The following is a 72,089-nucleotide window of genomic DNA, read 5'->3' on the forward strand; positions in this document are numbered from 1 at the left end:
TCGAGATGGAGGTGGGGATGTCTGCTTCCAAGCTCATTCAGGCTGGCAGAATCTAGTTCCCACCGTTGCAGGACTGAGGTCCCGTTTCCTGGCTGTCTGTCTGCCCAGCTGCCCACTCCTCCTGGAGACTGTCTGCATCCTTCCCACATGACCCCTCCATCTTCAAGCCAGCAATGGTAGGTCAAGTCCTCAAAGTTTGAGTCTTTCTGGCTTCTCCTCCTACCTTCTTCTCTTACCAGGTAGAGAAAACTCTCTGCTTTTAAATGCTTGTGTGATTAGATTCAGCTCACCTAGGTAATCTCCCTTAGTTAAGGCCATGGGTGCCACACGACATAACACAATCTCAGGAGGTACAGCTCATCACATTTAGAGGTTCCGGAGGTGAGAGTGTAAAATCTTGGGGCCACTCCTAGAAATTTTGCCTACCACAGGCTGCCTTTCCTGCTTGGTGGGCCTACTCCGGGGCTCCAGCTCAGTCCAGGTTCTGTTACCACTGTTTTTCTTCTCTGGGCTCTTTTTTTTTTTTTTTTTCGGCACGCGGGCCTCTCACCGCTGCTGCGGAGCACAGGCTCCGGACGCGCAGGCCCAGTGGCCATGGCTCACGGGCCCAGCCGCTCCGCGGCAAGTGGGATCCTCCCGGACCGGGGCACAAACTCGCATCCCCCGCATCGGCAGGCGGACTCTCAACCACTTGCGCCACCAGGGAAGCCCCTTCCCCGGGTTCTTTCATGCCTGGGGTGGTGAAGCCTTCCTGCTGCAACTAGTGCCTGGCCCTTCATCCATCACCAGTTCCCTTACTTTCACCCACATATCTGTAGGTAGGACCTTTGTAAAACTCTCTTCATTTTCTTCCTTTGAGCATATCATCTGTTTACTGTGGACACTCTGACTGATGGAGCTGGGAAAACATAGTTTGATGAGATGCCATCACTCTTGTGTTCTCCTTATACACAGAGACGATGTTAGATCTTAGGCCTGAGGAAACCCATAGGGAGCGGAAGGGATTTTGCTACTGTGGACTCTGAGATTAAGACTGTATTGTTCCACAGGTGCTGAGGATGAAGTCTGGTAATTATAGCTGCCTGATTTAGATAGAGCACCAGGCCTGGGCTCAGATTCCTTATGTTCAAAAGCTGATCCTTCATTTTTAAAAATTGAAGTATAGTTGATTTATATTAGTTTCAGGTGTGCAACACAGTGATTCAATATTTTTATAGATTATACTCCATTTAAAGTTATTATAAAATATTGGCTATATTCCCTGTGTGGTATAATATATCCTTGTAGCTTATTTATTTTATATGTGGTAGTTTGTATCTCTTAATCCCCTACCCCTATCTTGCCCCTCTCCCCACTGGTAACCACTAGTTTATTCTCTATATCTGTGAGTCTGTTTCTTTTTTGTTATATTCACCAGTTTGTTTACTTTTTACATGCCACATATACATTTATACACACAGTATTTGTCTTTCTGTGTCTGACTTATTTCACTTAGCATAATACCCTCCATGTCCAACCATGCTGTTGCAAATAGCAAAATTTCATTCCTTTTTATGGCTGAGTAACATTCCATTGTATATATATATCACATCTTCTTGATTCATTCATTTGTTGATGGACACTTAGGTTGCTTCCATATCCTGGCTATTGTAAACAATACTGCTATGAAAGTAGGGGTGCATATATCTTTTTGAATTAGTGTTTTTGTTTCCTTCAGATATATATCCAGGAGTGGAATTGCTGGATCATATGGTAGTTCTACGTTTGTTTTTTGAGGAACCTGCATACTGTTTTTCACAGTGGCTGCACAAATTTACATTCCCACCAACAGTATAAGAGTGTTCCATTTTCTCCACATCCTCACCAACATTTGTTATTTGTGGTCTTTTAATGAGAGCCATTCTGACAGGTGTGAGGTGATATCTCATTGTGATTTTGATTTGCATTTCCCTGATGATTAGTGATGCTGAGCATCTTTTCATGTTGACCTGTTGCCCATCTATATATCTTCTTTGGAAAAATGTCTATTCAGGTCTTCTGCCCACATTTTAATTGTTTTTTTTTTGATGTTGAATTATATGAGCTGCTTATATATTTTGGATATTAACCCCTTATCAATCATATCATTTGTGAATATTTTCTTCCATTCAGTAGGCTGTCTTTTTGTTTTGTTGGTGGTTTCCTTTGCTGTGGAAAAGATTTTAAGTTTAATTGGGTCCCTTTTGTTTATTTTTGCTTTTGTTTCCTTTACCTTAGGAGACAGATCCAAAAAAAATATTGCTACAATTTATGTGAAAGAGTGTTCTATGTTTTCTTCTAGGAGTTTTATGGTTTCTTGTCTTACATTTGGGTTTTAATTCATTTTGAGTTTATTTTTTGTATATGGTATGAGAAAATGTTCTAATTTCATTCTTTTACATACAGCTGTCCAGTTTTCCCAAACCACTTATTGAAGAGACTGTCTTTTCTTCATTGTATATTCATGCCTCCTTTGTTCTAGACTAATTGACCATAAGTGTGTGGGTTTATTTCTGGGCTCTCTATTCTGTTCAGTTGATTTATGTGTCTCTTTTTGTGCCAGTACCATACTGCTTTGATGACTGTAGATTTGTAGTATAATCTGAATTCAGGCAGTGTGATTCCTCCAGCTCTGTTCTTTCTCAGGATTTTTATGGCTATTTGGGGTCTTTTGTGTTTCCATATAAATTTTAGGATTATTTGTTCTAGTTCTGTGAAAAATGTCATAGGTATTTTGATAAGGATTGCATTAAATATGTAGGTTGCTTTGGGCAGTATTGCCATTTTTACAGTATTAATTCTTCCAATCTGTGAACACAGGATATCTTTCATTTCTTCATATCATCTTCAATTTATTTCCTGTGTTTTATAGTTTTCAGAGTATACGTCTCTCACCTCCTTGGTTAAGTTTATTCCTAGGTATTGCATTCTTTTTGATGAAGTTTAAACAGGATTGTTTTCTTGCTTTCTCTTTCTGATAGTTCATTATTAGTGTGTAGAAAAGCAACAAATTTCTGTATATCAATCTTGTATTCTGCAACTTTACTGAACTCATTTATTAGTTCTAATAGTTTTTTAGTGGCGGCTTTAGGGTTTCCTGTAGTATATAGTATTATGTCATCTGAAAATAGTGACAGTTTTACTACTTCCTTTCCAATTTGGTTGCCTTTTATTTCTTTTTATTGTCTGATTGCTGTGGCTAGAACTTCTTATGTTAAATACTATTTAAATAGAAGTGGCAAGAGTGGACATATTTTTCTTGTTTCTGATTTCAGAGGAAACTCTTTCAGCTTTTCACATTGAGCATAATGTTAGCTATGGGTTCGTCATGAATTGCCTTTATTATGTTGAGATATGTTCCCTCCATACTAACTTTGATGAGAGTTTTTTAAATCATGAAGTGATGTTGAATTTTTTCAAATGCTTTTTCTGCAATTATTGAGAAGATCATGTGATTTTTATCCTTCGTTTTATTAATGTGGTATATCATATTGATTGATTTGTGGAAATTCAACCATCCTTGCCTCCCTGGAATAAATCCCACTTGATCATGGTGTATTATCCTTTTTATATGTTGTTAAATTTGGTTTGTTAATATCTTGTTGAGGATTTTTGCATCTATATTCAACAAAGATATTGGCTTGTAATTTTCTTTTTTTGTAGTGTCTTTGTCTGGTTTTGGTATCAGGGTAATGGTGGCCTTGAAGAATAAATTTGGAAGTGTTTTCTCCTTTTCAGTTTTTTGGAATACTTTGAGAAGGATAGGTATTAACTTTTCTTTATATAATTGGAAGAATTCCCCTGTGAAACTGTTTGGTCCTGGGCTTTTGTCTGCTGGGAGTTTTTTGATTACTAATTCAATTTCACTTCTAGTGATTGGTCTATTCAGATTGTCTATTTCTTCCTGATAAAGTCTTGGAAGAGTGTATGTTTCTTGAAATTTATCCATTTCTTCTAGGTCATCCACTCTCTTGGCATATAACTGTTCATAGTGTTCTCTTATGATTTTTTTGTATCTTGGTGTTATTGATTTTAATTCTCCTCTTTCACTTCTTATTTTGTTTATTTTAGGTCCTCTCTCTTTTTTTCTTAATGAGTCTGGCTATAGGCTTATCAGTTTTGTTTATCTTTTCAAAAAACTAGGTCTCTATTTCATTGATTTTTTCTGTTGTTTTTTTGGTCTCTTATTTATTTCCTCTCTGATCTTTATTATTTCCCTCCTTCTGCTGATTTTGGGCTCCCCCCACCAACTCCTTTAGATGGTAGGTTAAGTTGTTTTGAATTTCTTCTTGTTTCTTAAGGTAAGCTTGAATTTCTATAAACTTCCCTCTTAAGACTGCTTTTGCTGCATCCTATAGATTTTGGAAAGTTGTATTTTTGTTTTCATTTTTCTCAAGGTATTTTCTGATTTCCTCTTTGATTTCTTCATTGACCCATTGGTTTTTAGTAGCATATTGTTTAGTCTCCATGTGTTTGTGTTTTTCCCATTTTTCTTCCTATAATTGATTTCTAGTTTAACACCCTTTTGGTCATAAAATTGATATAATTTCTATCCTATTAAATTTGTTGAGACTTGTTTTGTGACCTAGCATGTGAGCCATCCTGGAGAACATTCCATGTGCACTTGAAAAGAATGTGTATTCTGCTGTTTTTGAATGTAATGTCCTGTAGATATCTATAAAGACCAATTGGTCTAATATGTCAATTAAGGCCACTGTTTCCTTATTGATTTTCTGCCTGGATGATCTTTCCATTGATGTAAGTGGGGTGTTAAAGTCTCCTGCTATAATTGTATTAATGTCAATTTCTCCCTTTATGTTTGTTAATATTTGCTTTATATAATTAGGTGCTCCTATTCTAGGTGAATATATGTTAATAAGTGCTATATCTTCTTATATTGATATTTTTATCTTTATATAATGCCCTTCTTTGTCTTTTGTTATAGACTTTGTTTTAAAGTCTACTTTGCCTAGATATGAATATTGCTACCCCAGCTTTCTGCCAATTTCCTTTGCATGAAATATCCTTTTCTATGCCCTCACTTTCAGCCTTTGTCTTTAGATCTGAAGTCAGTCTTTTGTAAGTGGCATATATCAATAGATGGGTCTTGTTCCCTTTTCCCCACCAGTCAGCCATGCTATGTCTTTTTTTTTTTTTTGGTAGTACGCGAGCTCTCACTGCTGTGGCCTCTCCCACCGCGGAGCACAGGCTCCGGACGCGCAGGCTCAGCGGCCCCGGCCCACGGGCCCAGCTGCTCCACGGCACGTGGGATCCTCCGGGACGGGGGCACGAACCCGTGTCCCCTGCATCAGCAGGCGGACTCCCAACCACTGCACCACCAGGGAAGCCCCATGCTATGTCTTTTGATTGCAGCATTTAGTCCCTTGATATTTATAGTGATTATTGATAGATGTGTACTTATTGCCATTTTGTTACATGAATTCTGGTTGTTTTTGCAATTATTCTCTCTTCTTTTTTTTTTCATTTAGTTTCTTCCCTTGAGGTTTGATGATTTTCTTTAATGGAATGCTTAAGTTCCTTTCTCTCTAGCTTTTGTTTATCTATTGTAGGTTTTTCAATTTGTGGTTATCATGGGCATCAGGTATGTTGATCTATAACTATATCTGCTTGTTTTAAACTTATAGTTATTTAAGTTCAAACACATTCTAAAAGATCTACATTTTTTTTTACTCCACTCTCCCATTTTTTGTGTTTTTGATGTCATATTTTACATCTTCATGTTTATTCATTCACTGTTCATTGAAGTTATAGTTGATTTTGTATTTTTTGTCTTTTAATCTTTGTACTAGCTTCTTTAAGTCATTGATCCACAGCCTTCACTATATATTTTCCTTTACTAGTGGAACTTTCCCTGTCCTATAGATTCTTGCTTCTTGTCATAGCCTTTTCTTTTCTACATAGAGAGGACCCTTTAACATTTCTTTTAGGGTATGTTCAGTGTTGATGAACTCTTTCAATTTTTGCTTGTCTGAGAAGTTATCTCTCCTTCAATTCTGAATGATAATCTTGCTGTGTAAAGTATCCTAGGTTGTAGGTTTTTCACTTTTACTACTTTAAATATATAATGCCACTTTCCTCTGACCTGCAAAATTTCTGCAGCAAAAATCAGCTGATAACTTTATGGGGGTTCCCTTGTATTTGACTCTTTGTTTTTCTCTTGCTGCCTTTAGAATTCTCTCTTTACCTTTGACTTTTGCCATTTTAATTATGATATGTCTTGGTGTGTGTCTCTGGATTTATCTTGTTTGTGACTGTTTGTGCTTCCTGTATTGCGTTATCTGTTTCTTTCTTCAGGTTTGGCAAGTTTTCTTCCATAATTTCACTGAATACATTTTTGACCACTTTTTCTTTCTCTTCTCGTTCTGTGACCTCCTATAATGTGAATGTTGGTATGCATGATGTTGTTCCAGAGGTCCCTTAAAGTGTCTTCATTTTTAAAAATTTGTTTTTCTTTTTGCTTTTCTGATTGGGTGATCTCCATTATTCTGTCTTCTAGTTCATTTATGTGTTCTTCTGCATCATCTAATCTGCTATTAATTCCTTTGAGTGTGTTTTTCATTTCATTTAATGTATTCTTCAGCTCTGAGTGGTTCTGTTTTATATTTTCTATTTCCTTGTTAAGATTCTCACTATGCTCATCTATTCCTTTCCCAAGTTCAGTTAGCATTTTTATTACTAATGTTCTGAACTCTTTATCTGGTAAATTATATATCTCTGTTTCATTAGTTGTTTTTTCAGTTTTTTTTCTTGTTCTTTTTTTTTTTTTTTTTTTTTTTTCTTTTTGCGGTATGCGGGCCTCTCACTGTTGTGGCCTCTCCCGTTGCGGAGCACAGGCTCCGGATGCGCAGGCCCAGCGGCCATGGCTCACGGGCCCAGCCGCTCCGCGGCATATGGGATCCTCCCAGACCGGGGCACGAACCCGTATCCCCTGCATCGGCAGGCGGACTCTCAACCACTGCGCCACCAGGGAGGCCCTCTTGTTCTTTTATTTGAAACAGATTCCTCTGTTTTCTCATTTTGTTTAACTTTCTTTTTCTCTATGAAATTAGGTGAAAAGTTACCTCTCCCAGTCTTGAAAGGGTGTCTTTGTGTGGAAGCATCTCTTTACAGTCTGTGTGTGCCCAGTGGCTTGGGTTAGAGAGCTGGATTTGAAGCGAACATGGGTCATGTCTTCCCCTAGGGTGTGCTGGCAACTATCACCTTGGTGGGAGGTGTGGCTGGAGATGGAGGGGCTAGAGACAGATACAGGTGTAAGCCAGGGCTTCTCCTATGCTCAGTGGCTGTCACTGCCCTATTGGGAATGGAGTCAGTTCCCAATGTGTTGGAGCAGAAGCTCTGAGGGTCGGATCCAAGCTGGTTTTGTTATCTCTAAGTGTGTGTTCTTCCCCCCTCTTGGCAGTGGTAACTTTGCCTCAGAAGGGAGCAGGGCCAGGGCATGAGGGACCTGAGTGGGGCCCCTGTGTGGACCAAGGAGCTTACTGGCATGATACTGGCATGTCAGTCAGAGCTCCAGACTCCTGATCTGTTGCCACTGTGAGCACCAGCAATGACCACCTTCACCCTATTCAGATGCAGTGTGGGGTCTGAGCCAGCTCCATACCTCCCAAGTGTGTTTGCTCCTCAGCAATGGCAGCCTTTGCTGTAGTGGGAGCTGAGTGGAGCTACAGGGGTTGGGGCAGGCACTTGGCAAGGGTAAAAGTTGCACTCTGGGAAGGTCATGGGAACTGGCCAGAGATGAGCAGTTTCAGTCTGCTTCTCCTACTTTATTCGTAGGAGTAAGCAAGAATGTACATGTTTTTTGCCTGTGCCATGCCTGGCTAAACCAAATTAGGCTAGCTTCAGTCTGTTTCACCTGTGTGCTATTTGGGCTCCCTTGCCCTTTCTTTTCCTGTTTTTTTTTTTTTTTTTTAAAATAAACGTCTTTATTTATTTATTTATTTATTTATTTATTTATTTATTTATTTATTTATTTGTGGTACACGGGCCTCTCACTGCTGTGGCCTCACCCATTGCGGAGCACAGGCTCCGGACGCACAGGCTCAATGGCCATGGCTCACGGGCCCAGCTGCTCCGTGGCATGTGGGATCCTCCCAGAGTGGGGCATGAACCTGTGTCTCCTGCAACGGCAGGCAGACTCTCAACCACTGCACCACCAGGGAAGCCCTCTTTTCCTGTTTTTTGATCATGATATCTAGAGTTAGAAATCCCAGAAGTTATGGATACAATTTTCCTTCCTCCTCCCACCTTAACAAAAAGTATTTTGTATTTATTTCACTCTTCCATTGTTTATTTATTTAACAGTCAACTGATGTTAAAAAAAATTTTTTTTTTAAATTTTTGGCCGTGTTGGGTCTTTGTTGCTGTGCACAGGCTTCTCTAGTTGTGGCAAGTGGGGGCTACTCTTCGTTGTGGTGCATGGGCTTCTCATTTTGGTGGCTTCTCTTGTTGCAGAGCACAGGGTCTAGGCATGTGGGCTTCAGTAGTTGTGGCATGTGGGCTCAGTAGTTGTGGCTCGTGGGCTCTAGAGTGCAGACTCAGCAATTGTGGTGCATGGGCTTAGTTGCTCTGCGGCATGTGGGATCTTCCTGGACCAGGGATTGAACCCATGTCCCCTGCATTGGCAGGTGGATTCTTAACCACTGTGCCACCAGGGGAGTCCCATTCCATTGTTTTTTTGTTTTGTTTTGTTTTGTTTTGTTTTTTGCTGTACGCAGGCCTCTCACTGTTGTGGCCTCTCCCATTGGCAGAGCACAGGCTCTGGACGCACAGGCTCAGCGGCCATGGCTCATGGGCCCAGCTGCTCCACGGCATGTGGGATCCTCCCTGACCAGGGCACAAACCCGTGTCCCCTGCATCGGCAGGCGGACTCTCAACCACTGCGCCACCAGAGAAGCCCCCCATTGTTTATTTTTGATGGTATAGAAACAGTTGTCTATTTCAAACTAATGCAGCAAACACCTTTTAGGATAAATATGGTAGGGAGAGAAAATACATGGGGAGGGAGGGTTAGCATACTGCAAAGGAGACTCCCTGGCTCCCTTACTTTTCCTGATTCATGATTCAGAGAAGCCCCCACCCCAAAAGGACAGTGCCTGCTCAGTGGGTAGCTTTTCCAGTGCAACACTAATATAATCATTTAGAATTGTGGTTCTCAAAGTGTGATCCCAACCAGCAGCATCAGCATCACCAGGGAACTTGTTAAAAATGTAAAATTGAGAGCTCACCCAAGATCTAATGAATTGGAAAATTTGAGGGTGGGGCCCAGCAATCTGTGTTTTAACAAGCCCTCCAGTTGACTGTGATGCACTTGCAGTTTGTGAACCGTGTCCTTACCTGTCATGCCATATTGCATGTGTGGATTCCAATGGCTGTCTCTGGATCTGGAGCAGTGTCTGTGACTTTGTTCTATATCAGCCTTTCTGCTTCTCACCCACCAAGCTTCTTCCTAGACATTGCCTGGCACAAAGTTGAAGCTTGTCTTTACTCTCTGCTGCTGGCTGCCCAACCGTGTGACATTGCTTAGTGAAATCAGGTCCTTTGCTGGACAACCTGCTTCATTTCTGCCACCCACTGGGCCATGATTATGGGTTCTACTGACAGGTGGTGTGGGAGACTTCCTACTACTGTAACCATCTATTAGGAAAACCCTCTGTGGTGCCATGCTGGGGTTTGTGTCCTAGTAACTACTGTGATCATTTCTCCTGGTCTTGGGTCTAAAAACCCAAAGGGTCTTTGCATCATAATCTTTTGAAAAAAATTATATTGAAGTGTAGTTGATTGACAATGTTGTGTTTAATTTCTGCTGTATAGCAAAGTGACTCAGTTATACATGTATATATTCTTTTTCATATTCTTTTCCATTATGGTTTATCACAGGATATTGAATATAGTTTCCTGTACTATACAGTAGGACCTTGTTGTTTATCCATCCTATATATAATAGTTTGCATCTGCTAATCCCAAACCCCCAAACCTTCCCTCCCGCACACCTCCTCCCACTTGGCAAATGCAAGTCTGTTCTCTCTATCTATGAGTCAGTTTTTGTTTCATAGATATGTTCATTTATGTCATATTTTAGATTCCACATATAAGTGCTATCATATGGTATTTGTCTTTCTCTTTCTAACTTACTTCGTGTATTATGATAATCTGTAGGTCCATCCATGTTGCTGCAAATAGCATTATTTCATTCTTTTTAATGGCAGAGTAATATTCCATTGTATATATACACCACATCTTCCTTATCCATTCATCTGTTGATGGACACTTAGGTTGCTTCCATGTCCTGGCTATTGTAAATAGTGCTGCAATGAATATTGTGGTACATGACTCTTTTTGAATTATGGTTTTCTCAGGGTATATGCCCAGTAGTGGGATTGCTGGGTCATAAGGTAGTTCTAATTTAAGTTTTTTAAGGAACCTCCATACTGTTCTCCATAGTGGCTATATCAATTTACATTCCCAGAGGAATGTACAGAGTGCCAGAGGGTTCTATTTTCTCCACATCCTCTCCAGCACTTATTGTTTGTAGATTTTTTGATGATGGCCATTCTGACTGGTGGGAGATGATATCTCATTGTAGTTTTGATTTGCATTTCCCTAATGATTAGTGATGTTGAGCATCCTTTCATGTGTTTGTTGGCAATCTGTATATCTTCTTCGGAGAAATGTCTCTTTAGGTCTTCCACCCATTTTTGGATTGGGTTGTTTGTTTTTATGATATTGAGCTGCATGAGCTGCTTGTACATTTTGGAGATTAATCCATTGTCAGCTGCTTTGTTTTCAAATATTTCCTCCCAATCTGAGGGTTGTCTTTTCATCTTGTTTATGTTTTCCTTTGCTGTGCAAAAGCTTTTAAGTTTCATGAGGTCCCATTTGTTTATTTTTGCTTTTATTTCCATTTGTCTAGGAGGTGGGTCAAAAAGAATCTTGCTGTGATTTATGTCATAGAGTGTTCTATGTTTTCCTCTAAGAGTTTTATACTGTCTGGCCTTACATTTAGGTCTTTAATCCATTTGAGTTTATTTTTGTGTATGGTGTTAGGAATTTTTCTAATTTCATTCTTTTACATGTAGCTGTCCAGTTTTCCCAGCACCACTTATTGAAGAGGCTGTCTTTTGTATAGTCTTGCCTTGTTTATCAAAGATAAGGTGACCATATGTGCGTGGGTTTATCTCTGGGCTTTCTATCCTGTTCCATTGATCTATATTTCTGTCTTTGTGCCAGTACCATACTGTGTTGATTATTGTAGCTTTGTAGTATAGTCTGAAGTCAGGGAGCCTGATTCCTCCAGCTCCATTTTTCGTTCTCAAGATTGCTTTGGCTATTCGGGGTCTTTTGTTTTTCCAAACAAATTTTGAAATTTTTTGCTCTAGTTCTGTGAAAAATGCCAGGGGTAGTTTGATAGGGATTGTATTGAATCTGTAGATTGCTTTGGGTAGTAGAGTCATTTTCACAATGTTGATTCTTCCAATCCAGGAACATGGTATATCTCTTCATCTATTTGTATCATCTTTAATTTCTTTCATCAGTGTCTTATAATTTTCTGCATACAGGTCTTTTGTCTCCTTAGGTAGGTTTATTCCTAGATATTTTATTCTTTTTGTTGCAATGGTAAATGGGAGTGTTTTCTTGATTTCACTTTCAGATTTTTCATCATTAGTGTACAGGAATGCCAGAGATTTCTGTGCATTAATTTTGTATCCTGCTACTTTACCAAATTCATTGATTAGCTCTAGTAGTTTTCTGGTAGCATCTTTAGGATTCTCTATGTATAGTATCATGTCATCTGCAAACAGTGACAGCTTTACTCCTTCTTTTCCAATTTGGATTCCTTTTATTTCCTTTTCTTCTCTGATTGCTGTGGCTAAAACTTCCAAAACTATGTTGAATAAGAGTGGTGAGAGTGGGCAACCTTTACTTGTTCCTGATCTTAGTGGAAATGGTTTCAGTTTTTCACCATTGAGGATGATGTTGGCTGTGGGTTTGTCATATATGACCTTTATTATGTTGAGGAAAGTTTCCTCTATGCCTAATTTCTGGAGGGTTTTTATCATAAATGGGTGTTGAATTTTGTTGAAAGCTTTCTCTGCATCTATTGAGATGATCATATGGTTTTTCTCCTTCAATTTGTTAATATGGTGTATCACGTTGATTGATTTGCATATATTGAAGAATCCTTGCATAGAATGCAAGTTTTTTAAGAGCAACAATTTTGCTTAATATTCTCTTCCTTCATCTCCTTTTACAGTACCTGACACTGTAAATGCTGAATTGAAGTTCGTTGAGGCTCTTGGATCTTTTGAATGACGGATATATCAGTATTGGAGACTTAAATGCCAGTGTTTGGATACCACACAGGCATTTTTGGTGCCTGTGATATCTTAGGACCTAAGCTAGGTGCTGGGGACACTCTGGAAGCAAAGCAGATGTGATCCCACCCTGCCCCCTTGCAGCTGTCAGCCTGTGGGGGACACGCATTTATCTAATGATCACAGACTTATTTAACATCACACTCTAATAAATGCTAAGAATGTTACTTAAAACTGAAAAGAGGGGTGAATGGCTGAATTTCAGGTATCACAAAGAGCTAGTGTAAGAGGGACTGAACAGCAAACTGAAGTTTTGGGGATCTATTGAATCACTCCCAGATAGGCAGCTTCTCCTGCTACACGATACCTAGCCTGCAAATGTTTAGCCAAATGGCATTGCCACCAGGACTCACTTTTGGAGTCAGGTAGATTGAAATTCAAATTCTGGTTCTGCACTTATTAGCTGAGTCGCATTGGGTAAGTTACTTAGCCTCTCTGTGACTCAATTTCAAATGATTAAGTGGGATTGATGATGATGATGATGATGATGAAGATGAGAACAAAGATTTTTCGAGGCCTCACTGTATGCTTGGCAATATCCTGAATATATTAACTCCTTTAATGAGTGTTGTGAGGATTAAATGAGCTAATATATTTAAAGTTTGTAGCACCATTGGTGGCACAAAGCAGGAATCTAAAAACAGTATCCATTGACAGTGGTACCAAATGTGGGGTTTGTTGGGTATCTGCTGCATGTGTAAGCAATAAGGAGAGGATTTATAAACAGTAACAGAGCTGTCTGGAAATGGATTTGTTTTTTATTGTCATCATAAACTAGCAATTCTAAACAATGTCACTTACAAAATACTGGTCCCTGGAAGAAAAGAAAAAAGAAAACCTTTGCTGTGGATACTGTGGAGGTTGAGTAATTTCAATATGCACACACACATATTTTTAGTGAAGTATAGTTGATTTGCAATATTGTGTTAGTTTCAGGCATACAGCACAGTGATTCAGTTATGTATATATACATTTTTTAAAGATTGTTTTCCACTATAGGTTATTACAAGATATTGAAAATAGTTCCCTGTGCTCTATAGGAAATCCTTGTTGCTTATCTATTTTATATATAGTAGTTTGTATCTGTTAATCCCATACTCCTAATTTACTCCCACCCCACCTCCCTTTCCCCTATGGTAACCATAAATTTGTTTTCTATGTCTGTGAGCCTGTTTCTGTTTTGTATATAGATTCATTTGTATTATTTTTTAGATTCCACATATAAGTGATAACAGGCAGTATTTGTCTTTCTCTGCTTGCCTTACTTCACTTAATATGATAATCTCTAGGTCCACTCATGTTGCTGCAAATGACAATATTTCATTCTTTTTTTTAATGGCTGAGTAATATTCCATTGTATATATGTACTACATCTTCTTAAACCAATCATCTGTTGATGGGCACTTGGGTTGTTTCCATGTCTTGGCTATTGTAAATTGTGCTTCTGTGAACATTGGGGTGCATGTGTCTTTTTCAAATTAGAGTTTTCTTCTTTTCTGGATATATGCCCAGGAGTGGGATTATAGGATACTATGGTAGCTCTATTTTTAGTTTTTTAAGGAATCTCCCTACTGTTCTCCATAGTGGCTGCACCAATTTACATTCCCACCAATAGTGTAGGAGGGATCCTTTACCTCTACACCCTCTCCAGAATTTATTATTTGTATACTTTTTGATGATGGCCATTCTGACAGGTGTGAGGTGATGCCTCATGATGATTTTGATTTGCATTTCTCTAATAATTAGTGAAGTTGAGCATCTTTTCATGTGCCTGTTAGCCATCTGTATGTCTTCCTTGGAAAAATATCTATTTAAATCTTCTGCCCATTTTTTGATTGGGTTTTTTTGGATATTGAGTTGTATGAACTATTTGTATATTTTTGATATTAACCCCTTCTCGGTTGCACTGTTTGCAAATATTTTCTCCCAGTCCGTTGGTTGTCTTTTCATTTTGCTGATGGTTTCCTTTGCTGTATGCACACATATATTTATGCTCCATCTAGTATACTTTTGTTATTTATCTTTTATTTAAAATTGTAATTTACATGGAAGTTAATTCAGAGATTTTCCAGTTATTCAGTCAGCTCCTAACACATGTGGACTCAGTGACAGGTGTGAGTTTGGAAAGTAATTCATAATGATGTGAAATTGTTCCAGCCCGTTTTGGGCACAGTTCCCTGTGGTCCTACATATTTCTGCACTTAAGCAAGTAGACTAAAAATAAAAAACAGATAGCACAGTGATTGTAAAATGAAGAAACAGAACTTGAGTTACTTCATTTCTTTCCTTCTCTGTGCAAATCATTCTTGGAATATCATGGGGTTCACTTTACTGGAAACTTTTCTTCATGCATTTACCTCCCTCTTCTTTAAAAAGAAAGTGAAGTAATTATATTATCCTCCTTTTCTACTTTAATATTTATGTCAGTTAAAAATTTTTTACTGTCATGAATATGGTGCAAAATTTATTTCACTGCTTGCATTCCTTGTCTGATCATCCTGATTATTTTTTTTCTTTCATAATTATTACTAAAAATGAAGTTATTTTATGGAGGAGGGAGGTGTTAAAAAATGATCCTCATCAGATGTCACATACGCTGGCTGTGGACCGTTAATACTATTCGCTTCCCTATTCTTATTTCTTAGGTCAGTTAAGAGACAATTCACCATCTTGGGTTGCAGAAACCTGTCAATAAAATACTATTGTTTGGGAAACTGCTTCAGGTTCGCCTTAGAAGGAGGTTGAGGTGGGGGGTGAGTGACGACTCACTGGCTTTCCCAAGACCACAGAAGAGATTCCTGAAACTCAGGCAATTAGTGACTGAAGGGAGGATCGTTTGTTTTAAAAGCATCAACCACAGAGGTGGAGGGATATGATGAAAAGACACAGAGGCCTATAAACCTGGCACCCGAGGCAAAGGCAGCTAGTATTCAAGGAATCAAAGTGCGGGAGTGACAGGGAGCAACTCTCAAGGATGCTGGGGTCTAGGTAGCACCTGACACGGCATTCTGGACAGAATCTTTGGTGAGGGAGCACGCACTGCCTCTTCCAAATTCACGGTAGATTAACCATCTTGACTGACAGATTCAAACACGTGATAGTGGTGAGCTGTGCTGTACCATCCATTGTGCAAGTTTTCAGTGAACAGCTACTATTCCACTTCAGCTTCATTCCCTGTAGCATTTATTGAGTGCCTATGATGTGCAGGCACTCTCCTGTGAAAGCAGGGCTTTCAAATTCACTCTTTCAAGAACTTGTGTGGTGCTATTAAGAGACAGTAAAGGGGGGTGTGTGAGTAAGGAGGCTGTTTTTTTTTTTCACACCGCTTTAAAGTATTTACTTGTATTTACTCTTATATTCTTCACAATAACCCTTTAAGATATTATTCTTATGCCCATTTTATAGAAGCAAAACTGACACATAGGGAGGTGAAGGAATTTAATCAGAAACACACATTTTGATCACAGAAAAATCACATCCTATGTGGCATTCCCAAAATGGAGTCAGACTGAGCAATCTGATTCTGAATCTTGCACTCTTTCCTCTGGGACCCTAAAGTTCATGCTTTCTCAGCACTGTCACTTCTCAAAATAGCCCTTTGCTCTAAATTGTTTCTCAAGCTCTCTTTCCAAGTGCTGCTTCCCACCTGCTCTCAAATACTCTCAGTGCTCTTCACTTCTAAAAAAATATTCTTTTGAATCCACCACCTATATGTGGGCTGCCCTGTACTGCCCTCTTTCCTTCAAGTGTACAACTCACTGAAGATGTTCTTGTTACCTGCTATGTCTACCCTCCGCCTCCACCATCTCTTTCTTAAAGGACCCTGCCCACGCCATCCCTGAATCTCCCCATCCACACCTAAATAGTTTCTTCTGTCTGAAACCACCTGTGACTTTCTGCTAACCAAATCCAGGGGATTTGTCCTTGAGTTAACTCCCAACAGCATCTGACGCTATGCCCTCCTCATTACTCCTGATTCTTCATTTGGAAGCTATATCATAAGCTATCAGGAGGCTGGGTTTTGTTGTTACATAAACTGAGGTTCAAATATGAGCTCTGCTAGTTCCCAGCTGTGTGACCTTGGGCAAGTTACCTAACCTCTCTGGGCCTCCAATTCCTCATCTGTAAAATGGGGATAAATAACAGCTGCCTGGCTGAGTAGTGGAGAGAAGTAAGGTCAGCAGTGTAAGTAAAGCCCCAGCACAGCACCTGACACATCGCAGGCCATCAGATGGCTACAATTTTATCTCTTGGTTCAAATGAAAAAGGCCCAGAGAGGTAAATGACTTTTTTAGAGTGTAACAAAACCAGCCCCTGCTGCTTAGGTTTACTTCTAACTAGAAGGCACTCTGCTATAGTTCTCCTGAAGTGGCTGGCAAAGGTGTGGTTGCTCCCCAATGGCGGTGCTGATGAAGGTGATGTAATCATGTCCAGACACAACAACTCCTGTGAACTATGAGGTCAGAGCAGGGGGAAGATATTTCCCAAAAGAAGAAGCCCCAAATACGTAAAGTGGGCGGGTGTCTGTTTAAACAGAACAATGGGTGTCCACTCAGTAGCATTAGAGCTCTTATACTTCTGCATTTTGTTAGCTATTCAGAGCTACTAATGACAACATGCATGCCCTTAGAATGCCTGGCTTTCTCCTCCCTTTAGGTGGTATGGAGAGTCTATACAGTATCAGTATTCATGAGGCTGGCCATGAATAAAGATGCTTTCGTGCCCTAATGTTGAAATGCATGATTCAGGGTGTGAGGAACTCCCATTTAGAAGATGGGTGGGGAACTCCCAGGACCTGTGTCTCTGAATTAGGGGTCAGGGTATTGGTGGCAGCTGATACTTCTCTGAGAACACTCTTAGTTGCTGTGATTATGGAAAGGGACTAAAGCCAGGAGGGGGTTATGAAATGCTGCCCACTCTTAAATAAACATCTTCAAAATGCACTCTTTGAATCTGTGTGGGAAATGTATAGCCCTTTTCCCCATTATGGTAGGTCACATGACTGGTAAAATATAAGGCTATGTGGACCTGATGTTCTATTTCTTTTGGTTACTCCAGGCCCTCAAAGAGGCTTTTGGAGCTATTAACGGATTCACCTACTTTATATGTAGTCTCACCTGCCTACTAATCAGCTGAGAGAACCAGGAGCTGCATTTAGTTTGAGCTCCAGATTACAGAAATAGAGTTAGATCTTCTAATTCATTCCTTCATACATGCAGGCTCGATAAATGCTTGAATAGATGGGTAAACAGGAATACTTCTGCATTTCGGAGGCACAGTGTTGCAGAGGCAGATTCTGTGCTGGGCAGAGATGGCCAGATCCTTACCCCACTGCACCAGTTGGTCATTGTATGTGGGTCACCCTGGGGAGGGCATGACCTTGGGCCAGGCAATTCTCTGCAGCAGGCACAATTCCTGGGGCTGACACCTGGAGGCTGTCTACAGCTGAACACTCCCAGAAGCTGTGTGGCAAGTTCTTTAATGAGGGGAATGTAATCAGAGCACGCTGTGTCCACCACACGATGGTATTTTATAAAGGACGGGTGTCTGTGACAGCGTGTGTGTGATCATTAACATGAATCAGAAGGGAAAAGGAGACTTTCACCCTGTTTACCTGGTTCAGCTGGGGTGGCATAATGGCCTTTGAACACAAGGTGGTGCTGCAGCGTCAGTTTGAGGAGCTTTGATGCAGCTAGGAATTCCGAAGGACTATCCCATTCTCTTTACAAAGAAAAACCAAAGGAAAGAGGCTGAGATGCTGTTTTAAAGTCGTTTTCCCCCTGACAGCTAAAATACTCAGAAGAGGTGAGATCTAAGGGTGTGTGTGTGTGTGTGTGCGCGCGCCCATTGACAGGTACAGAGGAGACGGGGTATAGCGGAGCCGTCTCTCTCTTCCGTCTTTCCTTCCTTCCTTCAGAAAACACTCACCTTAGCGCCTGCTCCTGGGTTCTCGGCTCTGTGATCACTGGGGTAACACAAATGAACAATATCTGGCTTCCCCTATGTGAGTTTTGATGAAACAATGAAATGGCATTGGTGTGTGGCCCCCAAATATAAGTTTCATGGGTGGTACCTTCCTAAGTCAGAGTTAAGGGAATGGTTGGGGGAGGGGTGTCGTAAAACTAAGCCTGGAGCTAGGTTACTTCTCTGTTCAAGAGGCAGCTGTAGCACAAAGGTTAAGCCCTTGGTTCTGGGGTCAGACGCCTGGATCTACGTGTGACCCCTACTACTTTCCAGCTGTATGAATTTAGGCAAATAACGTAAGTACATTGTGCCTTTAAAAAGCTCTGGATAGGGCTTCCCTGGTGGCACAGTGGTTGAGAGTCCACCTGCCGATGCGGGGAACACGGGTTCATGCCGCGGTCTGGGAAGATCCCACATGCCGCGGAGCGGCTGGGTCCGTGAGCCATGGCCGCTGAGCCTGCGCGTCCGGAGCCTGTGCTCCGCAACGGGAGAGGCCGCAACAGTGAGAGGCCCGCGTACCAAAAAAAAAAAAAAAAAAAAAGCTCTTGGATAAAACTATAATTATAGTTCCTCCGTGACAGGGCTCTGTGAGGATTCATTGAGAGCTAATTCATGTAAAAGATTAAGATGAGTGCCTTGGCATATGGCAGGGCTTGCTATTATTTTGAATGTTGTCTGTTACTTCCTGAGCATCTCTACTATGCAGGGTCCTGTGCTAGTTGCCTGGGAAGCAAAGATGGACACGGAAGCCTCATGGAGCTCACAGGAGACAGGTGTGCATGTTGGGCACTTAAAAATCAAGGTGTGAAGGCCTAGGAGGAGGTACACGCAGTGTTAATGGGAGCAGGAGGAAGGGCATCAAACTCGGTCTTGTAAGTGAGCGGCTTGGGGAAAGCTCCTGGGCTGAGGTGCTTCTTTTTTTTTTTTTTTTTTTTTTGCGGTACGCGGGCCTCTCACTGTTGCGGCCTCTCCGGTTGCGGAGCACAGGCTCCGGACGCGCAGGCTCAGCGGCCATGGCTCACGGGCCCAGCCGCTCTGCGGCATGTGGGATCCTCCCGTTCCGGGGCACGAACCCGTGTGCCCTGCATCAGCAGGCGGACTCTCAACCACTGCGCCACCAGGGAAAGGAAGGGAAGCCCCTGAGGTACTTCTTGAACTGAGTCATTAAAAGATGATTGAGTTCAACTAGTGAGCGTAGGAGTGGTGGCTGGTTAATGCAGTCGGGGAGAGGGGACAGAAGGGAAGGCAGCGACAGAAATTCGTGAGCAGGGGGTGACTAAAAGTGCAGTGTCGCCAGAGTGTAAAGTTTGAGTGTGAAGTGCTAAGGGTTTAGGTTGGGGAGGGCCTGGATCTCAGACTTTGTCATGGCTGTTGAAAGTCGTGGAAGGTTTTAAGCAGGACAGTGTTTCCAGTGATCAGGCCTGGTGCCCAGAGGGGATTCGATGTTAATGGATGGATGAATCAAAGCTGAGTAGGATTTTAGCAAGTTATTGTAGGGAGTATCAGTGGGGTTAGGCCTAAGGTGGCAGATGGCCTCAGGCCGAGTCTAGAGACTCATTCTAAACAAACAAATATATATATATATGTATGTGTATAGGTACATGTATGTATATTGTAAAGGCAATGCATGCTCTTAAAAAATAGACAAGTAGTTCAGAAAGCCATATAGTGAAAAGGTAAAAACTCTCCTTCCATTCATCAGTTTCCTATTCCTGATTCTTGAAGGTAACTGGTGCTAAGAGTTTTCTTGGGTTTCTTTCCAGACAAGGGCAGGCAGACCCACCTTCCCAGAAAAACGCAGTGTGGTGCTAAGATGCTGAACTCCGGAGCCAGCCTGCCTGGGTTCCCATGATAACTCTTCATCCCTGCAGCTTTATGTGCTTACCCTAGTTATATAACCTGCCTGTGCCTCAGTTTTCCTCTGTGTAAAATGGGCACCTACCTCACAGGGTTGTTACAAGGATTAATGGAGTTCATATATGTAAAGCTCTGCACTCAGAGTGCCTGGCCTATAGTGTTTGTTATTTTTATAGAGACTCTCTTAAAAAGTAATATAGGAGGATATTATAATACTGCTTTCCAGTATGCTTTTTCTCACTAAAGTATCTGGCACATCTTTCTACATCAGTAAACATAAATCCACCTCCTTCCTTTGAATGCTGCATGGAACTGTGTGGTATGGATATACTATAATTTATTTAACTGCTCTCGTATTTATTTACTGGTTGTTTCCAGTTTTCCACTCTTACTCACAATGCTACCATGGCTATCTTTGTGCAGTCGTTCCAGTGTATCTTTAAGGCAAATTGCTACAAATCACATTTCTGGTTTAAGGGAGAGCCCTGCCGTAGATGCACTGCTCTCTTTTCAGTGAAGGCAGCTTCCAGTTGCTCTCACCCTGAAGCACATCTCGAGGGACAGATCTGAAATCTGCAGATGTGCCCCAGGCTGGGTCCCTGCCATGGATGAAAGGTCTAATTGAGCCGGGTTGCGGGGGAGCGGGAAGCCGTGGGGAGGAGTTAGGCCAGGATGTAAGCAGCCTGTCTGTTCCGCTTTCCTTTTTATCCTGTGCTTATCTTCTCCCTGAGGTTCAGTCAGGGGAGCTCTTGGGGTGGACATTGGTGGCCCTAGCTCCAGCCTAGTGATGGGGAAGAGTAAGAGTGTGCAGGATCCAGCCCTCCTGCGGCTCCATTGCTCTCTGGGGACGTGGCTACGAGAGCTCAGAGAACAGCTGGGACCCTGGCCCTGGGTGGAGCCCTCTGGTCTGGCTGTAACACAGGAGCTCACAGATTTTCACAGAGTCACTGGTATCTAGAAGAGGGTCCAACACCACATACTCCAGTAGGGGCTAGATCTGCCACCACACTCCGTACACTGCCTCCTTCAGCCCCAAATCCTGCAGGACATGTTTCCACTGGTGCCAGAAGCTCCGCCACACCCAGCCCAGGAAGGACAGACCCTGACCCTGTCCCTCTTCACAAGGGGGCATCGTCCAGCCCTGTGGAAGCAGAAGAGCCGTATAAGGAAAACCTAAGAGCTTTGGCTTTGAGGACCCTGGTGTGACCAGGAGCCCTCTTCCCTGAGCTGACATGGAGGTGGGCATCTCCCACTCTTGAAGAATCCCAGTGACCGAGGCAGGGACCACAAGGGCAAGACGAGCAGTGGGCAAGAACTGTCTGAGGAATTTTCCAGAACTGGCCTTCATCAGTGACTCGGAGCTGTGGTGAATGAGAAGCAACTGTGGGAGCGGGTACGTCTAATTTTCAGTTCTCTTTTTGCAGGAAATTGTGAGCAGGGCTGACAGCCATCCTCTCCCTCTGACTGAGACTTGTAGAAAATTGGGGCAGGCTGTCAGGAAGGAGGTTCTGGACCCTCACATGAGAGCATATGCGTATAAAAACAAAAAAGATGCTGGCATTTGCACCTTAAGTTGAGGGAGTAGACTTTCCCAAACTGTTCTTCTAAACACTTGGACTGATTTATACTCCCACAGTGGATGACATGTACCTATTTCTCTTCATCTTTGACAATAGTGAGGATTATTAAACTTTACTTATTTTGCCAAACTGATAGGGATGTGCAGTGGTATCCCAAAATTGATTTAATTTGTATTTTCTTAATTATGATTGTAATTGAGCATATTAAAGTCTACTTATTGGACATTAGCACTTCTATTGGGTTGTGTGTTTCCTTATTGATTTATAAAATCTCAATCTGATTTGTAAAATTTTATAGTAAGGAAATTGGCCCTTTGTCTAGCAAATGAATGGCCAATATTCTCCTAAGTTTTTGTGTTCTTTTAACTTTGTTGTCTTGTACAGAAATATAAACATTTTATGTCATCAAATTTATCACTCTCTTCTTTAGGGCTTCCACTCCAAGATCATAAAATGATTAACCCATTCTTTTCTTTTACTGCTATGATTTTATTTCTTTAATTTTTTACATTTGAAAAAAATTTCTCTAGAATTTTTAATGTAGGAAGTGATATAGGAATCTAGCTTTTTTTGCTTTTCTAAAATGGCCAGCTGGTTATCCCAATGCTATTTACTGGCTAATCCTTCTTTTCCTTGCTGGTTTGAAATCCCCCCTCTTTCATATATCAAAGGTTCTCACTCTCTCTACTTAGGAGATTTGGATTTTGTACCCAGCTCTGTCACTAACTTCTTTGTGATCTTTACAAAGCCCCATCCTAAGGGCTTTACTCCTGTGTAGAATGAAGGGTTGGGAGAGATGATGTTTAAATTCCCATCTAATCTTAATGCTGTGAGTTGATGCCACAATTCCATCATGATATCAGGTCCTCCTCCTCCCTGGATCTTTTTCAACCCGTTGTCTGGACCCGCTCACCTAGCACCCAGTGCCTGGGGTCTACTTCCAGGGCTGTGCCTGCATCACTTTTATTGTATCCTTTTCTTCATGAAATGATTATGTTTGAAACTCTGAAAGCTTAAGCTGTCTCTTACATAAATTCTTGTGTGGCCTGTCATAGTGAGGCAGAAGGAAATAAAAGGGTCTTAATAAGTGGTTCTAACTTGAGTCTCCAGGACCTTTGAGGGCACAGAGGGTTATGAAGACGGTGATGGGAAGATGTTATTTAAACACTTGAAAAGCTTTATGAAAGTTGGGGCCCACGGACTGATTTTTACCCTTGCTTTGGGTAAAAAATCTGTCTACACAATGAGCTCACATTAATTTATGCTGGTTGGGGGGAAGTGAAGAGACATTTACTGAGTTTCAGGGGTTCTGCCTATAGTAATTGATTTAATTCTTCTCCAGCCTTGCTAGAGAGAGCAGCAGAATTATCTCCATTCTGAAGATGTGGAAGCGAAGCGGTGCCTTGCCCTAGGCCACCCGCAGGTCACTTAGTTTGAACTGGAGGATTTCATCTCAGGTCCACACAAAAAGCTTTTGTCCTGTACTTGCCACACTGCAGTTCCCCAGTGGGGAAGATCTGATTGGTAGCTAAGCATGTTCTTTTATTTTAACATCTTTATTGGAGTATAATTGCTTTACATTGGTGTGTTAGTTTCTGCTGTGTAACAAAGTGAATCAGTTATACATATACATGTATCCTCATATCTCTTCCCTCTTGCGTCTCCCTCACTCCCACCCTCCCTGTCCCACCCCTCTAGGTGGTCACAAAACAGCAAGCTGATCTCCCTGTGCTATGTGGCTGCTTCCCACTAGCTATCTGTTTTACATTTGGTAGTGTACATATGTCCATAAGCATGTTCTTGATTAGTCAAGAAGAGGGGTAATGTAACTCTTGTCCTCCATAGACCATCATGTACAAAGCTATAAAAATTGTCCCTGGTGAAACCCCTGGGCTCCAGATCCTGATGGCTTTGACCTTGGGGTTAAAAGTAGCTGTGGTGGCACAGAATTCCCACAAGGTGGCACTGTGAGCTCAGCAATGGAGTCAGCTTTCCAGCAGCATCCGGCTAGAGCCCGCAGGCACCTCTGGGGACCTGGGTGCAGAATCAGCATCCCCCAGGAGGTGGGACTTCCTGTTATGTTTATTCTGAACTACCAGGTGGGGCACAGCAGTGTTGGCTCTCTTTTGGGTTAAAGAAGGCACTGGGTTATCCCTCTCCCTTTCATAACCTGGATCTGGTACAGGGTCTTTCTCCTTGGCAATTAGGATGGGGTTCCAGTGCTGATGGGTGGTTGCACCCCCAGTTGTAACAGGTGATAGATTTCAGGTGGGGTGGAGATCTTTCTGCCACTGCTTTTGCTGTGGTTCAGGCAGGGGCAGTTACTAACTGTGGATTGGAAGGTCCTGCTGCAAAGGCAGGAAGTAAATGATAAACCACGAGACCCTGGTGTGCTAGGGTGGAGGCAGCAAGGAGGAAGCAGCGTAAGGAAAGGGAACCATTATTTTTTGAATGGCTACTCTATGCCAGGCACGGAGAGGGGGAGATTTCCCCACGTTGTCTTAGTTAGTCCTCACAATGATCCTGTGACTTAAGCTGCTATTATTGTCTCCATTTTATAAATAAAAGAAACTAAGCCTTGGAGAGATGAAGTCACTTGCCCGAGGTCACTAGGCAGGTCAGCTTTGCAGCCAGGATTCTGTCCCAGGACATGTTCCAAGGACCACATCCCAAAAACGTGGGAAGAAGGGTACAGACAGGAGCTTTAAAAACTGTCATTTAGTAGTGCAGCCAGCACCAAACTCTCTATTACTTTCTCAAAACTTTGGTTCCTGTAAATGTTCAAGACACTATTTGTAAAAAAAAAAAAAAAAAAAAAAAAAGGTTGGGGGGGCATGCAGTATTATCACTGTGTTACAGGTGAGGAAACTGAGACACAGAGGGGCTACACACTTGCTCCAGGTTACAGCCAATGAATAGTAAGTGGCATGGCTAGGATTCAAATAAAGATCTATGTGACTCAGAGCATCTGTTCTTTTAGAAAGGCAAATATAATAGGGATGTAAGAACTCATCCTCTCATTCATTCACTAAACACTGACCAGGCAGCACCTAAGCACCAGGCGTGGTAACAGCTGCTTTCAATTAAAATTAGTCCTATTAAATATTCTTTGGTCTTCCAGGTTCATCCTTGTATTATCCATCCTGGTAGAGTGTCCTGCCATCCTAGGCAGTCAGTAAAGGCTTATAGAATAGAATGGAATGGAGTGGGACTGAACTGATTAAATGCAGCTGGAGCACTTGATGTGGTCCACATCTTTGGACTTTCCAAGTCTCATGAAACCAAATGATCAAAACTATTCAATTTGATTCAATGTGGCCAGCACTTGTTGAGTGCCTGGCATTTTATTCCTTCACTATTTAGCTAATTTTGACCATACCACCCAGCCTGTTGCCAAAATTATATTGTACACTGAAATATAAAGCTGCACTAAAATCCAGAGTAAGGGCAGGAGCATATGAACCTCATACTTGAGGTTGTTGGAAGAGTGGAAACTGAAACTCTAGGCTATGGAAAGGTAACGTTTTGTTTAGAACTGAGCTGTGTTTGAAATTTGGTTATTCTGTTAACAAGCTGTGTGAACTCGGGCAGGTGATATACCTTTCTGAATGTTAGTTTCCCCCTTTGTAGGATGCAATCTTCATCTCACTGGATCATCACTGATATCAGCTCCTTGAGGAAACAGTCTGAGTCCTGAGTGTTATATTTTCAGTCCCTGGCAGAGGGCCTGGCACCTAGTTAGTTCTCAATACATATTGAAAGAAGGAATACTGTTCTTTGAAGTAGGTAAGGTAAATTTAATTATTCCAGTTTTATGGATGGGAAAACAGATCCAGGGGCTTTATTGAATGAGAGAATTAAATTGAGATTTGTTCAAGGTCTCTAATCTAAAAGCGGGAGAAGCCCATTTTTCTAAATTGTGGCCTTGTAATGTGTTGGGTCTGAGCTTTTCTACCTGTGAAAATGACCTCCTAAGGGATCTCTGTGATTCTTTGTAACTCAAACATCCTACGAGTTTAGGTCGGTCACTCTGGTAACCCAAAGAGAATATGATCCAAGATCATAAACAATGACTAGGATTAGAATAGATACTTGGAAAGTTGCATTCATTCATTCATTCATTCACTTATGCAACAGTCATGCGTTGAGCACTTGCTCTGTACCAGATGCCATGTTATATCTTGAGGGTAAAGGTAAACACAAAGATGAAACGCAGTCCCTGCCTCCACCGAGAGCTTACAGCTGAGTGTGGAGTAAAGCAAGCAGCAGCTACAAGCAGGCGGTTGGTGCCAGGACAGGACAGGCAGAGGGTGCTCAGGGAGGAAGAGGGAGAGGCAGGGAGGGCTCAGAGAAGGCGTCCTAAGACATGTGTCACAGAGCAAGGTGAGAACTTAATTTTTTTAAAATTTAAATAAATTTATTTATTTATTTTTGGCTGCATTGGGTCTTCGTTGCTGCGTGTGGGCTCTCTCTAGTTGCGGCGAGCAGGGGCTACTCTTCGTTGTGGTGCGTGGGCTTATCATTGCGGTGGCTTCTCTTGTTGCGGAGCACGGGCTCTAGAGCGCAGGCTTCAGTAGTTGTGGCTCGTGGACTTAGCTGCTCCACGGCATGTGGGATCTTCCTGGACCGGGGCTCAAACCTGTGTCCCCTGCATTGGCAGGCGGATTCTTAACCACTGTACCACCAGGGAAGTCCGAGAACTTAATTTATATGAGTAGAAGCCAGCCAGGAGAAGAGTCAGAGCAAAATGTCTCTGTCACTGTGAGAAGGGCCGGGCATCTGTCTTCTGTGCTACGCTCTTCTCTCCTTACCTGGAAGGAGAAAGAGGGATAAGCAGTCTCTGAGGTGGAGTCTGGAAACATAGGCTTTCTTTTCTAGGGAAGGAGGTCAGCACGTGTTTATTTGGCCACATTATCTCATGTTGACACAGGTCTATCACTGATGACTCTTATTTCTGGGTTGGTGGTTTTGGTATTTTGGTTTGGGTTCCCCAGAATCAGACCTTGAAACAAGGATTGGTATGCAGTTAGTTTATTGGAAGGTGCAAGTAACAGGGAGGTGAGAGGGGAAGTACTGGGAGAAAAGATGTCAACCATTAAAGGGTGAGTTGTTAAGCCTGTTACCATAGTGGCAATTGTTGCTTAATTCCATGGAGAAACTCTGGAAAATGTTAGAAAACACACATCTCACAGTTCTCCCAGTCAGTGGGAGCTGGGGTAGCTATTGGTTAAAGGCTGCCTACCCTCTCCTCTCTGGAGTGTGTGTGTCTTCAATGCCAGCCACTTCCAGCCTGTGCTCTGGGCAGACAGAATGGGTTCTGTTAGCCTGAGCTAGCTCTCTGAGATAAAGAGATGCTGAAATGAATGTAAGAGTGATGGGAATCTGAGGGGAATGTGGGTGGAGCACCAACAGCATCTCCTATACTTAGGGCCTTAGCATCACATTATGCTGTAATACCTTGTATTATCATATTGCTAATGATTCTACCAGATGTCATTGAAGCTGTTTGGTGGACAGATTCCTTCTAGTTCCAGTTCATAGCCCTTTAGATGGGAAGAAGATAGATAAATAAATTTAGGACAGAGAACATGGTCTTGGCGACTTATCTGTAGAGTTCCTGACATATTCCAACTTTCACAGAAATTCATCTATGAATCCCCTGCCTTTCATAGTGTTTCAGTTCCACAAACAAGACACACCTATAAAACAACACCTAGTCCCATCTGGTAGCATGACTCTCCAGTAACAGGAAGAGACTGGAACATAGGACTCTTTTCTCTTGATCTAAAGGGACCCATAACCTAACAGTCACACATGTCTGGCTATATGTGTGGGTCACCTACCATGTGCTGGATACTGTGCAAATGTGAGATATGACTCCTGTTCTCCAGGAGCTGATAGATTAGGTTCGAATTCATGATACACCCATAAGACTAAGTACTGAATCTTCCAAAATGGTGACAGAGTTACTAACAACAGTAATTTTCCTAAAGGGAAGAATCAATGTGGGCTTAATGGGTGGGGGTGAGGGAAGTAGAAGGGTTTGAGCTGGACTTTGAAGGATAAGGTAGGGTTTAGAGAGGGGGAAGGGAGGACAAAAAGACTTCCAGTGGGAGAAGTCACTACAGGAAGAGGTGAGAACGAGCAGAGCAAGCTCAGAGGACACTGACCACCCTGAAAGAGAAGCTCTACGTTAGAGAGGGGTGAGAGAGTGAAGAGATATGTGATATAGCTTATGAAGGGCCTTCCAATGCAGCTCTCATGCTGTAAGCAAGTCGTTTTCAAAGCATTTCTCATGAAGTGTCCTACCTCCCCTCAAAGACCATTGTTAAGGAGGAGGGTGATGGGGGGACAGTGGGGAAATGTTCCCAGGCCTCCCCAACCACATTAACAAGCGTGGTGCTACTTTATTTCTTTTGCATTTTGGGTTTCCAAATGAAAAATCTTTTACCAAAGATTTTTATGAGTAAAAAAAAATAAGACCAAAAGTCACGGCAGTAGTGGTGGGGGAGCCATTAAATTTTAAGTCAGTGGATGAGTTCTTTAATTAAGTTCATAAGTCATCATCGGGCGTTTGCACTATCATATGCTGGGCAGCGGGCCATGTGCAGATGAGTAAGGCAGTGACGTAAGGAACGTTGCTCAATGGCTGTGTGCAGGGCAGGTTGTGGGGAAGGATACCTGCAAGCTTGGAGACAGGTGAGTAGCAGGTTTCAGTCATCTTGACACGAAGTGACAACATCTGGAACAAACAATATCAAGCAGCACTTTTAACTCTTTATTCCTCATCTTCTGGGCTTCTGTATTTATTTACCTTGTGCTAAACCTCCCTCTCCTAGCTATACCCTAAGCTAAAGACTTCTTTTGTTCTTCAGAAGTGCCTCTGGAGCTACTGGTTAGGGGATCCAGCTGTGCACTTCTGTGTCTACAAGGAGCAGTGAATACATGCAGTGACCAAGAGTGAGGCAATAGAAGGTTTGAAGGTCATGATGACCTGCAGACCTCTTGCCAGGCCATTTAGACATTCAGAGTCAACTAGAGAAAAATCAAACCACGGGTGGCCCGAACAATAGATGCTTGTGAGCTGCGCTCTGTATTCGTGCTCGGTTTTTGAGGTCCATGCCTGTATAGCACATGGTTTTTCTCTGTGTTTAGATAGACCTGCAAGTTTTTGCCACTTTCTTGACTCCTCTTGCCTGTCGACTCCGTGTCTTGCCTGCTTCCTGTGCAATAGTTAGAGGCAGAATCTTAGAAGCCTACTTGTTTGGTAGGAGCAATGATGTGCAAAGGGATGTGCACATACTCTTGCCATTTTGGGCAAGTAGAAACGAGATATTATTAGGGAAAAATTTACAAGCAGAGCTGTGGAAGAGCCACACCCCACACTGTCATTACCCCACAGGGAGGTGTGCTCAGACAGGGTTCCACAGCTAGAATTCTAGTAGAGGGATCCTATTTCCACCTCCAAAGTGCTCTATATGTTTGCAGACTATGGAGCCAGAAGACATCTACATTGCTGTTAGGATAGAAGGTCCTTGGTCAATAGCGTGACCAACCATCCTGGTTTGCCTGTCCAGATTTTAGCACTCAAAGTCCTGCATCCTGTGAAAGCCCTTAGTCTCATGCAAATTGGAATGGTGGAGCAACTGGCCTTATTAGAATCAAGAAGCCTTCAGAAGAGTTCATGAACTGTTCACAGTGTTTTTTTTTTGTTTGTTTTTTGTTTTGGTAAGATAACCTATACCTTCTGAGCCAGAGCTCTCGTAAGTTATCAAAAGGGGGAAGGAAGTCAACCTCCAAGTCATCAGGATTTGTCTTTCCTTTTTCTATCCCCTGCCCTTGGGGCTTACGACATTCTCTCTATTGACTCCAGCTGATTCTATGGCAATGCTTAGGAGTGGGGTGTCCATAAGGCTTCCTGCAGCTGGGTTTGATAAGGAGTTTTATATTCAGCATCATGATGAGTTTGCATTTCCAAACCAGTGTCTGGGATTCTCAGGGAAAGCTCTTTGGGGCTCTTTGACCACATCAACCATAAAGCAGGAAGTTATTCACCCTCTGGATTACCAATAGAGGTATCACTCTTTGAGGAGGTATCAGACTCTTTATCCCTTTACTCCAGAGTACAGGAGCAAATTCAAGGCCATTGTCCATTTGCCCAGTGGGTGGAGAGGGCTGCCTATATCAAATTATCCAGCATTCTCTGAGTCAAAGCCGTATGACTAGAGTTCCCCCCGATGCCCTTGGATGTTACGTAAGCATGCCAATAGAGTAAGTTTTCCTAGATGGACCATGGCCTTGTGTTCTCCATTTCCATGGCTTTTGGGAAATCTCCTTGATGGAGTATGTATATACAATTTCATTAAATACACAGTTCAAGACAGAAGAGCTTTCCTTATTAATCTTAGTCAACCCATACGACTCATTTTGTAGTACAGCTTATAGGAGAGATTTTCCATAGCAGGCCATTCAGCTTCATTCAGCAAAACTGATAGCAGTACTTCTTCATGCAAACTAATCATTCAAATCTCTAAAGATTTCTCTGGCTTGGAGACTTGCGATAGCTAACCTGGAGTCAGTCTAATTCTACTTTTGTGTATTAACATGCTTGCTTCTGCTGCTGTTTCCCTCAGCTCCCTGTTAGATATGCCACACAATAACTGTTTCACATCTAGAGGGGCTGACTGCTATGGCTCTAACAGAATCATAAAGGGGGCTTGTTCTGCTTTCCCTTCTGGATGCACTTTCCTTGTTTCCAAGGAAAGAGTCCATTGCTCTGTTAGCTGCATCAAAGTCCCATAGGGGGATAGGATGCCCTGACTCTCTGTCTCCAGGATAATCTATTATTGCTGCTCCTCCTGATGGCTCAAAAAGACTTCCAGGTTAGTAAAAAGCTCGTGTTTTGAACATTCTTATCTTCTTTAGATGTCCTTTCACTGCAGATTCACTGCCCTATAGCTTCCAAGTGTGAGTGTATAACTTTCCAAACTATCCAGTCAGTGATCATCTTAATTGGCTGGTGACTTGCTACTGTCCCCAGCAGTGAGGTTTTCTGATGACAGGAGTCAGGTAAAATTCTTTTCCAACTTCCAAAATCCCATAACAGTGGAATGAAGGAACCCACACTGGATGCCACTTTGTGCACGGTATACGGTAGCCCACACCACTAATAACACATAGAATTAACTATGAGAAGTTTGCTGAGGATGACTTATAAGCAGAGGAGTAGCAGAGTGCACAGGCTCCCCTGAACCAGCACAGTGATACAATGAGGTGCAGGTAGCCTAAAGAGCTGGACAGTGAAGTGGAAAGCACTCTGGTAGAAGGATGTTTCTAACTGCCTCACACACTTACAGGGAAGGCCAGCAAGGAGTTGGGTGGAAGGGACTTAGTTTTCCATGTAGCAAAGAGATTTTGGTCCAGGAAGTAACTAAGGAGCCTCCTGAGTTCAGCTGGGCTTTGGTTAGTGAGCCAACCTTGCTATCAGGGGAATCCTTACTTATGTTTAGTTGAACTAATTCATTGTGAAGACCTCAGGAAATGGGAAGGAAATGGATATCCCCTGGCCATTGGATAGTAAAGGCTTGTCCTTCTTCAAAAAGTCATGTGTAGATTCTGGTTCAGCAGTCATTAATTTCCCCCACTGAGCAACAACTGCCAGTATGTCCATATTGAAAATCCTCCCTGATTCCTGTAGCTCTGGGGCTCAGCTCTTCAACTATTTCACACTCACTGTCTTAGGCTGACACCAAGTGATTTAAAATTAGAAGATATGGTTTTGAATACACGCTTGGCCATTTGCGAGCCATGTGGTCTTGCAGAATGCATCCATCTTCTGATGAATCTTTTTTCTCATCAGTAAATTATCTAACTCATGGGACTTCTTTAAGAGGCAAATAAAACAACAGATGTCAATGCTCTTTTCAGATTCCAAGGCACTCTACATGAATTTACTATGATTATTATTGCTACCTGCAAAATTCTAGGGAATCTTATGGTACATAAATGGCATTGTTCCCCTCGCCTTGGAGCAGCTGTTCTGGTTCTGTTTATAGCACATGGGTGAACAGTTTACTCCAAGGGAGTAGTTTGCTCATTACAGGATTGTGACTGCTGCAAATAGCACAGGGTGCATCCTATCTAACATAGAACACAGCCTACGCCATCCCAAGAGCCAGTCAGATGCCGGATGCCACATTATGTGTGCAATAGAGAGTAGCCAGGCCTGCTGTGTTATAGAAATGTAATGGCAGTTATCTAATGTGATTAAGGCTCGGGCAAACAACACTGATTCAATGACATGTTGTTCTGAATCCGACTATTGACATTCTTGGACAGCAAACTCCATTTTTCATCTGATTGCCCATATGAATTTTTCTAAATTTCGTTGAGCCTTTGATTTGTTCTTCATTTTAAGCAATATGGTACAGTGGAGTGAACATATGCTTTAGACAGAGACTTGGGTTCAACTCTGCCTCTTAAATACTGAATGGATTTGGTGTGTTACTATAACTCTCTGAGCCTTGATTTTCTCACCTGTAAAGTGGGGATTATAATATCCACCTCATAGGGTTTTTGTGAGGAGTAAGTAAGATAATGTATGTAAAGTCTAGTACCAGATGAGCTGGACATAAATGTCAACCGTCCAACAAATGGCAGTGAGCCGTCTGCATCCCACCTGATCCCTACTTAAGGTTGTTGTTAAGTATTTTCCAGTGTGGTTCAAGCTGCACTATGCCTACAGAATAGCTGGGAATCTTGTTAAAATGCAGGTTCAGAATCAGTGGGTCTAGAGCGTGATTTGAGATTCTGCATTTCTAACATCTCCCAGGTGATGCTGCTGCTACTATTCAAGGACTATATTTTGAGTATTAATGCTTTTTAACCTTAGCGAGCACATCTAACCTAGGCAGCTAGCAGACTCCACTCACCTGTCCTCTACTGCCCTTGCTTAACTCAGAAGTTCTCAAGCACAATTTAACCAACTGGTGCCTGTATGACTTCAGGAGAATCGACTGCAGAAGAATCAACTGTAAAAATAAAGATTCCTGGATCTATCCCAGGAGATTCTGTTTCTGTAGGTGAGGGATGGGGCTTGGAATCTGTATTTTTAAAAAGCATCCTATGTGATCCTAATGGCACCCTGCCGTGTAACAACTGCTGCTAGTAGGGCCAGCATGTCAAGATCCATTAGTTATTGTAATTGAAATTGAACATGACTCATATACAATCCTGAGTGCTACATCATGAAACTGGGCACCATGGAGGCTCACTGACAAAAGGATAAACAGGAGTGAGTCAAGTCTCTTTGGGCACTTGATTCACATCATAACCAGTATTAGAAACCCTTCTCCATTTACCACAGTTATCCAATAAAATATATCCACACATTTATGGGGTTCTGGTCACATTGCCACTTATGGGAAAACTCGGATGCTCCTGGATTTCACTTTGGAAAGCAACAACATGCATGGTTTAAATGCTCAGACTTAGGGGTCAGATGGACCAGGGCTTATATCCTGGCTCTACTGCTGAAAAGTTGTATGACTGTGGATAAGTCACTTAGCTGTATAAGAAACGTTTTTTTTTTAATCTGTAAAATACAAATAACATTACATATATCATAGGTTTATGATGAGGATTATTAAGCCCAACAATTCCATTCTTAGTCTTTCCCATATCAGATGGTAGCAACTTGATCCTTGCAACTTCTCAGGTCAGAAGCCGTACAATCAACCTTGACTCATTTCTTTCTCTTATATCCTATATTCAACCCATCAGCAAATCGTTAGCTTCACTTTCAAAGTAAATACAGACTCCAGCCACTTCTCACTAACTCCTTTACTGCTCTCCTGGTTCATTCCACCATTGATATATTTTTTTTTTTGCTTTATAACAAATTTAATCAGTTATACATATACATATGTTCCCATATCCCCTCCCTTTTGCGTCTCCCTCCCACCCTCCCTATCCCACCCCTCCAGGTGGTCACAAAGCACCGAGCTGATCTCCCTGTGCTATGCGGCTGCTTCCCACTAGCTATCTACCTTACGTTTGGTAGTGTATATATGTCCATGCCGCTCTTTCACTTTGTCACAGCTTACCTTTCCCCCTCCCCATATCCTCAAGTCCATTCTCTAGTGGGTCTGTGTCTGTATTCCTGTCTTACCCCTATGTTCTTCATGACATTTTTTTTCTTAAATTCCATATATATGTGTCAGCATACAGTATTTGTCTTTCTCTTTCTGACTTACTTCACTCTGTATGACAGACTGTAGGTCCATCCACCTCATTACAAATAGCTCAATTTCATTTCTTTTTATGGCTGAGTAATATTCCATTGTATATATGTGCCACATCTTCTTTACCCATTCATCCGATGATGGACACTTAGGTTGCTTCCATCTCCGGGCTATTGTAAATAGGGCTGCTATGAACATTTTGGTACATGTCTCTTTTTGAATTATGGTTTTCTCAGGGTATATGCCCAGTAGTGGGATTGCTGGGTCATATGGTAGTTCTATTTGTAGTTTTTTAAGGAACCTCCATACCTTTCTCCATAGTGGCTGTACCAATTCACATTCCCACCAGCAGTGCAAGAGTGTTCCTTTTTTTCCACACCCTCTCCAGCATTTATTGTTTGTAGATTTTTTGATGATGGCCATTCTGACTGGCGTGAGATGATATCTCATTGTAGTTTTGATTTGTATTTCTCTAATGAGTAAAGATGTTGAGCATCCTTTCATGTGTTTGTTGGCAGTCTGTATATCTTCTGTGGAGAAATGTCTATTTAGGTCTTCTGCCCATTTTTGGATTGGGTTGTTTGTTTTTTTGTTATTGAGCTGCATGAGCTGCTTATAAATTTTGGAGATTAATCCTTTGTCAGCTGCTTCATTTACAAATATTTTCTCCCATTCTGAGGGTTGTCTTTTGGTCTTGTTTATGGTTTCCTTTGCTGTGCAAAAGCTTTGAAGTTTCATTAGGTCCCATGTGTTTATTTTTGTCTTTATTTCCATTACTCTAGGAGGTGGGTCCAAAAGGATCTTGCTGTGATTTATGTCATAGAGTGTTCTGCCTATGTTTTCCTCTAAGAGTTTGATAGTTTCTGGCCTTACATTTAGGACTTTAATCCATTTTGAGCTTATTTTTGTGTATGGTGTTAGGGAGTGATCTAATCTCATACTTTTACATGTCCCTATCCAGTTTTCCCAGCACCACTTATTGAAGAGACTGTCCTTTCTCCACTGTACATTCCTGCCTCCTTTATCAAAGATAAGGTGACCATATGTCCGTGGGTTTATCTCTGGGCTTTCTATCCTGTTCCATTGATCTATATTTCTGTTTTTGTGCCAGGACCATACTGTCTTGATTACTGTAGCTTTGTAGTATAGTCTGAAGTCAGGGAGCCTGATTCCTCCAGCTCCATTTTTCGTTCTCAAGATTGCTTTGGCTATTCGGGGTCTTTTGTGTTTCCATACAAATTGCGAAATTTTTTGCTCTAGTTCTGTGAAAAATGCCAGGGGTAGTTTGATAGGGATTGCATTGAATCTGTAGATTTCTTTGGGTAGTAGAGTCATTTTCACAATGTTGATTCTTCCAATCCAAGAACATGGTACATCTCTCCATCTATTTGTATCATCCTTAATTTCTTTCATCAGTGTCTTATAATTTTCTGCATACAGGTCTTTTGTCTCCTTAGGTAGGTTTATTCCTAGATATTTTATTCTTTTTGTTGCAATGGTAAATGGGAGTGTTTCCTTGATTTCACTTTCAGATTTTTCATCATTAGTATATAGGAATGCCAGAGATTTCTGTGCATTAATTTTGTATCCTGCTACTTTAACAAATTCATTGATTAGCTCTAGTAGTTTTTTGGTAGCACCTTTAGGATTCTCTATGTATAGTATCATGTCATCTGCAAACAGTGACAGCTTTACTTCTTCTTTTCCAATTTGGATTCCTTTTATTTCCTTTTCTTCTCTGATTGCTGTGGCTAAAAATTCCAAAACTATGTTGAATAAGAGTGGTGAGAGTGGGCAACCTTGTCTTGTTCCTGATCTTAGTGGAAATGGTTTCAGGTTTTCACCATTGAGGACGATGCTGGCTGTGGGTTTGTCATATATGGCCTTTATTATGTTGAGGAAAGTTCCCTCTATGTCTACTTTCTGCAGGGTTTTTATCATAAATGGGTGTTGAATTTTGTCGAAAGCTTTCTCTGCATCTATTGAGATGATCATATGGTTTTTCTCCTTCAATTTGTTAATATGGTGTATCATGTTGATTGATTTGAGTATATTGAAGAATCCTTGCATTCCTGGAATAAACCCCACTTGATCATGGTGTATGATCCTTTTAATGTGCTGTTGGATTCTGTTTGCTAGTATTTTGTTGAGGATTTTTGCATCTATGTTCATCAGTGATATTGGCCTGTAGTTTTCTTTCTTTGTGACATCCTTGTCTGGTTTTGGTATCAAGGTGATGGTGGCCTCGTAGAATGAGTTTGGGAGTGTTCCTCCCTCTGCTATATTTTGGAAGAGTTTGAGAAGGATAGGTGTTAGCTCTTCTCTAAATGCTTGATAGAATTCACCTGTGAAGCCATCTGGTCCTGGGCTTTTGTTTGTTGGAAGATTTTTTATCACAGTTTCAATTTCAGTGCTTGTGATTGGGCTGTTCATATTTTCTATTTCTTCCTGATTCAGTCTTGGCAGGTTGTGCATTTCTAAGAATTTGTCCATTTCTTCCAGGTTGTCCATTTTATTGGCATAGAGTTGCTTGTAGTAATCTCTCATGATCTTTTGTATTTCTGCAGTGTCAGTTGTTACTTCTCCTTTTTCATTTCTAATTCTATTGATTTGAGTCTTCTCCCTTTTTTCTTTTTTTTTTAATTCTCTCTAATTGTATATTTGTTTTTAATTTCTATTCCCCCTTTTTTTTTATTAGTTTCTGCTTTATAACAAAGTGAATCAGTCATACATATACATCTGTTCCCACATCCCTTCCCTCATGCATCTTCCTCCCTCCCACCTCCCCATCCCACCCCTCCAGGTGGTCACAAAGCACTGAGCTGATCTCCCTGTGCTCTGCGGCTGCTTCCCACTATCTATCTACCTTACGTTTGGTAGTGTATATATGTCCATGCCTCTCTTTCGCTTTGTCACAGCTTACCCTTCCCCCTCCCCATATCCTCAAGTCCATTCTCAAGTAGGTCTGTGTCTTTATTCCCATTTTACCCCTAGGTTCTTCATGACATTTTTTTTTTAAATTCCATATATATGTGTTAGCATACAGTATTTGTCTTTCTCTTTCTGACTTACTTCACTCTGTATGACAGACTGTAGGTCCATCCACCTCATTACAAATAGCTCAGTTTCGTTTCTTTTTATGGCTGAGTAATATTCCATTGTATATATGTGCCACATCTTCTTTATCCATTCATCCGATGATGGACACTTAGGTTGTTTCCAGCTCCGGGCTATTGTGAATAGAGCTGCAATGAACATTTTGGTACATGTCTCTTTTTGAATTATGGTTTTCTCAGGGTATATGCCTAGTAGTGGGATTGCTGGGTCATATGGTAGTTCTATTTGTAGTTTTTTAAGGAACCTCCATACCGTTCTCCATAGTGGCTGTACCAATTCACATTCCCACCAGCAGTGCAAGAGTGTTCCCTTTTCTCCACACCCTCTCCAGCATTTATTGTTTCTAGATTTCTTGATGATGGCCATTCTGACTGGTGTGAGATGATATCTCATTGTAGTTTTGATTTGCATTTCTCTAATGATTAATGATGTTGAGCATTCTTTCATGTGTTTGTTGGCAGTCTGTATATCTTCTTGGGAGAAATGCCTATTTAAGTCTTCTGCCCATTTTTGGATTGGCTTGTTTGTTTTTTTGCTTGAGCTGCATGAGCTGTTTATAAATTTTGGAGATTAATCCTTTGTCATTTGGTTCATTTGCAAATATTTTCTCCCATTCTGAGTGTTGTCTTTTGGTCTTGTTTATGGTTTCCTTTGCTGTGCAAAAGCTTTGAAGTTTCATTAGGTCCCATTTGTTTATCTTTGTTTTTATTTCCATTTCTCTAGGAGGTGGGTCCAAAAGGATCTTGCTGTGATTTATGTCATAGAGTGTTCTGCCTATGTTTTCCTCTAAGAGTTTGATAGTTTCTGGCCTTACATTTAGGTCTTTAATCCATTTTGAGCTTATTTTTGTGTATGGTGTTAGGGAATGATCTAATCTCATACTTTTACATGTCCCTGTCCAGTTTTCCCAGCACCACTTATTGAAGAGACTGTCCTTTCTCCACTGTACATTCCTGCCTCCTTTATCAAAGATAAGTTGACCATATATGTGTGGGTTTATCTCTGGGCTTTCTATCCTGTTCCATTGTTCTATCTTTCTGTTTTTATGCCAGTACCACACTGTTTTGATTACTGTAGCTTTGTAGTATAGTCTGAAGTCAGGGAGCCTGATTCCTCCAGCTCCATTTTTCGTTCTCAAGATTGCTTTGGCTATTTGGGGTCTTTTGTTTTTCCAAACAAATTTTGAAATCTTTTTGTTCTAGTTCTGTGAAAAATGCCAGTGGTAGTTTGATAGGGATTGCATTGGATCTGTAGATTGCTTTGGGTAAGAGAATCATTTCCACAATATTGATTCTTCCAATCCAGGAGCATGGTATATCTCTCCATCTATTTGTATCATCCTTAATTTCTTTCATCAGTGTCTTATAATTTTCTGCATACAGGTCTTTTGTCTCCTTAGGTAGGTTTATTCCTAGATATTTTATTCTTTTTGTTGCAATGGTAAATGGGAGTGTTTTCTTGATTTCATTTTCAGATTTTTCATCATTAGTGTACAGGAATGCCAGAGATTTCTGTGCATTAATTTTGTATCCTGCTACTTTACCAAATTCATTGATTAGCTCTAGTAGTTTTCTGGTAGCATCTTTAGGATTCTCTATGTATAGTATCATGTCATCTGCAAACAGTGACAGATTTACTTCTTCTTTTCTGATTTGGATTCCTTTTATTTCCTTTTCTTCTCTGATTGCTGTGGCTAAAACTTCCAAAACTATGTTGAATAAGAGTGGTGAGAGTGGGCAACCTTGTCTTGTTCCTGATCTTAGTGGAAATGGTTTCAGGTTTTCACCATTGAGGACAATGTTGGCTGTGGGTTTGTCATATATGGCCTTTATTATGTTGAGGAAAGTTCCCTCTATGCCTACTTTCTGCAGGGTTTTTATCATAAATGGGTGTTGAATTTTGTCGAAAGCTTTCTCTGCATCTATTGAGATGATCATACGGTTTTTCTCCTTCAATTTGTTAATATGGTGTATCATGTTGATTGATTTGAGTATATTGAAGAATCCTTGCATTCCTGGAATAAACCCCACTTGATCATGGTGTATGATCCTCTTAACATGCTGTTGGATTCTGTTTGCTAGTATTTTGTTGAGGATTTTTGCATCTATGTTCATCAGTGATATTGGCCTGTAGTTTTCTTTCTTTGTGACATCCTTGCCTGGTTTTGGTATCAAGGTGATGGTGGCCTCGTAGAATGAGTTTGGGAGTGTTCCTCCCTCTGCTATATTTTGGAAGAGTTTGAGAAGGATAGGTGTTAGCTCTTCTCTAAATGTTTGATAGAATTCGCCTGTGAAGCCATCTGGTCCTGGGCTTTTGTTGTTGGAAGATTTTTTATCACAGTTTCAATTTCAGTGCTTGTGATTGGTCTATTCATATTTTCTATTTCTTCCTGATTCAGTCTTGGCAGGTTGTGCATTTCTAAGAATTTGTCCATTTCTTCCAGGTTGTCCATTTTATTGGCATAGAGTTGCTTGTAGTAATCTCTCATGATCTTTTGTATTTCTGCAGTGTCAGTGGTTACTTCTCCTTTTTCATTTCTAATTCTATTGATTTGAGTCTTCTCCCTTTTTTTCTTGGTGAGTCTGGCTAATGGTTTATCAATTTTGTTTATTTTCTCAAAGAAACAGCTTTTAGTTTAATTGACCTTTGCTATCGTTTCCTTCATTTCTTTTTCATTTATTTCTGATCTTATCTTTATGATTTCTTTCCTTCTGCTAACTTTGGGGAGTTTCTGTTCTTCTTTCTTTAATTGCTTTAGGTGCAAGGTTAGGTTGTTTAGTTGAGATGTTTCGTGTTTCTTAAGGTATTATTTTATTGCTATAAACTTCCCTCTTACAACTGCTTTTGCTGCATCCCATAGGTTTTGGTCATTGTGTCTCCATTGTCACTTGTTTCTAGGTAATTTTTTTTATTTCCTCTTTGATTTCTTCAGTGATCACTTCGTTATTAAGTAGTGTATTCTTTAGCCTCCATGTGTTTGTATTTTTTACAGATCTTTTCCTGTAATTGATATCTAGTCTCATAGCATTGTGTTCGGAAAAGATACTTGATACAATTTCAATATTCTTAAATTTACCAAGGCTTGATTTGTGACCCAAGATAGGATCTATCCTGGAGAATGTTCCATGAGCACTTGAGAAAAATGTGTATTCTGTTGTTTTTGGATGGAATGTCCTATAACTATCAATTAAGTCCATCTTGTTTAATGTATCATTTAAAGTTTGTGTTTCCTTATTTATTTTCATTTTGGATGATCTGTCCATTGGTGAAAGTGGGGTGTTAAAGTCCCCTAGTATGAGTGTGTTACTGTCGATTTCCCCTTTTATGGCTGTTAGTATTTGCCTTATGTATTGAGGTGCTCTGATGTTGGGTGCATAAATATTTACAATTGTTATATCTTCTAGGATCGATCCCTTGATCATTATGTAGTGTCCTTCTTTGTCTCTTCTCGTAGTCTTTATTTTAATGTCTATTTTGTCTGATATGGGAATTGCTACTCCAGCTTTCTTTTGGTTTCTATTTGCATGGACTATCTTTTTCCATCCCCTTACTTTCAGTCTGTATGTGTCTCTAGGTCTGAAGTGGGTCTCTTGTAGACAGCATATATATATATATATTTAGTCCATTTACATTTAAGGTAATTATCGATATGTATGTTCCTATTCCTATTTTCTTAATTGTTTTGGTTTTGTTATTGTAGGTCTTTTCCTTCTGTTGTGTTTCTTACCTAGAGAAGTTCCTGTAGCATTTGTTGTAATGCTGGTTTGGTGGTGCTGAACTCTCTCAGCTTTTGCTTGTCTGTAAATGTTTTAATTTCTCCATCAAATCGAATGAGATCCTTGATGGGTAGAGTAATCTTGGTTGCAGGTTTTTCTCCTTCATCACTTTAAATATGTCCTGCCACTCCCTTCTGGCTTGCAGAGTTTCTGCTGAAAGATCAGCTGTTAACCTGATGGGGATTCCCTTGTGTGTTATTTGTTGTTTTTGCCTTGCTGCTTTTAATATGTTTTCTTTGTATTTAGTTTTTGACAGTTTGATTAATATGTGTCTTGGAGTATTTCTCCTTGGATTTATCCTGTATGGGACTCTCTGTGCCTCCTGGAGTTGATTAACTATTTCCTTTCCCATATTTGGGAAGTTTTCAACTATAATCTCTTCAAATATTTTCTCAGTCCCTTTCTTTTTCTCTTCTTCTTCTGGAACCCCTATAATTTGAATGTTGGTGCATTTAATATTGTCCCAGAGGTCTCTGAGACTGCCCTCAGTTCTATTCATTCTTTTTTCTTTCTTCTGCTCTGCAGTAGTTATTTCCACTATTTTATCTTCCACATCACTTATCCGTTCTTCTGCCTCAGTTATTCTGCTATTGATCCCATCTAGAGTATTTTTCATTTCATTTTTTGTGTTTCTAATCATTGCTTGATTCATCTTTAGTTCTTCTATGTCCTTGTTAGCTGTTTCTTGCATTTTGTCTATTCTATTTCCAAGATTTTGGATCATCTTTACTATCATTATTCTGATTTCTTTTTCATGTAGACTGCCTATTTCCTCTTCATTTGTTAGGCCTGCTGGGTTTTTATCTTGCTCCTTCTCCTGCTGTGTGTTTTTCTGTCTTCTCATTTTGCTTATCTTACTGTGTTTGGGGTCTCCTTTGGGCAGGCTGCTGGTTCGTAGTTCCCGTTGTTTTTGGTGTCTGTCCCCAGTGGCTAAGGTTGGTTTAGTGTGTTGTGTCGGCTTCCTGGTGGAGGGGACTAGTGCCTGTGTTCTGGTGGATGAGGCTGGATCTTGTCTTTCTGGTGGGCAGGTCCACGTCTGGTGTTGTGTTTTGGGGTGTCTGTGGACTTCTTATGATTTTAGGCTGCCTCTCTGCTAGTGGGTCGCATTGTGTTCCTGTCTTGCTGGTTGTTTGGCATAGGGTGTCTAGCACTGTAGCTTTACTGGTCGTTGAGTGAAGCTGGGTGCTGCTGTTGAGATAGAGATCTCTGGAAGATTTTCGCCGTTTGATATTATGTGGAGCTGGGAGGTCTCTTGTGGACCAGTGTCCTGAAGTTGGCTCTCCCACCTCAGAGGCACAGCACTGACTCCTGGCTCCTCAATTTGGGATGATTTGTTGTCTATTCATGTATTCCACAGATGCAGGGTACATCAAGTTGATGTAATCCACTGCTTCTGAGGCTGCTGGGAGAGATTTCCCTTTCTCTTCTTTGTTCTCACAGCTCCCGGGTCTCAGCTTTGGATTTGGCCCCGCCTCTGCACGTAGGTCGCCGGAGGGCATCTGTTCTTCGCTCAGACAGGACAGGGTTAAAGGAGAAGCTGCTTCGGGGACTCTGGCTCACTCAGGCCAGGGGGGAGTGAGGGGCACGGAGTGCGGGGTGAGCCTGCACTGGCAGAGGCCGGCATGACGTTGCACCAGCCGGAGGCGTGTCGTGCACTCTCCCGGGGAAGCCATCCCTGGATCCCGGGACCCCAGCAGTGACGGGCTGCACAGACTCCCCAGAAGGGGGGCGTGGACAGTGACCTGCGCTCGCACACAGGCCTCTTGGCAGCGGCGGCATCAGCAGCCTCAGCATCCCACGCCCGTCTCTGGGGTGCATGCTTTCAGCCACAGCTGGCGCCCGTCTCTGGAGCTCCTTTAAGCAGCACTCTTAATCCCCTCTCCTCGTGCACCAGAAAACAAATAGGGAAGAAAAAGTCTCTTGCCTCTTCGGCATGTCCAGACTTTTTCCCGGACTCCCTCCTGGCTAGCTGTGGTGCATTAGCCCCTTCAGGCTGTGTTCACGCCGCCAGCCCCAGTCCTCTCCCTGTGCTCCAACTGAAGCCCGAGCCTCAGCTCCCAGCCCCGCCCGCCCCGGCAGCGAGCAGACAAGCCTCTCGGGCTGGTGAGTGCCGTTTGGCACCGATCCTCTGTGTGGGAATCTCTCCGCTTTGCCCTACCCAGGTACGTGGGGAGTTTCTTGCCTTTTGGGTGGTCTGAAGTCTTCTGCCAGCATTTAGTAGGTGTTCTCTAGGAGTTGTTCCATGTGTAGCTGTATTTCTGGTGTATGTGTGCGGAGGAAGATGATCTCTGCGTCTTACCCCTGCGCCATATTCCCCGGAAGTCCGCATACACTTTTCTTTAGGGATTAATTTCCAGGGCAGGTTAGCTTCTATGCATAATCTAAAGTCTTGGTTTATAAAACAAAAATCTAGCATCCACCAGGAGGGACATATTTTCCATTTTGAAAAGTATATTTGCAATTTTACTTTATATATAGGTTATGTTTATATATGGCACTAAGTATCTATCATAGAAACTGTATATACATTGAATGCATTATCTTATTTTGTGGTATGTTTAATTGCCCTACATCTAAATGGTTTGTACATAGCAGAGTTTCAGAGATTTCCCAACTTTATTTCTTATATTCTATTATCTCCCTTACCAAATGGATTATTGCCTTGAGGTGGGGATAGTAAGTAGAGAGGTTTAACTTACATACATAGCATTAATAGTCTGGAAGCCCCCTTAATTTTTTTTTAACTTTTAAAAAATGTATTTATTTAAAAAATTTTTATTGGAGTATAGGTGATTTACAATGTTGTGTTAGTTTCAGGTGTACAGCAAAGTGAATCAGTTAGACGTATACATATATTCACTCTTTTTTAGATTCTTTTCCCATATAGGCCACTACAGAGTCTTGAGTAAAGTTCCCTGTGCTATACAGTAGGTCTTTATTAGTTATCTATTTTATATATAGCACTGTGTATATTTCAATCCCAATCTCCCAATTTATCCCTACCCCCTTACCCCCTGGAAACCATGTTTGTTTTCTACATCTGTAACTCTATTTCTGTTTTGTAGATAAGTTCATTTGTACCCTTTATTTTTTAGATTCCACATATAAGTGATATCATATGATATTTGTCTTTCTGTGTTAGCCTTGCTTCACTCAGTATGACAATCTCTAGGTCCATCCATGTTGATGCAAATGGCATTATTTCATTCTTTTTTTTATGGCTGAGTAATATTCCATGGTATATATGTACCACACCCTCTTTATCCATTCCTCTGTTGATGGATGTTTAGGTTGCTTCCATGTCCTGGCTATGGTAAATAGTGCTGCAGTGAACATTGGGGTGCATGTATCTTTTCGAATTATGGTTTTCTCTGGATATATGCCCAGGAATGGGATTGCTGGATCATATGGTAGCTCTATTTTTAGTCTTTCAAGGAACCTTCATACTGTTCTCCATAGTGGTTGTACCAGTTTACATTCCCATCAATAGTGTAGGAGGGTTCTGGCCCCTTAATTTTTGACAAATGTCAATCAAGCTGCAACCTTTGTTTCTTCATCCTGGAATACCCTCTGCCTTAGGTGCTCTTCTCTCTGGTAACTGCATGACCAATTGCTTCTGCTTCAAGTCTTTGTTCAAATGTCACAATGATGCCCACCCCAGACCACCCTATTTAAAATATCCTCTGCCCCCATCCCTTTACTCAGGTCCTCCTTTGCTCAATTCTATTTTTATTTTTTCTCATCATCTTCTAACACACCATATAATTTACTTTTTTAATGTTTGCTACTCATTGTTTGTCTTGCCCCACAGGAATGTCAGCTCCATGAGGGCAGAGAATTAACTTCTCTGTTGTATTCTATGTTCCTAGCCTGTACCAGTATCTGTTACTTAGTGGATGCTTGATATGTACTTTTAAAATAAATGAGTGATGTGTGTAAAATTCTGATCACAGGGCCTGGCATGTAGACAGCATTGATTAAATGGCAGTTTTTATTATTTGTGAAGCACTTAGAAAGCTTTTATTGTCTTGTTTGCCCCTGCCTACAGCTTTGCATAGCACATGTTTGCCCATCAGAGAATCTATGTCTTGCCATAGTCCTGCAAGGTGAGTGGGGCTGGGACTCCTACTCTTGCTCTGTCAGAGATGAACAACTAGGCACCCAGGGGCCAAGTGATTCATATAACTAGTGTGTTATAGAACCAGGGCACAATAGACTTCAGGTCTCGCAATTCTGAGTCCAGTGCTCCTTCTTTGCTGCCACGAAAATTAGAAGAGATGAATTCTTACACCAAGTTCCTAGCTTTCCTGAGCCTGGATTATGTGTTAATCAAGCACCCAAAGTGCTGATGTGCCCAGGTACCGAGATAATGTCAATAGTCTGACATGAGCTTCATTTATCTACATTATCTTGAAACAAAGATTTGTAAATTTGGGCGACATTGAATTGAATGACAAAGATCAATTGTAAGAACTTTCACACAGTGTATTAAAAAATCACTGATTCCCCAAAGAGATTGTAAATGTCTAGTCTTTAACTGTTATTTGGCTAAAAGAAAGTCAGTTTGGAATAATGCTAATCTCTGCTTGAAATAAATTGTATTATAATAAATGTATTGGAAATTGAAAAATGAACAAAAACATCTGTAATCATGTCAACTTACAAATTAATAGTTGCCATTTTAATGTTCTCTTCTGCTCTTTGCTTATATCCATGTTATTTTTGCATGGCATAGCAATTTTCTTCTTCTTAAATTTAATATATGCTAAACTTTTTAGCTTTATCTAGTGTTTAGAAATATTATATTTAATAGTTACATAAAATACCATCTGTTTGGTGTACCACAGTTCATGTAACAATTATCCTATGGTTGAATTTGTAGATTATTTTCAATGTTTCATGGTTTACATGTCATTGAAATGAATGTTTTGCATATACAACTTTTCTTTTAGGGAATTTTCCCTCCTTAATACAATTCCTAAGAGTGTTTCTACTGGATTAAAAATTTTTTTATGAGTCAATAAATCTTCCTTTTTTTGCTCCTGTTTATGGCTTGAGAGGTTTCATCAAATATATATTTTATAGACAGAAAATTAGAAAACAGTAGATCATTATCCCTTGCTTGTCAATTATCCTGTCAAGGCACCAGCTTCTATGATGGCCCTATCCTGGAGGTGTTACTGTTGGAATTGTTTTCTTCTCTGATAATTTACTCAGTAAAGAAGGAGGCTTCTCTTTTTGGAGGACTGTGTTGTCATCCTGAACTCTGGTTTAGGTTCCCTTGGGACAGGCTGTGATGGGAAGAGGGCTAGATGCGGAGTTAGAAAACTTGGATTTCAATCTTAGCTATGCCATTTATGAAAAATACTTTGTAAAATTCTTTATGTAGCAAGGTATTACTTTTTTTATTTTAGAGAAAGAAAAAAAATCCAATTATCCAGATGGGTCTAAACTCCCAAAGAGTGTTGTGAGGGTTTAGATTTCTGCTTTGACTTTTAGATCTGGCTCATTAGAAAGGTATGTCCTGTGGTAGCAAAGTTGTGTGTTATCTAGTAGGTTGATTGTACATGGTAGATAGACCTGGATTCGACTCTAGGGAAATTTGACAACCTCTCTGAAGTGGGGATAATAACAGGGCTCAAGTGAGAATGAAATGAGACAGTATAAGTCAAATGTCCAGCAGAATGCTCGGCACTCAGGGATCTGAAGGGTTAGTTCTCCTTCCCAGCTGCCATATCCCATGAGAGCTTAATAGGTATTTTCACAGATTTTATTTTTCAGAAGCTTTAAGGGAGTAAGACTTTACTGTAGCATCAATGTCTTTTATTTTGGTATCCATAAAATAGGAATATTGAAAGAACTGTTTTCTTATTTCAAGGGCATCTTGAATTATTTCTGGAGATTGGCTGGCTCAGTTGGCTATATTCAGCAGGTGATAGCCAACACTTAAGCTATTTATTTTAGTGTATTTTCCATGTGCTGTGCCTTTCTTGTCAGTTTAGATAGAATGAATTTATCTTCAAGTCAAGATGAATGCCTATGTCTAAGAGTCAGAATTTGATTCAGAATTGCAAGCATTGGTAGTTTAAGAGCATAAGTAGTGCTGCAACGTGTCTATGATCTGGAAAGTAATAACTTCTCTCATCCATTACAATCCTATCTAAAAAGGTCTCTGTTTTACTGTTGAAAATATAGCAATTCTTACCATTTCTCTACCACTCTATATGTTATATAATATGTTCACATGAATTGCCTCAACCAAATCTTACTATATTTCCTTGAGGGATTGAGATTCAAAAGGCATTTATTATTAAACCCTCACTATATGTTACGTTTGGTTACTGGACACTTCCACATAACTTTCTCTTATAATTTTCATTTTCAACACTTGATGAAGGACAGATAATTGGAAAGAGGAATAACCAGGGCTCGAACCCAGGTCTTGGATGCCCAGTCCAGTAACGATCTTGGGTAGCAATCTTGTTCCTCAAGGGGATGGTGTGATGCTGTAGAAAGAACACCAGCTTGTGTCAGACAACAGGGGCTCTAATCACAGTGACCAGGTCATGAGGGGTCCTTCATGGAGTCATGCCCCTCTCTCTGGGCCTCAAGTATTCACCAGTAAAATGAGAAGCTTAGATATGATGACCTCTTTGGTCTCTCCCTGCCCTGATAATCCATGTTGCCTATGGGACACACTCTTACAGTGGGAACATTCTAAGGATGTGCTTTCATTAGACAGCTGTCCTGATTTGGAAAGAAGTTTATGAGATGAACTTCAGGTATGGTGTGATCTGGTTTCCTGACTCTGAAGGCCTTTCCCCAGCAGTCTTGACTTTCAGTGCCCACAGACAACCTGCCCAGGACAAGCCAGAAGTGTGGGGTTTTATCTATCCCGCCTCCCTTTTTCCTCATTCTATAGGAAAGCAATGAGAAGATAAAATGAAAAGAATAATTCTGATCTGTTTTTATAATAGTCTCAGATGCATAGACCATTACGGTTGGAAGGGACCTTGGCAAGGATTTGTTTCAACTCTGTAATTTATGACACTAGGACAGTGAACCCAGAGCTAGGCAGTGCAGGAAGGCCCAAGATCTCACAGTGAGTAAGAGGCAGTCAGGACTAGAGCTGAGGGCTCCTGGCTCCTAGTCACCTTACTCCCAATAACTGGAAACTTTCAGCCATGCTGATTTTCAGGTTCCTGCTAGCTATCAAATATGTAAAGCTATCGGTTGACTGATACAATCTTAGATTGCTTTAATGGAAGCAGCAGAAATACAGTGAGTGGTATTGATAGGAAGTTGGGCCTTGGAGTCACCCAGACTAGGGTTACCAAGTTGTGAACTTGGGCAAGCCACTTAACCTCTTTGAGGACATGCAAGTATTGTGGTGTGGCTGGAGTATAGAGGGTGAGGAGGAAAGTGGAGGTAGGTGAGACTGAAGGGGTAAGTGGGAGATACATCATGGAGGGTTTTTCAAAATTAAAGTATAGTTGATTTACAGTGTTGTGTTAATTTCTACTGTACAGCAAAGTGATTAAGTTATACATATATATACATTCTTTTTAATATTCTTTTCCATTGTGTTTTATCGCAGGGTATTGAACATAGTTCCCTGTGCTATACAGCAAGACCTTGTTGTTTATCCATTCTATGTATAATAGTTTGCATTTGCTAATCTCAAGCTCCCAACCTATCCCTCTGCTCCCCCCGCCCTTGGCAGCCACAAGTCTGTTCTCTATGTCTGTGAGTCTGTTTCTGTTTTGTAGATAAGTTCATTTGTGTCATATTTTAGATTCCACATATAAGTGATATCATATGGTATTTGTCTTTCTATTTCTGACTTACTTCACTTAGTATGATAATCTCTAGGTCCATCCATGTTGCTGCAAATGGCATTATTTCATTCTTTTTTATGGCTGAGTAGTATTCCATTGTATACCACATCTTTATCCATTCATGTGTCGATGGACATTTAGGTTGTTTCCATGTCTTGGCTATTGTAAATAGTGCTGCTATGAACACAGGGGTGCGTGTATCTTTTTGAATTATAGTTTTGTCTGGATATATGCCCAGGAGTGGGATTGCTGGATCATATGGCAACTCTATTTTTAATTTTTTGAGGAACCTCCGTACTGTTTTCCACAGTGGCTGCAATAATTTACATTCCCACCAATGGTGTAGGAGGATTCTCTTTTCTCCACACCCTCTCCAGCATTTATTTGTAGACTCTTTAATGAAGGCCATTTTTACCAGTGTGAAGTGGTACTAACTGTAGTTCTGATTTCAATTTCTCTGATAATTAGTGATGATGAGCATCTTTTCATATGCATCTTGGTTATCTATATGTCTTCTTTGGAGGAATGTCTATTAGGTCTTCTGGTGTGGCTACTTCTTCTGTTCATTGGCTTGCGTCATGAATTCTGTATCACACATCTTATTTATGAATTTATAGGCTGAGTTTTAATATAGTAATGTGATTTTTGTTCTGCTGGTCATTTCAGTGTAAGGGTAAAAAATATAATAAAACAGATTTCTTTGGATCCTCTCCACTTATGATTGAGGAACTTCCAGCTTAACCCCTTTATTTTTTCCAGTTTGTTCTTGATGTTTCCAGGGGCAGACTTTCATGTACTTTCTGCTACTGTAGGGGGTTCAGCACTTCCTTTTTCCACTCCTGCTGCATATTTGAAGATGCCCATTATGCAGATGTGGGCACTGAAGCTTAGATACTTTCTCAACTTGTTGAAAGTCATCTAACTAGTGAGTGTTAAAGTTTGAAATTGAACTCGGTCAATTTCACAACCCAAGGTCAAACCCATTTGTTAATTGCTATACTATATTAGCTCAGCTGGTTTCTCTTAAACATTTTCATTCCATCCCTCATGATTTAGTTATTGTCACTCCTATATATGTAGGAAGTGTAGATGATTTTAATTTCCTTTTTTCATAGACAAGAACAACTTTACCAGAGTGAAACCCTCAAGACAAAGGAGCCCAGGAGAGAAATCTCATCAGGAAAATAGAGGAAGTTTTCATGGAGTTGCTATGAGTCAGAAACTTTTAATGAATCCAGTTGTATTGTTTACCAAGTTAAGATCCTCTCAGATGTCAGGAGATAGATGCATAGATGTCAGCTCATAAAGTACAGCCCTGGTGTGAGAGTGGAAATATGAGAAGCTGGAATTCCTCCATGCTAAGAGATAATGAAGGAGGCCAGAGATAAGTTGGAAGAAACACTGGTTACCAAGAGGCATAGCAATTGTTTTTGCTAAATCAAATATTTATGAGACTGGGATTTGATTACCCATGGTCTAACAATTCAAGGAAAGATTATTTTCTAGAAATGCCCAAGGTGTTGGAGTAATTCAGATAACTGTACCTTGTATGAAAATAATTAATCACTAGAATTTGGAATGCACACAAATTGTGATGGGGATAGAAGATATTTTGCAGTGTGAAGGCATGATGGTATAACATGTTGGAAGGATTAAAATATATCCTGTTGTCATAGACACCACTCTATCCCTTGTCAATACAGAACATTTGGTTTTGATTTTTGATTTTGCTAACATTTATTGAATGCCTACCATGTGTCAGAAACTTTTATATTGGTTTAAAAATTTTTAATAATCATAAAACCATTAAGGTATATATTATTTCATTTTATGGAAGATGAAATTGTTATTCAGAAAAGTTACATGGTGCTCAAGGACACAGAGCTGATAAGGTGAAACTTTGGCTTGGTACTCAGATCTGTATGACACCAAAATCCACAATCTTTTCCTCATCCCACTCTGCCTTTCAGGTGCTCCTAAACTACAAATTCTGGCCTGAAGGGGGGTTATGGAGACTTAGCCTGAGGTCTGTAGTCTTGGTGGAGCAAAAAAAAAAGCAGTATATTATCTTGAGTGAGGGTGAAGCAAAGGAGGTCAAGATCATTTATCAAGTGTGCCCACTGATTCATTGCTGGAAAAATCCCGCTCACTACTTTTGGTGAGAAATGAACCAAGTCTGTTACAGCTGAAGGAATCTGGCACTCATGTGATTCAACCTCCTCATTTACAGATGAGTACTCTGGAGTCCATAAGGGGAATGTGATTTGTCCAAGGTTGTTATGTGATGAATCAGTGTCAGAGTTTGCTCACCAGAGTCCTAGCTCTCTGAAGCACAATCTTGGGTCTGTTCTCTGGAACTACATGAGAAAAGATTAATTTTCCTTCTATATGACAGCCCTTTAAATATGTGGTGACAGTGCTTGGTGCCCCTGAATCTTCTTCAGACAAAGCAGACTTTCATTGGTCAAATGTTTCTATCATGGCCAATTTTCCAGATTCCTCATCATGTTCAGTCTTTTCCAGAAGTGCATCATATTGTCAATTTCCCTCTCAAGCTTTGGTATCCAGAAATGAATACATCACCCCAGGTTATATCAGTAAAATACTTAATTAAGGAGAGTAAGTATAAATTTTTGCAACTTGCACAACTAAGATTGAAGCTACAGTTGTTGGTTTCAGGATTATGGAGTTATGAATATGGCAAATTGAGGTGAAATGGATGACTGCTCTTCCTACTTCAAATTTCTGAAAATGTATACAATTATAGAAAATAATTTTTGCATACATCGCTAAAGAATAAACCAAGAACAGAAAATGCACAGAAATGCCAAAACAAAGAGAAAGCTCAAAATCAGAACAGTAAATCCAAAAAAGCTATATGGTTACTGTAATATGTAGAATTTAAAGTCTGGAGACTGGGGACTAGCATTCTCTGATATTGGTATCAGGAGGATATTTAAGGCCTTGGATCTCAGTCTCATGCTATAGATGAACAATCTGACTAAAGGGAGGAGACATGAAGATCTGTCTATTCTAGGAATAAGGACAAGGAAAACCTGGTCTGTCTCTTCTGCGAGGCAGCAAGGAAGTTTGTAATCCACCTGGGGCTGTGCCTGGTAAACAAAACACCAATGAGAAATCAGAACCCCAGATGTGCACCACATGGCTGTGGAATATGATTCAAAGTAGTACCGAGGTACTATGAATACCAAACCAAAAAGTTAACTTAAAAACTAGTCTAGAACCAGCAGAGATTGTGGAGACTAACAGAGGCAGATTTAACACATCCTACAGGGATATTTCCAGAGCACCAAGACTCCCACAGTGCTGTTAAAGATGAGCACACAGTCAAATATTAAAAATCACACAGTGGACTAAATTGCCATGAGAGAATTCAGCAGGTGAAACAAACATCAACAGATGAACTAAATATCACCCAAGATATAGAAATAATAAAACAATATAAAATAGTTGTTAAAATAAATAGATTTAAAATGATTACAGGGACAAAGGATCAAAGAGGAATAGAAACTAAGGCACAAACCAGGTAATTTGAAAAATCACAGGCAGATTTGAAACAGCACCAAAGTGAAATTATAGAAATGAAAAAAAGGTCATTAAAATAAAGCACTCAATTGAAAGGTGAGGGGAGAAATAATGATTCTGAACATAGTTCTGAGAAAGTTATTCAGAATGTAGCACAAGAGGCAAAGAGGTAGAAAATGAAGAAATTGAGACATGGAAGTCAGAGATTCCAACATAATAGAAGTAATAGATGAAGATAACAGGGTAGAGGCAGTATTGAAAGAAACAATAGCTTAGAATCTCAAGATTTAAATATATGAATCTATAAACTGCGAGAACACCTAAGTCCTGATTGGGATTAATTGATTTGTTAATTCAGTAAATACTTAATGAGAACTTATTATACACCAAATACTGTTACAGGTGGCAAAAAGACTTTTGCTCTCATAGCACTTACATTCTAGTTGAGGGTGGGGAGAAATGGACAATAAACACAATAGACAAGTGAAATATAGCAGGGCAGTGGGAGAATTGTACTTATCTTCTGGTCATCTAGTACTTATACAGCCACTTAGCCCATGTGTCTTTGCTGTGCTTTGAGGCAGAGATCTGGTCTTGTTCATCTCTGCACAGGATGAGGCATGATGTAGCATAGTTCCTGATATAATCTGGATGTCCAATAAAAATCAGATGCATTTAACAGAATTAAATTCTCCACTCTCTTATCTCACCATCTTTTTGCTCTGGCTAGTCCCCATCTTACTGATTTCCAAGCCTGTACTCACCTGTTTGTGGAAAGAGGTAACCAAGAACTTCATTCTTTGCCTGCTCTCAGCCATGTCTTTGGAATTGTCATCCTCATTCATGCTTGTTCACTCATCTATATCTTTACTACTACTACCACAGTTTGGTTCTCATGGTCTCTTTTCTAAATTATTGCACCTGCCCCCAAACGGTCTTCCTTCCTCTCCCCTCTCTAATTCATTATCCATGCTGGCAGTCAGGATGATTTTTCTAAAATATATTTAGCATGTAATTTTCCTGCTTACAGTTTATCAATGACCTTAAACTTTCTTAAACTATGCAAGACACTCTATGATCTGTTTCCTTCTTGCCTCCCTTCTCCTTCTGCCTCTATTCCTACCCCATGTGCCCTTCATACCAAATGACTTACAGCCCCTAGATTGGTCATATATGTTCAACATATTTCTGTCCCTTCATTTATTCTGCTGCATGTATATATGACAAGCTTTTTCTTCCTTAATTCCCATTCCTGATAGCTGGATACATATTCATTTTCAGATTCAATTCAGGTTTCACACCTTCTGTGGTGCTTCCTCTGATGCCCATTTTGTACTTGAATTAGTCCTCCATTCTTTGAGATATTATGTACTGATAAGATTTTTGCCATAGTGCCCTTATGCTTGCTTTAAATTTTTTCGAGTGTATTTGCCTCCTCCGCTAATCTTGAGGGTAGATGCCATTTCTCATTTCACTCTATTTCCCCTCCAAATATATGACACATCTCTCATACCCCATAAATGCTTTCTGAAAGGGGAAGTAGGCAAAGGAATGATGGTTGGCACAAAGAAGACATTTATTTCAAAGCACAGAATTGATTATCTGACTCTGTTTAACCCTGGAAGCTTGGTTTGCTACTCTTTGGCTACGGTGAGCCAATCTAAAAGTGTAAATTTTTTTGAGGCATAACTTCAAGTCCTAAAACTAGGTGTTCTTTGTTCTGATTTTTTAGGAAGCCTCCAGTCACTCGGAGACCTTGAAAGTCCCCCTCAAAGGTAAAGAATGACATTTGCTTTAACCACAGAAGCAATGAACTCTCCAGCAGTGTGGAAAACAGCTTTTGAGCTGCATTTATCGATGCATAGATTTCAAAGAGCTGTGATATTTGAAGACAAATGACTGTGCCCATAATTAAGACTGCTGAGGAATTGGCAACTGTGATATGATGATGGAAGACCCAGAGAAAGGGCAAGGGAGTGGGATTGGTCAGGATGATACAGTCTCTGTGACCTTGATGACCTCTTCCTATTCATTGATTTCCCGATTAAATAAAACTTTTCATTCAGTCAGCTCTTATATACTGCAAGTTATTGATGCTCTGCTGTAGGAAGAACAGATGACCTACAGATGAAACTGTAGGGAAGGATAATCTCACTTTATTTTTTTATTCAGTACAACAAGATAGTGAAGAAGAGGTTCTCCATTAATATTCTTTTCTGTGAAGACTGTTTTATACTGTCACAAAATGCTTAGAGTAGGCAGAAGTCATAATTGTCAAGAGTCTTGATTTTGTACTGGGTTTGTGTTATGACTCCAACACATTTAAATCTTTTATGTCATGTATTCCTCACAAAAACTTTGTAAGGTGTAGTGACCCCCATTTTAGAGATAGGGAAAAGGGAATCAATGAAGTTAACTGAGTTTCCTAAAATCACACGATAAATGGTGGAGTCGTTTCAGATCAAAAACTGATTCCAGTAAACTATTATATATAGAATGGATAAACAACAAGGTCCTACCATATAGCACAGGGAACTATATTCAATATCCTGTGATAAACCATAATGGAAAAGAATATTAAAAAAAAGAGTGTCTAAAAAAAAACTGATTCCAGAGGAAGAAGAATACATATTCTTATTTTGTTTTGAGTATCAGTCTGACTAGCTATGCTAATAATTAGGGGTCATAATGGCTCTCCATCTTTCACCAGGGAAAGTCTATGATCATGCAAAGCCCTCCATGTTCTCATTTCCAACTTCCTCTCCGGGTTCATCTCCTTCCCTCCCTGCCACATACATTATGTTCCAGCAACAGGAAACTGCTTGTAGTTCCTAGTGCACATGGCTCTTTTTTTGCCTTTGCTTTTACTTATGCCATTCTCTCTGTCTAGAATGCTCACCCCACACACTCCTCCTCACTAACTCCTACTCACTGTTTAGTACTCAGTGTACTCAAATAAGATATTCAAATCCAATAAAAGAATTCTTGAACTACTTCAGTCATGTAGACTTCCTTGAACTCTCTAAGTTGGGTTAGGGACTTCTTTGAAACACAGCCATAATATTCCAAATATCTTAATATTGCATTCATCAACATTGCACACTATATTATAATTATTTCTTTGTTCCCTGTGTTTCCAATTAATCTGTGAACTCTTTTATTTTTTTTACATCTTTATTGGAGTATAATTACTTTACAATGTTGTGTTAGTTTCTACTGTATAACAAAGTGAATCAGCTATATGTATACATATATCCCCATATGCACTCCCTCTTGAGCCTCCCTCCCACCCTCCCTATCCACCCATCTAGGTGGTCATTGAGCTGATCTCCCTGTGCTATGAAGCTGCTTCCCACTAGCTAGCTATTTTACATTTGGCAGTGTATATATGTCAGTGCTACTCTCTTACTTCATCCCAGCTTACCCTTCCGCCTCCCTGTGTCCTCAAGTCCATTCTTTATGTCTGCATCTTTATTCCTGTCCTGCCCATAGGTTCTTCAGAACCTTTTTTTTTTTAGATTCCATATATATGTGTTAGCATACAGTATTTGTTTTTCTCTCTCTGACTTACTTCACTCTGTATGACAGTCTCTAGGTCTATCCACCTCACTACACATAACTCAGTTTCGTGTCTTTATATGGCTGAGTAATATTCCATTGTATATATGTGCCACATCTTCTTTAGCCATTCATCTGTTGATGGACAATTAGGTTGCTTCCGTGTCTGGGCTATTGTAAATAGAGCTGCAATGAACATTGTGGTACATGACTCTTTTTGAATTATGGTTTTCTTGGGGTACATGCCCAGTAGTGGGATTGCTGGGTCATATGGTGGTTCTATTTTTAGTTTTTTAAGGAACTCCATACTGTTCTCCATAGTGGCTGTATCAATTTACATTCCCACCAACAGTGCAAGAGGGTTCCCTTTTCTCCACACCCTCTCCAGCATTTATTGTTTGCAGATTTTTTGATGATGGTCATTCTGACCAGTGTGAGGTGATACCTTATTGTGGTTTTGATTTGCATTTCTCTAATGATTACTGATGTTGAGCATCTTTTCATGTGCCTCTTGGCCATCTCTATGTCTTTGGTGAAATGTCTATTTAGGTCTTCTGTCTATTTTTTAATTGGGTTGTATGTTTTTTTTTTTTTTGATATTGAGCTGCATGAGCTGCTTGCATATTTTGGAGATTAATCCTTTTTCAGTTGGTTCATTTGCAAATATTTTCTCCCATTCTGAGGGTTGTCTTTTTGTCTTGTTTATGGTTTCCTTTGCTGTGCAAAAGCTTTTAAGTTTCATTAGGTCTCATTTGTTTATTTTTGTTTTTATATCCATTTCCCTAGCAGGTGTGTCAAAAAGGATCTTGCTGTGATTTACGTCATAGAGTGTTCTGCCTATGTTTTCCTCTAAGAGTTTTATAGTGTCTGGTCTTACATTTAGGTCTTTAACCCATTTTGAGTTTATTTTTGTGTATGGGGTTAGGGAGTGTTCTAACTTCATTCTTTTACATGTAGCTGTCCAGTTATCTCAGCACCATTTATTGAAGAGAATTTCTTTTCTCCTTTGTATATTCTTGCCTCCTTTATCAAAGATAAGGTGACCATGGGCTTCCCTGGTGGCGCAGTGGTTGAGAGTCTGCCTGGCGATGCAGGGGACACGGGTTCGTGCCCCGGTCTGGGAAGATCCCACATGCTGCGGAGCGGCTAGACCCGTGAGCCATGGCCACTGAGCCTGTGCGTCCGGAGCCTGTGCTCTGCAACAGGAGAGGCTACAACAGTGAGAGGCCCACGTACCAGCAAAAAAAAAAAAAAAAAAAAAAGATAATGTGACCGTACGTGCGTGGGTTTATCTCTGGGCTTTCTATCCTGTTCCATTGATCTATATTTCTGTTTTTGTGCCAGTACAATACTGTCTTGATTCCTGTAGCTTTGTAGTATAGTCTGAAGTCAGGGAGCTGGTTCCTGCAGCTCCATTTTGCTTTCTCAAGATGCTTTGGCTATTCAGGGTCTTTTGTGTTTCCATACAAATTGTAAAAGTTTTTGTTCTAGTTCTGTGAAAAATGCCATTGGTAGTTTGAGAGGGATTACATTGAATCTGTAGATTGCTTAGGATAGTATAGTCATCTTCACAATATTGATTCTTCCAATCCAAGAACATGGTATATCTCTCCATCTGTTTGTATTGTCTTTGATTTCTTTCATCAGTGTTTTGTAGTTTTCTGCGTACAGGTTTTTTCTGTGAACTCTTTGAAGGAAGGATTGTGTCTCTGTAACTTGAGAGCTTAGCTGAGTATATGCTACTTTGTAGGTATTCAGTACATACTTGAACGTGTATTAGTTAGGGTTCTCCAGAGAGACAGAATAAACAGGAGAGGGGGGGAGGGAGGGAGGGAGTGCAATTGAATATAGGAATTGGGTCACATGAGTATGGAGACCGAAAAGTCCCACAATCTGCTGTCTGCAATCTGGGGAACCAGGAAAGCCTATTGTTTTCAGTTTGAGCCCCAGGGCCTGAGAATCAGGAGCTCTGAAGTCGAAGGGCAGGAAAAGATGGATGTCCCAGCTCAAGAAGAGAGAAATCGTTCTCCCTTTGACTTTTTGTTCCATTCAGACCCTCAAAGGACTGGATGATATCCATCCATTGTGGTGAGGGAGGGTCTCTTTCCTCAATCTACCAAATAAATGCTAATCTCTTCCAGAAACACCTTCACAGACACACTGAAAAATAATGTTTTATCAGGTATCTGGGCATCCCTTAGCCCAGTCAAACTGACACATGAAATTAACCATCACAGAAGATACTGAGACATACCCACTTAAATCCATTTATGATACAATTTTGACAGTCTCAGCTGGTGGGACTAATGGGCTTACCTACCAGAGGGGACTGTGGTGGAAGTAGGGGTTCAGGAGGCTAGGCTCTTACTCCTCTAGGACAGCTAGGATATGCATACTAAAGATATTCAGCTTCAAGGCTCAGCACGTCTTGGATGTGAGCTGATGAGTGCCAAGTGTGGTGGTGTGCTGAAATTTCCAGAAAACGCAAGTGGAGTTTGGACATGGTCTTGTCCTCATCTTTCATATATGTTGTGCTTGGAATAAGACTTGGAAATAGACACGTCTATTTGGCGTTTTCCTTAACTCCCTGTGTGTGTATATACAATCAGGCTTTAGGACTGACTATACAATGAAAATTTCTTTTTTAGGGATAGTTATTTCCCATGAATTTCCTTGAACTTTCAAGAAAGTAAATCCCTAGATCTCTAAAGCTGGACAACTGCTATGACCTGGGGCTTGGATCCACATTCTCTACTGGTCAGTCTACAGTCCAGCTTCAACTCAGACATAACTAGATAAATAGAGACAATGAATATCATGAATAACTGTAGGCTCCTGCCCCTGTATCCCATCCCATGAAATTGGACCCTTCTCCTACTGATGCCAGTCTGGAAGAGACCTGAGTTTTCCAAGCCCCTTTGAACAATAAGAATGACTTACTGCATTCTTCTTTTTGGACCACATTAAGGTCTTGCACATTTTGTGACCAAGGTTTTTTGGGTTATAACAGAGGAACAGAGGGATTATGGGAGAGGACTTCTATAAGTTTTTAAGGTTTGAGCAGCTCCATCTGGATGAAACCAAAACAAAAATTCTGATCGTAAGGACAATGCGTTATGCACTTTAGGGAGATGGATATGTCAACATAATAGTGAAGAAGAAATTGGACCATTTGAGAAATTGAGATATACAGTATTTTTGAGTAAGTCAGCCATTCTCATTCTTCTTTTGGACAGCTACAGTGTCGTGCCATCTTAGGGGAATTTTAGAACTCTGAGAACTCACTCAATGGGCTGGCTTTAATCAGACTGCAGCCATTTCCTTTTTTGTTGCCTTGTCACTGAGGGGGGTTTGGTCAGATGCTGTCTCTCCAGCCCATAAGTTGAAATCCAGGCTTTTATGCATGGTCTGAACACATAGGTGATAGATGGTACCCAAGATGCTTGGGAAGATTGCCTTATGATTTTGCCCTCAGTAAACTGACCTTCACAAACTGGAGGCATCACTTTCACAAGGGCAGCTTCAGTGCCTTCTTTGAAAAAGTAATTTTCTTTTGTGAGTCACATGCTGTGTCATGGTTTATAACAATAGGGAGAACTGAAATCTATAGAACCCAGGAGGCAAAAGAGGGCTGTCTGTCTAAGGAATAACAAGAACTGATTTTATTCTCTGCCACGCAGTGATAAAAAGGCATCTTGTAAAAGCTTTTAGTTGGTTTTCTTTTTTCCTAAGCATGTTCAGGAACGCATCTAATGCATTTTGTGCTTTTGAAAGGAAAAATGAGAATCATTTTAAAGACTTGCGTTCATTTAAAAAGATTTTATCTGACTAGAGTTGGAGATGTGGGCTCCTTATGAAGTGTACAAGTCAACAGAATGCTATAGGAACATAGAAAAGTTAGTATGAACTCTGCTTGAGAGAATCTGGGAAGGTTTCATACAGCGATGACATTTGAACTGGCCCTTAAAGGGTGTATAGGAGTTTTCTATGTGAAAACAGGGAAAGGACATTCCAAACAAAGGAAAAAAAGCATGTGCCAAGGCGCAGACGCATCCCCTAAATCTCTACACCGATTTTTTGTGAAGCACTCAGACTGTTTTTCTCCCCTGGACTCAGTGTGAAAGAAATGCTCTTTAAGTTTCAAGAGGAGATACATATTCTATATTAGTAATAATGGATCTGAAATATTGAATTAGTAGTACAATTTCAACTATATTCTTTCATTCAAGTATTTATTGAGTACCTGGCACTGTTCTAACTGCACACCAGCCAGATGCTGGAAAAGCAGCTCCCTTCTCTCCTTGTCTCTCTCTATATATATATATTTGTGTGTTTGTGTGTGTGTATGTGTGTGTGTGTGTGTGTGTGTGTGTTAGTGGAGATAGATGGATACTTCTGGGCTCTTGTAACAGAAGTAACTGGATGTCAGGTATTGCTGATAGAAGCACAGGGGCTCTTATTTCTCCTCTTGCTCCTTTCTCAGACATAGCTAATTAACTATGTCTTTGTTTCTTATTGAATCTGGATCTAGCTCCAGAATCTTTCTCAGTATAGCATTTCAAGTAGCCACTTCCAGCTAATCAGAACTGACTGACAAGATGAAAGCTCTAGGTCAGTCACTCTGTAGTTTTAGATTTGGGGAAAAAAGGGGCACTTCAGTGTGTTCTGCCCTGGATGTGGAAGTCAGTCCATACTGGATGATGATGATAGTGATAAATGTTTAGCCTTCTACTTAGTTCAGTTCAACATAGAAATTTCTTGAGCACATACTATGTTCTGGAAGATATTATGGTCCTTGCTATCAGGAGCTTAAAGTCCAGTGAGTAGGCGAGGCTGCTATGTTAGCCAATCCTTGCAGCATGAGGCTAATAAACATAACAGAGATTAGGATAAAACATGCCCGGAAACAAATGAAGGGATGGCTCACTCTACTAGAGGGTTGGGGAAAGCGTCATGGAAGACTCCTGGGAGATGATACTTCAACTAATTTTAAAAGCTAGTTAGGATTCAATCAAATAGGTGGGCAGTTGGAGTGAGAGAATTCTAGACAGACAGAGGCAAAGGCAGGGAAGTGTAAAATTATTTACATTATCATTGTATGGATCACCTGTATTACTGAATCCTAGGCTTCTGCTAGATTATTATCCTTGAGGGAAGAAACACGGATTCGCGGCACCTAGCTCAATGTAGGTTTTCAATGAATATATGTAGAAAGAATGAAAGTTGTCTACTCTTCCCTTTGTCTCTCTGATGGTATTACATATTTTATTAATTCATAAATCTACTGAAGTTTCCTAAGTGTTTCAAGTTCAGTTACATTGAGAAATCAGTTTGATTCAGTTCAATTAATCAGAATTGAGCACACTTTCCATGTAAGGCCCTACCCTGGAGGATCAGAGAAAAGTCCAGGAGGAGCTGACTTTGAAATGAGCTTCCTTTGAATATCTACAGCTAGGATGGTGCCATAATTTATCATCCAAACCTGAATCTTTGTGGAGGTAAAAGTGTGTGCTATTAATAATTACATTGGTATAACAGGCATAACTGAACCTGTTATAGGTGAACAGGATGTATTGATTACTCTACCTGTAACTCATTGGCTTTGGAATCAGTCTTGGATTTAAATTTCTACTTCATTCCCATTAGCTATACGGTTTTGTATAAATTACTTAATCTCTCTGAGCCCTTATTTCCTTAAATGTAAACCTAAGATTATTATACATACCTCATAGCAAAATTTTGAAGATCAAATGAGATAATGTGTATATATTACTTAGCTCAGTATCTGTGATAGGCAAGGAAGATAACTCAGTTTAAAGCGGAAGATGAACAGATGATTGTCCAAGGTCACACAGCTAATACATGACAGACCTAGGATGGATGGATGGATGGATGGATGGATGGATGGATGAATTGATTTTCATTTTCCAAAAGCATTTATTAAATGATAACCCAGGCATCACAGACACACAAGCACGCAGATGGAGGCTGGAAGTCTATTTTGCAGACAACAAATGGGGATGGTGAACATAATAGCAGGAGGTTCTCCAGCAGGTCAGCAAGACATGGTGTTGATGACAAAGATGTAGCTGGCTGTGGCAGCGGGGGAAGAACATTTGCCCCTGGCAGCAACTCCAGCCCATCAGGCAAATGCCATCACTGCAGTGTGCATGCCTCTGACTGAGAGCCTCTCATAAGGCTGCAGTCAAGTTCTTAGCCAAGGCTGCAGTCTCACCTCAAGGCTCAAAAACAGGAAGATTTGCTACCAAGCTCACTCACATGGCTATTGGCAGGCCTTTAGTCCTCATTGCCTGCTGACAAAAGATACCATTTCCTTGTTATGTGGGCTGCTCCACAGAGCTATGCACAACATGGCAGCTGGCTTCTCCCAGGATGAGAATTGAGAGAGAGAAAGCAAAATGGAAGCCATAGTCTTTTTGTAACCTAATCTCAACAGTGACAACCCATCAATTTATGCCTTATTCTATTCATCAGAATCAGGTCACTAAGTACAGTCTATACTCAAGAGGAGGTGAATATACAGGGGAGTGCAAGCAGGGATTATTGGGCACCATTTTCGAGGCTAGGTTTTGAGGAATGTTTTGGGATAAGCAGTTCAGGCAAAGGGGGAGTGGAGTTGAGCTTAGGTGGTGCACCAGAGTGTATGTGGTGCATCTGGGGAAAATAATGAGCTATTTAGTGTTTCTGGAATTATGTGGTGGGGAGGCTGGAAATTAAACTTGGATCAAGACTAAAATATTCTCAAGTTCTGGGCTGAGTAAACTTTAAAAATTTTTTAAAATGTGTAATTCTGTCATCACGCACACAAAGTTTAGAAAAGAATTAGGCATAGTCCATTACCTTAAAGAGCCCAGTCTTATTTGGAGCTTATCATATACTTACCCTCAGTCGAGAGAATGGCACCAAATATTTCCTTATTGTTTCTCTTTGGCTCACTTTCAGATGTGCCGTGGTTTCCTGGAAATCCCTTTCCTACAGACTGGAGAGAGAGAGAGAGAGAGAGAGAGAAGGAGAGGGGGAGGGATTACTAAAACTATTCATCTCCTTTGTCCAATGCCAGATTGGCTGGACTGGCTTGGATCTTCACATTTTTTTCCTTTTTTTCAGTTTAGCGTCTCTACGACAAACTGACCTTTTACTTGCTAATACTGACAACATTTTATAACTAGTGTTGTTGCATTATGACGCTAAAAAACTATTTCCCTACTAGTTAGAGATGAAGAATAACTAAATTCCATGAAGAGAAGAGAGAATTCCATATTCCCAATTCATTCATTCATTTATTTGTTCATTTATTCATATAACAAATATTTATTTTGCTAGGTATGCAGGGTACTTATTGTGTTAAATAAAATATATGATTTCTGCCCTTGGGAGATTTATATTGTGATTTAACACCTAGTTATTAAATAGCTAATTACACACACAAAATAATTATTCACAATGGTGGCAAATGCTATAACAAAAAATTCCAGGGTGTTCTAAAAGTGAATAATGAGAGAACTAACCCAGCCTGAAATAGATAAAAGAATTCTTTCTTTTTTTTCTTTTTTTTTTTTTTTGTGGTAGGCGGGCCTCTCACTGTTGTGGCCTCTCCCCTTGCAGAGCACAGGCTCCGGACGCGCAGGCTCAGCGGCCATGGCTCACGGGCCTAGCCGCTCTGTGGCATGTGGGATCTTCTCAGACCGGGGCACGAACCCGTGTCCCCTGCATCGGCAGGCGGACTCTCAACCACTGCGCCACCAGGGAAGCCCAAGAATTCTTTCTTATAGAAGTAATGAATGAGCTGAGATTTGAAGGATGATTGGGAATAAGCAAGGGGAATGGGGAAAGGGAGTAGAAAAGCATTCTAGCAGAGGGAACAGCATGTGCAAAGGTCCTGTGGGAAGAAGCATGCCACTTTTGAAGACAACTGTGATTGGAGAGCAGAGAAGAAAAATGGCATAAAATGTAGCCATAGAGCTTCCCAGGAGTCAGATTATGCATGAATGGGAGTCCATGTTTGGGATTTTGATCTTTATCTTGAAAGCAAGAAGAAGGCACTGACATGTGATGTGATCAGATTTACTTTTTGTTTGTTTGTTTTTTGTTTTTTTTTGCCATATGCGGGCCTCTCACTGCTGTGGCCTCTCCCGTTGCGGAGCACAGGCTCCGGAGGCGCAGGCTCAGCGGCCATGGCTCACGGGTCCAGCCGCTCCACGGCATGTGGGATCCTCCCAGACTGGGGCACGAACCCACGTCCCCTGCATTGGCAGGCAGACTCTCAACCACTGCGCCACCAGGGAAGCCCCCAGATTTACTTTTTTGAAAACAACTCCAGATACACTGTGGACAATGGATTGGAGGAGGGCAAAAGTGGATATAAGAAACTAGTTGTTATAGTTCAAATGTGAGACTAAAGTGTCTTGAACTAGGGTCAAACTGGTGGAGATGGAGAGAATTAGACTCAAGAAATGTTAGTGGTTATATCAAAAGGACTTGGTGATTGATAGGATATGTATAGATGGAGAGGAGAGGGAGGTGTCAAGGATGAGTCACAGAGTTCTTACTGTTGGGTGTTTGTTTGATGATGACATCCCGAGATGGTGACCCTGAAAAAGTACCAAGTTTGCGTGAAAACCATCTTACATTTGTATCTTACACCTAAGGAGCCCAAGAATTAGAGGAATTAGATGAGTTGCTTCAAGTTATACAGCAAATTAATGCTGACCAGTATTTAGATTTTTATATTTCTCCTTGTTCATTTTCTCTTCCTCCTCTTCACTGCCATGGCAACAGCCTTCTAAGTGATTTCTAGGTTTATAGACTTCCCTGCTTTTAATCTAGCCTCCACATTGATACACTACTCTGGCTAAAACCCTTCAGAAACTCCCATTCTTTACCTAAAGAATAAAGTCAAAGGTCCTTTCATGGCATATGAACTATTTCTTCATCTGAAAAGATCTACAAGTCATTTAATTTAGTTGGAGCGTAGAATGTGAATGTGGAGAGAAATAAGAAAAGAGACTAAAGTCTATTAGCATCCAGATTAGAAAGGATTTTGTAAATAACTTTCATATATTTAGATTGTAATTTTAGAGAAATGGAGAGTCATAAAAAGATTTTCAAATAGCTTTTATTTTTATCAAGTTATATATGCACAAGATTTAAAGGGTCAATTTATTCTACAATAAATTTTGTAAAAAAAAAAAAATAGAGCAGTCCCTGCTCTGCACCCTACTCCCATTTTCTCACTTTAGAGAATTAACCACTTTTAACAATTTTGGTTGATTTTAGATATTTACCTCCAGTTTTCTAAATAACATGCCAATTTTGCTACTCTTTAATTTTTTAGTTTTTTATATTTATCAACTTCCCACTACAGAAGATAAGAATTTATCTCTTTTTCACTTCTCATCCTCATCCTGGCCCCATCATACACGTATGAACTAATCACTCCCCAGTTTCCCAAACTACATTGTAGCTTTAGCTAGGTAAATATTCAGAGTTTACATTATTATGACTATGTCGATGCTATTCAGAGCTTAGAAATAAGGTAAACTTTTCCTTTCCTGCTCAAATGATTATTTTATGTGTAGTTAATAAAGGCCTTGATTTTTATTTGCTTAGTTTTCTAGGTAATTACATATTAAAACATATTGGATATTTTATTAACTTTATCCTCTCAAAGAAGTTTGCCTCGGAATTTTCTGTTTGAAGTCTATGCTTGTGAGTGGTCATCCTGGTATTTCCTTTCTCCATCATTATGTGTATTCCCTTTTCCTCTCCCTAATGAGGGATTCCTTATTTCTGTGATTCTGTATCTTGTTCTTTTATTGGTTAAAACTCACATGTCCTTCAAAAACTCCGTAAAGAAGGGTGCATCAGCAGTGAATATTTTGAAACATTGTATGTCAAATAATATATTTGCTCTCACACTTAATTGATAGCTCGGTTGGGTATAGAATTCTCAGGTGGAAATAAATTTCTCTTTAAATACTGAGACTATTACTCTATTCTAGTTTCCATTGAGAGGTCCAATGCCATTCTGATTCTCCTTTGTATGAAAGCTGTACAGACCATTTAGTTTCTTCTTGTATGAAACTTGTATAGAACTTTTAGAATCTTCTCTTTATCCACATAGCTCTGAATTTTCTTGTTGACATGCTTTGGTATAGGTCTATTTTATCCATTATTCTGGGCACCTAGTGAGCCTTTAACATACAAAACTCCTGTTTTTCTGGAAAAGTTATCGATTTATTTCTAAGATAATTTCTTTATTTTTATTTTCTTTGTTCTTTCTTTCTAGAACTCCTAGTATTTAATGTCAAAAAATGGAATCAGTGTTTTAATTTCATATTAAAGGAAATTCTGCTTTTTGTGATAGTTTCTCAACGTTGTATTCTAGCCCTCATTGAATATTTTATTCCTGTTATCTTATTTTGAAATTTCCAATCATTATATCCTCTGAATATTCATTTTTATTTTAAATAAACTTTAATTTTTGTTTTGTGGATGCAATGTCTTCTCTTATCTCTACCCCAATATTTTTTTCTGGTTATATCTTTCTGCATAATCTGATTCCATATTGAGTTGTTAATTTCTGTTCTGACCTTTGTGTTTCATTTTAAATGTTTTTCTCAAATAGCTGGTGATCATTGTTGACCATTAATATTTAAGAGTGGGACATAAAAAACTAATTATGATCACAAAACCAAAAACTAATTGTGAGCTGTGTGCACATGGGTAGGGCTTTTTTCAACTATGGGTGAGTTTTTTGTAAACTATGAGCTTTACCATTGAGAGATGTGGCTGAACAGTTTCACTGGGAGCCCTTTATATCAATATCTTTAGGTTTTTTTCCTTAGACTGGTCAGGCCCCAGAAAAGTATCTTCCCATTCATTGCATGAAAGGCATTGTATTTTGTATTCTATGGGAAGCAGAGATTAATACAAGAAGTTTATTAGAGAATACCCTTGGGATCAACACTTATAGAAGTAAAGAGGAAAAAGCAGGATTGGACAAAGAAAATTTGGGCTATAATGCATTCTCAGTGAAGGTCTCAGCTGACCCTAAGGGAATTCTGTAACTGGGATGACCCTTCTAAATGGTCTGCATGTGTATGAGGGTGTCTGGGTCTTCATACCCTCATGTTGGTCAGTCATTGAATGTAGTTGCCCTTGCCATGGGGCCATGGCCTTGGGGGTTTCTTTAGCTGAGACATTTCCTGAATGGGGCTGATAGCTGAGAGTTGCTTGCCATCAGAACTTCTGGCACTTGGGGGAAATTTTTTAGTCCTTGAGATGATTAATTTTATGTGTCAGCTTGACTGGGCTAATGGATGCCTAAATAGCTGATAAAACATTATTCCTGGGTATTTTTGTGAGTGCTTCTGGAAGACAACATTTGAATTGCTAGACTGAGTAAAGAAGACTGCCCTTGCCAATGTGGGGGGCATCATCCAATCTGCTGAGGGCCTGAGTAGAAGAAAAAGGTGGAGGAATGGAGAATTTTCTCTCTTTGCTTGAGCTGGGACATCCATCTTCTCCTTCCCTCAGATATCAGTACTCCTGGTTCTCAGGCCTTGGGACTTGGACAGAATCATACTACGAGCTTTGCTGTTCTCCAGTTTGCAGATGGCAGATCGTGGGACTTTTTGGCTTCCGTAATAGTGTAAGTCAATTCCCATAACAAAGATATATGTATTTTTTATTGGTTCTGTTTCTCTGGAGAACCTTGGGTATTACAATCCTGAAAGAGCATCTAGGTGGCATATCACATTGTCTAATACAATGGCATAAGCCTGGTTTATAGAGTTCTGCAAATGAAGTGGGGAAACAGGCCAGGCAGTCTCAATATTTAGTATGCATATGGAGTTCACAGGAGAAGAAAAAAAATTAAGGAATTATTGAATAAAAATGTAAATATTTTATTTGTCCAAAATATGTGCAGTAAATAACAACAGAGTTTGTAACCTGAAACCCACTATTCCCCATTTCCTCTTCTCCACAGGCTAATTTTTATTCACTTCTTTATATTATCATAGTTTACTGTCTATGTATCTATTTTTCCATCCTTTCCACCTAGCTGGGTACTTAGTAGTTGCCCAATGAATGTTTATTTTGTTAAATAAGAATTGTCTACTATAGTCATGTGTGTATTATCTAATTCATGTATTCTTTTGAAACTGATGCTGTCCCTTCATCCTTCAGCCAAACAACTGGGTGAAGTTAATCAATGGGAGAGAAGGGGGTGTGGTGAAGTCTATTAGTGAGCTTCCAGAGCTTCAGCTCAGCTGAAGGTCTTCCCTTCTCCTGGCATTGTCCTGGAGGGAATTGCCCTCACTTGGTGGCCTTTTATGACCACTTGCTGGTATGGTCTTTTCCTGTTCTTGGCTGGGGCTCCCATTGCTGCCCCTGGGTGGCTTGAATGGTAGCTGAGATGATGTGGCTCCCGTGGTCCCTGAGGCCTGGGCTCTTCCTCCACTCCTCCAGTTGCTAACCTGTCATCATTCCTCCTGGGCCTGGGTGATCCCTCCTACTTTCTTGCTCTAATAATTGCTTTCCCTGAGACCAGGAAATAGCCCTTTCTGTGCTGGCCCTTTCTTTGTTTCCTAAAGAGAGAGGCTGTGATCTGTTTCCTACAATCCCTCTACTGTTTCAACTTTTATTTGATTAAGTTTTTACTGTTTTTGTATTTTTCTTTTTTTTTAAAATTTTTTTAATTAACAAATTTAATCAGTTATACATATACATATGTTCCCATATCCCCTCCCTTTTGTGTCTCCCTCCCGCCCTCCCTATCCCACTCCTCCAGGCGGCCACAAAGCACCGAGCTGATCTCCCTGTGCTATGCGGCTGTTTCCCACTAGCTATCTACCTTACGTTTGGTAGTGTATATCTGTCCATGCCGCTCTTTCGCTTTGTCACAGCTTACCCTTCCCACTCCCCATATCCTCAAGTCCATTCTCTAGTAGATCTGTGTCTTTATTCCTGTCTTACCCCTATGTTCTTCATGATCTTTTTTTCCCTTAAATTCCATATATATGTGTCAGCATACAGTATTTGTCTTTCTCTTTCTGACTTACTTCACTCTGTATGACAGACTCTAGGTCCATCCACCTCATTACAAATAGCTCAATTTCATTTCTTTTTATGGCTGAGTAATATTCCATTGTATATATGTGCCACATCTTCTTTATCCATTCATCCGATGATGGACACTTAGGTTGTTTCCATCTCTGGGCTATTGTAAATAGGGCTGCTATGAACATTTTGGTACATGACTCTTTTTGAATTATGGTTTTCTCAGGGTATATGCCCAGTAGTGGGATTGCTGGGTCATATGGTAGTTCTATTTGTAGTTTTTTAGGGAACCTCCATACTGTTCTCCATAGTGGCTGTACCAATTCACATTCCCAGCAGCAGTGCAAGAGTGTTCCCTTTTTTCCACACCCTCTCCAGCATTTATTGTTTCTAGATTTTTTGATGATGGCCATTCTGACTGGTGTGAGATGATATCTCATTGTAGTTTTGATTTGCATTTCTCTAATGAGTAAAGATGTTGAGCATCCTTTCATGTGTTTGTTGGCAGTCTGTATATCTTCTGTGGAGAAATGTCTATTTAGGTCTTCTGCCCATTTTTGGATTGGGTTGTTTGTTTTTTTGTTATTGAGCTGCATGAGCTGCTTATAAATTTTGGAGATTAATCCTTTGTCAGTTGCTTCATTTGCAAATATTTTCTCCCATTCTGAGGGTTGTCTTTTGGTCTTGTTTATGGTTTCCTTTGCTGTGCAAAAGCTTTTAAGTTTCATTAGGTCCCATGTGTTTATTTTTGTCTTTATTTCCATTACTCTAGGAGGTGGGTCCAAAAGGATCTTGCTGTGATTTATGTCATAGAGTGTTCTGCCTATGTTTTCCTCTAAGAGTTTGATAGTGTCTGGCCTTACATTTAGGTCTTTAATCCATTTTGAGCTTATTTTTGTGTATGGTGTTAGGGAGTGATCTAATCTCATACTTTTACATGTCCCTGTGCAGTTTTCCCAGCACCACTTAATGAAGAGACTGTCCTTTCTCCACTGTACATTCCTGCCTCCTTTATCAAAGATAAGGTGACCATATGTGCGTGGGTTCATCTCTGGGCTTTCTATCCTGTTCCATTGATCTATCTTTCTGTTTTTGTGCCAGTACCATACTATCTTGATTACTGTAGCTTTGTAGTATAGTCTGAAGTCAGGGAGCCTGATTCCTCCAGCTCCATTTTTCGTTCTCAAGATTGCTTTGGCTATTCGGGGTTTTTTGTGTTTCCATACAAATTGTGAAATTTTTTGTTCTAGTTCTGTGAAAAATGCCAGTGGTAGTTTGATAGGGATTGCATTGAATCTGTAGATTGCTTTGGGTAGTAGAGTCATTTTCACAATGTTGATTCTTCCAATCCAGGAACATGGTACATCTCTCCATCTATTTGTATCATCTTTAATTTCTTTCATCAGTGTCTTATAATTTTCTGCATACAGGTCTTTTGTCTCCTTAGGTAGGTTTATTCCTAGGTATTTTATTCTTTTTGTTGCAGTGGTAAATGGGAGTGTTTTCTTTTTTTTTTTTTTTTTTTTTTTGCGGTACGCGGGCCTCTCACTGCTGCGGCCTCTCCCGTCGTGGAGCACAGACTCCGGACGCGCAGGCCCAGCAGCCATGGCTCACGGGCCCAGCTGCTCCGCGGCATGTGGGATCTTCCCGGACCGGGGCACGAACCCGTGTCCCCTGCATCGGCAGGCGGACTCTCAACCACTGCGCCACCAGGGAAGCCCGGGAGTGTTTTCTTAATTTCACTTTCAGATTTTTCATCATTAGTATATAGGAATGCCAGAGATTTCTGTGCATTAATTTTGTATCCTGCAACTTTACCAAATTCATTGATTAGCTCTAGTAGTTTTCTGGTAGCATCTTTAGGATTCTCTATGTATAGTATCATGTCATCTGCAAACAGTGACAGCTTTACTTCTTCTTTTCTGATTTGGATTCCTTTTATTTCCTTTTCTTCTCTGATTGCTGTGGCTAAAACTTCCAAAACTATGTTGAATAAGAGTGGTGAGAGTGGGCAACCTTGTCTTGTTCCTGATCTTAGTGGAAATGGTTTCAGGTTTTCACCATTGAGGACGATGCTGGCTGTGGGTTTGTCATATATGGCCTTTATTATGTTGAGGAAAGTTCCCTCTATGTCTACTTTCTGCAGGGTTTTTATCATAAATGGGTGTTGAATTTTGTCGAAAGCTTTCTCTGCATCTATTGAGATGATCATATGGTTTTTCTCCTTCAATTTGTTAATATGGTGTATCATGTTGATTGATTTGAGTATATTGAAGAATCCTTGCATTCCTGGAATAAACCCCACTTGATCATGGTGTATGATCCTTTTAATGTGCTGTTGGATTCTGTTTGCTAGTATTTTGTTGAGGATTTTTGCATCTATGTTCATCAGTGATATTGGCCTGTAGTTTTCTTTCTTTGTGACATCCTTGTCTGGTTTTGGTATCAAGGTGATGGTGGCCTCGTAGAATGAGTTTGGGAGTGTTCCTCCCTCTGCTATATTTTGGAAGAGTTTGAGAAGGATAGGTGTTAGCTCTTCTCTAAATGCTTGATAGAATTCACCTGTGAAGCCATCTGGTCCTGGGCTTTTGTTTGTTGGAAGATTTTTTATCACAGTTTCAATTTCAGTGCTTGTGATTGGGCTGTTCATATTTTCTATTTCTTCCTGATTCAGTCTTGGCAGGTTGTGCATTTCTAAGAATTTGTCCATTTCTTCCAGGTTGTCCATTTTATTGGCATAGAGTTGCTTGTAGTAATCTCTCATGATCTTTTGTATTTCTGCAGTGTCATTTGTTACTTCTCCGTTTTCATTTCTAATTCTATTGATTTGAGTCTTCTCCCTTTTTTTCTTGATGAGTCTGGCTAATGGTTTATCAATTTTTTTTATCTTCTCAAAGAACCAGCTTTTAGTTTTATTGATCTTTGCTATCGTTTCCTTCATTTCTTTTTCATTTATTTCTGATATGATTTTTATGATTTCTTTCCTTCTACTAACTTTGGGATGTTTTTGTTCTTCTTTCTCTAATTGCTTTAGGTGCAAGGTTAGGTTGTTTATTCGAGATGTTTCCTGTTTCTTAAGGTGGGATTGTATTGCTATAAACTTCCCTCTTAGAAC

Source organism: Mesoplodon mirus (assembly GCF_964341445.2).
Source record: "Mesoplodon mirus genome assembly, chromosome: 7".
Taxonomy (NCBI): Eukaryota; Metazoa; Chordata; class Mammalia; order Artiodactyla; family Ziphiidae; genus Mesoplodon; species Mesoplodon mirus.